Below are 52,486 nucleotides of genomic sequence, written 5' to 3'. Positions count from 1 at the left end.
TGTGCCTTGAGAATTTGGTTGTAAATAAATTGTACCTCTTCTGAACGGAAGAAATACCAATGTTTTGAAAATGTTTTTGTTCAGTTGATTTATATCTACCTCGTCCTATTCAACATTCTTCAGGAAAGAAAAACAAGCAGAAATCAGGGCCCCGTTCCACAAAACTTGTCATCAATGACAAATGACAGTTCTTGTTATAAGCTATTAAAATCCTTGCTTCTGATTGGTTATCTGCAGATTTGTCACTTGCCATTGGAAAAAGGCTTTGTGAAACACCCAATTGGACTTGTACAAGGTCAGAATATGTAGTTGTGATATATGATTTCCAAACGGGAATAGCTAATTGGTCGATTTTAGTCAAGAAACATTGTTTTATAGCTTAATTAATATCTTGACCTTGAGAAGGAGCTATCAGTACAACATAAAGAGTGTATTTACAATTTCATAACTATTTAGACTCGATTTTAACCGTGACAAAGATCAGTGAATATTGTAGGATCACATATGCTTCCAATATGTTCATTTGAACCACATTAATGACCTCATACAAAACTTTGTATTACCTTTTAAAGGTCAGTTCCCAGACGTAAATAATCATATCCGATTGTTATGCCATTTGCTTATAAAGATGTGCGAAATTCACAAAATGACGCCTAGATGACATCACATTATGCAAATGACCTTGAAAAGATTTCACGTGGCCTGTCCTCATTGGAAAATTCTGACGAATAAAAGAGATGATAATAGTATACCACCTCTAACTCTTAAAAAGTAATTATTCTAATTTATGTACACAAAAAAAGGATTCTTTGAGAGCAATGTTTTCAAATCATTATTTAATCACGGTGATATAGTCTCAGTCTTGAGAAATAGGCACTTTCTCCAAAAATTATACTCTGAATAAATCATTTAACTTTATATCCTACTAGTTCTAAGAAGAAAGAAAAACAAAATGGACTTTGATGTGGAAAGGATTGGTACAGTGGAACTGCCCAGTTTAGTAGCCATAATCATTCAAACAGTGAAAGTCAAACTTGAAACATGACTTGATTAATCAACATTTATAAACCTGATTTTAGTGTTTACATTATATATATTCCATAATCTATACAAACACAAAATACCACATATTGATTGTATAATCTTAACTCCATGGTCGTGATATTAATGAGGCTCATCAAAGAGATTAGAGATGAGCGGCATAGGCTACAAGCACATGCAATAATACAGATTATTACCCGTATCAGACATCTGAGCAGTGGTTTTATAAAATCATATTACACTTGTTGTAATCCTTAAAAGAGCTGATCAGTAAATACGAGACCATGTTACCCTCGTATGAAAAAGCCTATGGACTTTAGTGTACGGTGTTAAAAAAAGGCGGAAATAAAGTCTCATATTCACTGCCCCATATTTTGTCATGCATTGTGCATCTATTATGCGTACGAGAACCTGCGCACTTTGCACGCACTCTATTGTGACGTAATAATCACACCAAATTAGGCACACTGTTTGCAGTGTAGCAATTTTTTTTTTCAAGCACTGGATGCACAGTACAGTGCTGGTTTGACAAAGTTTCTTCAGTTCTTTGAGATTGTCATGGTTGATTTATGTATTTGCTCTAGATGTCTGATTTGGATAACAATATTGATTGGCTTAACTTTTGGGAGATACATGTACCACATATATTGCCCTCGTCTTTGACTCAGGGCAATACGAGTCTAGTTCGGGAAATATATGTTGTATCTCCTTCAAGGCCAGTCAATATTACCGTATATAAATATATCCTGCATCAAAAATTCATTGGTATTTGACTGGTTGAGAGCTCTTCAGATGACAAGAAATATTTCAACCATTTTAAGGTGATCTTTTGATCCCATGTTGACCATACATTGCGAGACAAACGAATATCACTAGCGATATTATTTTCGATACATTTTAAGATTGCTCAGAAAAAGTACTTCATGTATTTCGTAGTTTAAAATTCAGCGAGCGTACAGGATTTCAAATGCCTCCGGGGGGCAACTCCTGCAGTGTCAACGCGCTAACGTTGTGCAATTTATGCTGAGCCGCAGTCTAATTAACTGCACTGCACTACTGCAATATTTGATTAAACTTTTGATGTAGGATATAAAACAAATATACCCTGCCTTCTTTTCGAGGTACTGGTTAAAACTATGTGCCATGGTGACTCCTCTTGCCCTTAGTTTTAACCAGAACCACCCAGGTCAGTTTATATTTGTATAATAGACATGTATCTGTCTTTGTTTAGGCAGCGTTAGCTAAATAAAAATGTATCTGAGTAACTAATGGTCATGTACAATATGTGCATTTGAAGATGGAACATTTGAACTGGAATAACAGCTATAAGCTACAATCTTTTATTTTTAATAAAGGCTATCAGAAGGTTTTATAACAAATGGAAGGTAGCTGTAACAGTATACTATTTGATGGTGAATTAAACTGTCTATCTACTGGACGGAAAAACAATTTAGGATTAGTCTAACTGCTTTCTATCAAACTGTAAAATTATACATAAATGAATACTGCAAGTCGGCAACATTTTCATACAGGGTAAACCATGAACATAATTCCAGTAATATAATTAATAAATTTGCAACAATTGACGTATAATATACATTACTCTGACATAAAAGATAACAAAACCTTAGCATCAAATACATTTCAAAATGAATTTAAAAAAAAAAATTAGATTTTTAAAACTAATAGTTTTATCGCTGATTCATATTAAAATTTGACAGAATAGCGTTAAAAATGTCAAGCACATTTCAATTTCTCAAGGTAAATTTCAAGGTGATTTTCAGAGATAATTAACTGGCAAAATTTCTTTTCTGAATACATGGCAAGATATCCTTCGTAAAGAAAAAAAAGTGGCACATTTAAAAAAAGAACAATCCATTTAGCAAATTAGTCAGACAAATTTTAATAATCATATAATATGAATACCTGTATCAATAAACACACATCACATTGGTTTGAGTTGCAAGATACTAAAGTTTTTTTTATAAATGTAATGCTTCCTGGGAGAAATTTCAATTTTTGAAACATATTTATGGCTAACACCCAGTAAATAAGATTGATTGATCGATCTGTAATTGAAAAACAAGTCAGAAAAAAATCTTAGAACCAGCGGGGCTAGAATCTGCATCTACTGCTTGCCGGGCAGCGACTCTACCACCAGGCCATTACTGGTCCATAGCACAGTCACGATGAACTAGAAACAAATACGGTACCCAAGCTTTTTCAATACAGATTGATCAATCGATCTTATTTACTAGGCGTAAGCCACAAATATGTTTAAATAAGATACTAAAGGTTATACACTTCCTCTATTTTGTAATTAGAGGGAACATGAGGTTTATCGGGGGAAGGAAAGAGTTTAGTTTACCACATTATTAAATTTAAAAAAAATAAAAAAAAATATTGAATATTCTACGATTGTCAACGAGAAGTTGTGCTTTGTCTCTTTGGCTCTTTGCTTTCACAGTTCACAATGTTCAGTGTAAATGTGTATTCCCAAGAAGGAGTCAGAGAATTCCTCCAACCCAAAAATGCTAAAAATTGACTGAAAAAGAAATCTGTTCCTTATACAAGATGTCCAATAACCACAAACAATCTTATACTGACCCATATGAACACAGGCTACAGCTTAAAGGTAATACAAAGTTTTGGGAAATTTTGAAAATTGGGTGGATAGTGATTCTTTACAATTTTGATATATTTGGATGCCCCTGTGGATGTATTATAAGCACTAGAAAATTTAGCCCCTAAAACACTTCTGCTTTCGAGAAAAATTGAATATAAAAATTTACCGGTGCTCCCGGTAAATTTTGATAAATTTCAAATAGCGCCTATGGCCGTACTATGGTAGTTGCGACCATGAAAATCTCAGAATATGCAGTTGTGATATATAATTTCCAAATGGGAATAGCCAATCGGTCGATTTAAGTCAAGAAACATTGTTTTTTTAGCTAAATTAATATATTGACCTCGAGAGGGAGCTATACAACATAAAGAGTTTATTATTTACAATTTCATAACTTTAGACTTGATTTCAACCGGAACAACGATCACTGAATATTGTAGGATCGCATATGCTTCAAATATTTTCATTTAAACCAAATTCATGACCCCATACCAAAACTTTGTATTACCTTTAATTGAAACAATCATGGACTGTATTTACATGTACAATAAAAATGTACAATAAAAATGTGCAAATCAAACTGAAACACTTTTCAAACAAACCCAATTAAACTTACTGTAGTGTAACTTCATCATGTTGTACACATGTATTGTATTGTATTTATTAAACTTCATTGATGTACATCAATATTCTGTTTATATACATATAAATCAATTTACAATGTAATGTAACAAATCAATATTCTGTTTGGAAACATATATATCATATAAATCAATTTACAATGTTATGTAACAAATCATCATTCTGTTTGTAAACATATATACTGTATAAATCAATTTACAATTTTATGTAACAAATCAACATTCTGTTTGTAAACATATATACTGTATAAATCAATTTACAATGCAGTGTTTATAGCAAAACAGAAGGAAAATTATATCCACATGAAACATGAAACTCTGTCCCTTTCACACCCAATACACTTCACTTAGTGCCAATTCAAAAACAGGACCGAAGACACAGAACATTAATAATGATACATAAAACATCAGCAGATTACAGCTCATATGACTGAATCTTTAATACAGAGGTTGCACTCAAGCTCTCAAAAGATATATATACACCATAATGCACAACATGAATACAATTGCAGCTGCTTCAATATATTTTGTCTTAAAGACAGAAAGAAAAAGACAAATTTCTTGAGTCTTTTACAACAATTTTGTTATAGAAGTGAAGACATTCTACACTAAACCTTATTTTCATTAAAGTACAAGTCCACTCCAAATATAAATTACTTTCAAAAGAAGCAGAAAATCAGACAAACCAATAAAAAAAGTTTGAGCAAAATCAGATACCTAATAAGAAAGTTATGATATTTTGAAAATGTATGTACAACTATGGAACAATGAAAATCACTACACAAATTGCCAATTTGATTATCAGTTTGTGACGCCATGTCGTCAATATTTATTGATTGCTTTATATAGTTTAATCCCATTAATTTCCCTTTTTATCCCCCAAAACTTGATTCCCCCATACCTTTGCTCAATTTATATGATTTGTATGATATTGCGTGCATGACATTTCACAAAATCTTTTGTGAACTTTGAAGAATTGATACCATTTTCTTAATATTGTAAATTCATAATTATTGACTTTTATATAATAATAATAACAATATTTATAAAGCGCAACATATCCATCTCTAGAGATGCTCAAGGCGCATACAAATAATTTAAATTAATATTCAACATACTATTCATAAATAGTTTATCAAAATTCACATTTTTCATGATTTAACTCAACAAAAATTATTTCATATTAGTGCATCTACACAATGACATATTACTATCATTCTAACTTGGATGCTGGTCTGAAGAAATAAGATTCCTAGGGGGAAAATAGCAAAATTTATGTTACCAATATAAAGAAAATAATTAGTGGATAGTGAGGACATGACGTCACAGACTGACGAGTGAGTTCCCAATTTGTCTTGTGCTTTTCATTGTTCCATAGTTTTACATACTTTTTCTAAAAATCATAACTTTCTTATTGGATATCCGATTTCGCTCAATTTTTTTTTGATTGGTTTGTCTGATTTTTCTGCTTCTATTGAAAGTAAGTTTTTTTATGGAGTGCACTTGTCCTTTAAAGATATAAAGGGATAGTGGTGAAATTCCATTGACCACTGCTGACGGATGTTCCACTGGAGGTTGTTACAGGTTCAAAGGAGAGTATTGCCGATGCAATTGATATTTATATAATGCCTTTACATAAATATGCTCAAAGCGCTTTACATTAGTAAATAAAACAGAATAATCATTTATGACGTGTTGGTGGCAGTATCCTTGGACAAGATTTTCAATATGCTGAGGCAGACATGTGTCATTACTATGTAGGAACATTCCATTGACCATTGGAGGTAAGTCATAGGGTCCAAAGGACAGTATCTCCTCTTGAAACTTGCTGGAAGCATCTTTGCACAATTATCATAAATTGGCTGTGATGATCGAGGGCCACATCGCGGCAGTACATGGCAGACATTGTTCAGGCTTTATGGGGATAGCATGACATTCCTCTGATCATTGGACGGTAAACTATAGAACAATAATGTCCTGAGACACTATCAGGGAAAAAAAAACATGGGGGCTCGGGGCAAATTAGCCCCCAAAATGCCCAAAAGAGCCCCGAAAGTCATAAAAGAGCCCAAAAAAAATTTGCATAGAGTTCAATGCAAAACAAATTAAAGAGTGTTATTTTCATGCAAGCAAGCTTGAAAAGTAGCCCCCGAAATTTTGTAAGTTTTTTTCCCCCTGGACACTCTTCTCTGCAGTACACCTGAATCTCTATCTCCACCTCATAGACCATCAATGGGGAAAGGGAAGGGGGAGATATCCGATGCAACCGTTGCACATCTTGTCCTTTTCTCTACATCTGCTGCAGTTCAAGTGCACAAAAGAAGTTTTCTGTGCTGCAAACTACATGTAATATAGACAGAAATAACGTCTCATATGGGTCATTTCTTTAATAAAACTGACATTTGTTGACATTCCCCATACACAGAGGCGGTCAGAGGAGCCAGATGCAATCTCAGCGGAACAACCGTCGATATCAGAGACTGAAGCTTTCGGTCTACATGTAATATGGCTTTGATTGAGTCTGAGGCGATACAGTGTACCTGACACTGCTTATCCTCACTTGCCCAAAGTCACAAGAACTTTCGTGAGAGTCAAAAATAAGAGTCCGTGCTATAGCTAGCAGCCTTACAAAGTACTGCTGGTGGTGGACTGTTCTGGAGGAAACAAAATACACAGCCAGAATGTGTCACGAAAGCACGAGAGCATTTGCAAATGCTATCCATCATTTCCTCCTGTCGACAGTGCAGGAATCTGGTCGGGTTCAGGACTGACCCTGTTCGATCTGCTCCCTTTCTTCTTCTTCTTCTTTTTCTTGGATGTAGCGCCGTCCGGTTTGCCCCCTGTGGTCGGTGAGGGCAATGCCTCCTCTTCCTTGGACAGCTCCCCTGTGATGGGAGGAGGGGGGGGGGGGGGGAGATTGACAAGAGAGGAAAGAAAATGGGGGAAAGAAAATGGAGCAAAAGAAGAGGGAATGTGATGAGAAAAAAACGCATGGGGAGGGATTTACTACACATATTGTTGGTGATGTCATTTTCTACAATAATCCTGATATTCTCACGAGATCTTCTAAGAAAACATAAAATAATACATTTCTTCTGCTATCTAATAGTAATCATTTGAAATAGTGTTTAACTCTTATCATGCCACAGGGCTAATCCCCATTGTGCCAAGCCCCAAATCACGGAGTGCCAAGTTTATATTGAGATAATCTGATTAACGCGATACAGTGTAGTTCTATGAATAGCGACTGCAAAACACATAGCACAGTCCAATGAGCATGAACATTAACTGCTACTACGAAAGTGTGCACGCACGCACATGGCAGCGTAGCAATAGCTTGCTCGCATGTACAAAGCACTATAACAATAGTGTGCATGCACCCTCATGGCAGGCTATGAGTTTAAAGACAAAAACATCCATGAGTAATTTGATGGGAAAAATGGTTAGAGATACATTCAATGGCTGGAATTTCCTACATCAGTTCAACACTGGGATTAAATTTATGGTGAACAAAGGGGAACTTGGTCTAATTTCCTTTGTATATACAGCATTATATTCAAATTTTAGTAGAATACTGGCTATTCAGACAAGATAAAACACATCAGAAACAAGTTAAAGAATTGAAATAGAGACATAACCTTGTGCACAAACTTGTTAATAAAATACAGCAGTAGCAAAAACAAATCAAAACAATGAAAAGACTGAAAGTTAAATCATTACTGATAGAAAATGTGTATAATTAGTTCTAATAAATGAAGTGTAAAGAAAGAAAATTAAATAAGCCAAAAGATTGGGCTTTTACCAGGGGTTTTGTCAGTATTTGGATTAGGTGAAGTTGACAGGACGCCATCTTGCTCCGGCCAGGCAGGTGGTGCCTCTATGGGGGCGAGTATGACCGTTCCTTTTTTCGCAATTTTCAGAAGTTCCACCTGTTTCTCTTCATTATCACGCAAAGCAGCTTCACTATTAATACAAAAAAAGGGAGCAAACAGAAATTGATAATCTCTCTTCCTGGTGCAGAACTTGCCTGTGATAGTGATGTGGCATTATATCTGAATTATTATAATTATATTTGCTATTTCAAACATTATGCTTCTAAAGGAATTAATTTTGAAATGTTTAAAGATTTAATGAGTGATATCTTCTGGAGACACGTTCTATTAAATTTCTGTTTTATTACAGATTGTCAGTTATCCATGATACATCTCCCAAAATACTCCCCATTTATCTTAAGAAGTGTATATATATAAAAACAAAACATAACAAAACAAATTCGACTGCATCTCCAATACTCCTCCGTCCTAAATTCAGTATAGGAATGGATGGAATTATTTGTTACATATCACGATGAAAACAAAAAGCCCATCTCTTGTGGTTCTCGAGATATCGCAAAAGCAAGGCCAATACCTGTAATTTCAGAAACTGACCTTTGAACTTTGAACTCCAATTCTGAACAACTCATCTTCCTATGGTGATACTGTCCTTGTTTTCACGAAGTGACGGTAGTGAGGAAAATTGTAACGCAAAGTGAATGCATTTTTTTTCACTACCGTCACTTCGTGAAAACAGCGACGATACCTACTATCACCAAATTTAAGCCTTGTATCTCTAGTGGATCTTGAGATATCCTGATAACAAGGCTATATCTAGAATTTCATAAATTGACCTGTGACCTTTGATCTATTAACCCCAAATCAAATCAGATTGTCTTCCTGTGATGATACATACCATCACAAAGTTTAAGTAGCATATCTCTTGTGGTTTTCGAGATATCGAGATAACAAGGCCAATACCTATAATTTCAGAAATTGACCTTTGAACTTTGAACTTCAATTCTGAACAGATCATCTTCCTATAGTGATACCTACTATCACCAAGTTTAAGCCTTGTATCTCTAGTGGATCTTGAGATAACCGGATAACAAGGCCAATACCTGGAATTTCATAAGTTGACCTCTGCCAATAAAAGGCATAACAAAAATTTAAAAAAATTGACATAAGGTTAGTAAAAGACTAACAGTAGCATGTCAGGATAGAAAAGATTTGTATGAAACATATGAAAAGGAAGAAGAATATAATGAAAGTAAAATGAAAGTGACTGCAAATACAATAAAGATAACATAGATTCATAAAAACATTTCACTGATAACATTATTTATTTCCTAGATGTGAAATAATCAGAAATATTAACTTCAAAACAAAAACTACGTGCTCAATGTACGGTAAAGATTATGAATGAAGTTCGAAAGGTGAAAACATGTAACAACAGATTGAGAAAGATCGATAAACATTGAACTGATCAAAACTTTGTAATTAGAAAAATAACAAGAAGACTAGGATGAAGTGCATTTACCAGTCTGTTTGGCATTTCAAAGGTGCTGTACCATACATGTTCATGGACATATGGTCGCCTGGCTGGCAGAAGGGCGTTAGCTCAAATTTCAGGTCAATAATGAAACTTTAAGCAGAAGGGCATTAGCACCAACTCGCATTAAACTTTTATAAAACAGACTTATTTTCCGAGGAAAAATTGTGACCGTGTTCTACTACAACATTTCTATTAGTCTTTAATGTTTTAAACCAATTTTCGGGATGGAAAGCAGTTTAAGTATAAAACAAATCTTTAAATGTGAATAATTCGAAAAGTAGTTTTTCGAGTCGCTCGCGCGCTAACGCCCTTCTGCCACCCGGCCGACGAATCATCTCTTAGGAGCCAGAAAGGTGTTTGATATTAGAAGATAAATCTATCTCTTCTCAATGGCTACCTAGTTCTACAGGATGACATTAACCAGTCTGCTCTTGTCAGTAGCGTACGCAGGATTCAAGGGGGGGGGGGGGTTAACATTTTTAAATCGGGCCGAAAATTTCGCATAGCATTTGGCAATAGCAAGAATTGCCACACCCAACAATGGTGAAATAAATGGATCCTATACAGGAAGAATTTCTTGAAACATTAAGAGTTTCATGTCACGTATAATGTAGACATTAATCTATATTTGCCAAACACATAGTTACATAAAGTTGCATGTGATAGTTACCTTCCTTCACCTACTGGCGCGAAACAACATTTGCGTTTCTTCCACAGCCACCAGATCAAAATAGCAAGGAGGACAAGGAGGACGATAGCTCCACATACACAACCGGCAATCAGACCTGTTTCAATCATGGAGATAAAAAGAAGAGTTAATAACAGTCAAGGTTGGGCTACAATATTACATCAGTTTAGATTGTGTCTTTACAACAATTAACTGATTGTACGCCACTTGCTTCTGTGACAATTGCTCTGCAGTAAATTCATTCACTAACCCCGATTCCTAGATTCACCCCCTGACCCTTAACCTTAATCATATCCCTACACCTAACCTCAAACCCATATCACTACACCTAACCTAAATCATAGCCCTACACCTAACCTAAAACCTTAATCATATCCCTACACCTATAACCTAAAACCTTAATCATATCCCTACACCTAACCTCAAACCTAAATCATATCCCTACACCTATAACCTGAAACCTAAATCATATCCCTACACCTAACCTCAACCTTAATCATATCCCTACACCTAACCTAAAACCTTAATCATATCCCTACACCGAACCTAAAACCTCAATCATATCCCCACACCCAGGGCGCGACAAACCCGCTTGCCCGACGTCCCGGGGCAACCAAATTGAGCCGTCGGGCAAGTAAATCAAATTATCACTTGCCCGATTCGGGCAAGTGATACTTTTACAGTAATTTCCTAGTGTCCAAGAACTCTACCATTCACCCGTCAACTTCTTACCCGTCGTCAAAATCCAGAAGCAAAAAAGCGATCGTTCCGATTTCGAAAAAACTTCACAGACAGCTAGCCAGCTCAGCTAGCTCAGCGCGCATGCAACAGTCACTTCAAGCCATGAATGCCGCTCCGCCTCCACGCACGGCCGGCCGTGAGCTAGCTAGAGACAGCTAGCGCGATCGTACCAGCTGCGAGCTTATTCGCGCTCTCTCTCTCTAGCTCTGCAGGCCGCACCGACAGGCCTTTGCTATTCTCTGATTGCCGATTGGTTGAATCACGCCAAATATGACGTCATTATTCTAGGGAAATGAACACGTGCGAATCGGAATGGAACAAACAACAGGGATTTTCTAGTAAGTACAAAAAGTCAAATGTTTGATATTTATTCATAATGACTGTTAATGATTGTGAACATATTATTTAAAACTCGCTGCTCATATAAATCAGATGAATGTTTTTGTCTCGTTTTCAATTTATTACTGCGGTCTCAAGATCCGACCGAGCGAGTCATTTTGATAATAGTATCGAGACCCCCAGAATATAAGCCGTTGTTGTTTTGTTTTCATGGTTTTAGCGACGTTGTTTAGTCTAGTTTTCGCATACTTATCCGAGATTTATCGTAAAATATCTTCAATATTATTATTTAGTAAGAATTTACAAATTTTGGCATGATATTTATAGCAGTGAATGATGAAATAAAAATGTCCGTACTTTATTTAAAATAGTTGATTACCCATTAATATTTACATGACGTTTCTTGATGGAAGAGTTGACCCAAATTATTAACAGCTGAAAATTAGCCTACGTTTCCAAATGACAGCGGCTTGCACAGACACACATGTGATGTTGCACCATGGTACATGTGGCTACCATTAATGACATGTTTGTATCATATTTTTTACAACAGGGTCATTATGCTTTTTTACATGACTGAATATTAAAAACTTAAACCTGCTTGAACCATTCTACCTTGCCGAGATTCATGTGAATCTGATTATTTATGGAGAATCAATAAAATGCGTTTTTTAAACCTTCAACCATCCTTTGTTGACCATTTTCTTTGACATATTAGGTTATTATTCAGTACAGTTAACATAAAACATGTCTTATTATTCCTCTGAATCTGATATCATGATTAACCTTGCAAACTTGCAAAGTTACTCTGTGAAGACAGCTTGATCTGTGACGTGTTTATATATGCCTTTGCAATGCAATGTTTGCACATGGTCAGGGAGAGAGCTCCCTGCATGTATCATTGCCATATGAAATTATGTGGAAATGTGTATCACACACACCCAAGACACACCCTGCAATGAGCTGATCCAAGTTAGTGACCAATCAGGAAGGTTCTCTAGCTATGTGGGTGGAGTTTGATACCAGCATAAATTACAGGTTGGTGACCGCGCGTGCTTTCACTGTACCCAGTTCAGTGGGAGGTCAAGAAGCCACGCCCACATGTGTGCATGTGATAAGCATGCGCTCTCTATCTGTGTGTATGTACAGTGTATTTGGGCGCCGGAGGTTTGTGTGTACATGTGTGTGTGACTGAGAGAGCATGCATGGACCAGGCATGCAGGGACATGAGAGAGTGCAGTAATAAGAAAAGGTACATGAGCGATAAACACATTGCAGAGAGAAGGGAATAAAGAGGGTGAGAAAAGAGATATGGGGGCTGGTTGTTTTATTGTTTACAAATTCATTCATGGAGATTACTGCTGCCAGAAAGCTGGCGCGCAGCGGCCAGGGTGTAACATTACACTGCGGTTTCTTTGATTATCTTTATCACCGGCTATTAGCACATTCCAAAATGTATAAAAATAACGGTTAAACGGAGCAAGAAATGCCAAACGGTTTTGATGAATGCGGTCGGATAACCATCGGTTAAACGGATTGACTCAGGCCTAGTACATGTATGTGCATTAATTTGCTATCTAAAACACTAACTTATCATTACGAGATAATAAATGCTTTAACCTCGAGTCCTTTTTCGCTTTAAAGTTTTGGGCAAGTGGAAATATTGTTTGGGCAAGTAAATTGAAAACCCACTTGCCCGACAGGGCAAGTGGTGAAAAAAATTCTTGTAGCACCCTGACACCTAACCTCAATCATATCTCTACACCTAACCTTAAACCTTAATCATATCCCTACACCTAACCTTAATCATATCACTACACCTAACCTCAAACCTCAATCATATTCCTACACCTAACCTTAAACTTTAATCATATCCCTACACCTAACCTTAAACCTTAATCATATCCCTACACCTAAACTTAAACCTTAATCATATCCCTACACCTATAACCTGAAACCTAAATCATATCCCTACACCTAACCTCAACCTTAATCATATCCCTACACCTAAACTTAAACCTTAATCATATCCCTACACCTATAACCTGAAACCTAAATCATATCCCTACACCTAACCTCAAACCTAAATCATATCCCTACACCTATAACCTGAAACCTAAATCATATCCCTACACCTAACCTCAACCTTAATCATATCCCTACACCTAACCTAAAACCTTAATCATATCCCTACACCGAACCTAAAACCTCAATCATATCCCCACACCTAACCTCAATCATATCTCTACACCTAACCTTAAACCTTAATCATATCCCTACACCTAACCTTAATCATATCACTACACCTAACCTCAAACCTCAATCATATTCCTACACCTAACCTTAAACTTTAATCATATCCCTACACCTAACCTTAAACCTTAATCATATCCCTACACCTAAACTTAAACCTTAATCATATCCCTACACCTAACCTTAAACCTTAATCATATCCCCACACCTAACCTTAAACCTTAATCATATCCCTACACCTAACCTTAAACCTTAATCGTATTCCTACACCTAACCTCAAGCATATCCCTACACCTAACCTTAAACTTTAATCATATCCCTACACCTAACCTTAAACCTTAATCATATCCCTACACCTAACCTTAAACCTTAATCATATACCTACACCTAACCTTAAACCTTAATCATATCCCTTCACCTAACCTTAAACCTTAATCATATCCCTACACCTAACCTTAAACCTTAATCGTATTCCTACACCTAACCTCAATCATATCCCTACACTTAACCTTAATCATATCCCTACACCTAACCTTAAACCTTAATCATATCCCTACACCTAACCTCAAACCTCAATCATATTCCTACACCTAACCTTAAACTTTAATCATATCCCTACACCTAACCTTAAACCTTAATCATATCCCTACACCTAACCTTAAACCTTAATCATATCCCTACACCTAACCTTAAACCTTAATCGTATTCCTACACCTAACCTCAATCATATCCCTACACTTAACCTTAATCATATCCCTACACCTAACCTCAAACCTCAATCATATCCCTACACCTAACCTTAAACTTTAATCATATCCCTACACCTAACCTTAAACCTTAATCATATCCCTACACCTAACCTTAAACCTTAATCATATACCTACACCTAACCTTAAACCTTAATCATATCCCTTCACCTAACCTTAAACCTTAATCATATCCCTACACCTAACCTTAAACCTTAATCGTATTCCTACACCTAACCTCAATCATATCCCTACACCTAACCTTAATCATATCCCTACACCTAACCTTAAACCTTAATCATATCCCTACACCTAACCTTAAACCTTAATCGTATTCCTACACCTAACCTCAATCATATCCCTACACCTAACCTTAATCATGTCCCTACACCTAACCTTAAACCTTAATCATATCCCTACACCTAACCTTAAACCTTAATCGTATTCCTACACCTAACCTCAATCATATCCCTACACTTAACCTTAATCATATCCCTACACCTAACCTCAAACCTCAATCATATCCCTACACCTAACCTTAAACTTTAATCATATCCCTACACCTAACCTTAAACCTTAATCATATCCCTACACCTAACCTTAAACCTTAATCATATACCTACACCTAACCTTAAACCTTAATCATATCCCTTCACCTAACCTTAAACCTTAATCATATCCCTACACCTAACCTTAATCGTATTCCTACACCTAACCTCAATCATATCCCTACACCTAACCTTAATCATATCCCTACACCTAACCTTAAACCTTAATCATATCCCTACACCTAACCTTAAACCTTAATCATATCCCTACACCTAACCTTAAACCTTAATCGTATTCCTACACCTAACCTCAATCATATCCCTACACCTAACCTTAATCATGTCCCTACACCTAACCTTAAACCTTAATCATATCCCTACACCTAACCTTAAACCTTAATCGTATTCCTACACTTAACCTCAAACCTTAATCATATCCCTACACCTAACCTTAATCATATCCCTACACCTTACCTAAAACCTTAATCATATCCCTACACCTAACCTAAAATTTTAATCATATCCCTGCACCTAACCTCAAACCATAATCATATCCCTACACCTAACCTAAAACCTTAATCGTATTCCTACACCTAATCTCAAACATATTCCTACACCTTACCTAAAACTTAATTGCACCCCAACCCTATAATCCTATATTTTTGACAAAATAAAGCCCTGAGCAATTGTAGCAGGAGGAAATGTTGATTCACCAAATCAACCAGTTCATAAAAGTATTCAAATTTATGAATGATTTTTCTTGAGTACAATTAAATCAGCCATGAAGATCTGCCTGACAAGAATGGTACCATGAGATGCTGAAGGAGTGGATCTATTATTCATAGGTCAAATCATTTCATAGTTGCAGCTCCAACTTTAAACCTAGGCAAATATAAAAGTGTGTAGTTTGTATTGACTCACAGTAAATAGACAACAAAGACACATAATACAAAAGATTGAGATTGACAAAGTACACAAAATTAGCAAACAGATATAGTAACTAATCAAGACTAATGATAAATAACTAATTAACAAATGACTGAGAAAGGAAACCAAATTTTTGAAATATAAAGTAATACTTTGCAAAAAAGCAATTCAAACTCCAAAATATATTGTACCACTATCTGTCCAGAATCTCAGAATAAAACACAAATATTACAGAAATAAAATTATACAAACCTTTCAGATCTGAAAATATGGAAAAAATGAACATGTATGGTGCAAGTGCAAGATACTAAGCCTGTATTGACCCAATGAATACCAACTTCTATTATTCCCTATAAGCTTAACACAGGGATCATGCAGTTCCCATAAGCAATGAGATAGTTGTGTTAGATGCAGTGATTAGTATAAAAAAACATTTAGTAAAGGCATTGGAAACATTATTTTACTATCTCAACCTTTTACTTAAGAAGTAGAGAAGGAAGTTATTACTAGAAAGTGACACACATCAAATGCAGAATATTTGCAAACTCATATTTTGAAATCAGCTATTAACATTTTTTAAGACACTATGTTGAATGTGAAAACTGCTTCTGTGGCACAACTACCGAAGCTAACAAAAAAAGAATATGACTGCAAAGTATGAAAGTATTTGAACATAATCTAAGATAAGAGAAAGTATCATTAAAGAGACTTGAGTAAAAGAAGAAAATTTAGGAATACTTCACATTTGCAAAATGTATTTCAGAATATAACATAAATATATAACATATTGCATGATATGAATTATGAATGAACTGCTCATATTTACATGAAATAAACAAGCATCAATCAATACTTTGTGGAAAATTTCATAATTCTTCACAGTCAAAAATACAAAGTTGTCTTGAACTGATCATTTAACCTAATCAAGTATACTGTAATTCATTTGCTTTTTTTCTTCAAATGGCATATATCGTTCCTGTTTTCACGAAGTGACGATAGTGAGGAAAATCCGCACGCAAATCGTATGGGATTATCATTCACTACCGTCACTTTGTGAAAATAGGGACGATATGTACAAGAGGTCTACGGACCTTACGCTCACCGGAGTCGATGAAAGTAGGGGCCTCGGGACCTAGCCCCCAACCTAGCCCCCTTCCCCTTAACACCAGGAACATAGGAATATTGGAACAGTAGGGCAATGTTGGGGTGCTGCTCCCAAGTTCCCTGTACGGGCATGTATCCCATTCAAACAAATTTGGGCCTTCTTCATAAAATGATTCCTATAAAGGCTACAATCCTACTGACCCTGGAAAGGTCAGAAGCCCTTCAAAACAATTTCATACCCCCTGTCTGATGAATGCATCCTATCAAGTTAAGTCAAAATCTATATATGAATTTTAAAGACAAAGTTTTTTAAATGTCTAATTATTGCCATAGGGGCACTTTGGGGATGCTGCCCCAAGCCCCCTATGGGGCATATAACCCTTTTAAACAACTTAAGATATCCTTTTCCTGCACGTGATTCTTACAAATTTTGGTTAGAATCTATATATCCATGGACTTTCAAGTATAAAAAGAAAATTTCCAATTACTGCCACTGACAAACTTTGTGGGTGCTGCCCCTGACCCCCCTAGGAGGTACATACCCCATTTGAACAACCTTAGATCTCTCTTGCCTCAGGACGATCCCTACCAAGTCTGGTTAAAATCCAGAGAAGTAAAAATTGTAAAAAGTTTATGGACGCAGGCAAAAAGCGCTCAACATAGCTCACTTGCACCTTCCACCCAAGTGAGTTAATAAAATGAGATATGTTGACTTGTGAAACCTGTAAGGAATTATCCTATTAGAAATAATTTCCCTGCATTTTCAGGGAAATGATTTTTTCGGGGGGAGTTGGATATTTGTGTTTCCATCCTATTAATGATGACTTAAACTGTTAAAAAATATATCAATCTGTCTGTTCCTATTTCCATGTTCTTTTCAACACTCTAAAATACAGATCACGAGGCATCATAAAGTAATTGCATAAAATATCATGTAAAACATATCTTGACTTGTGAATTATCCTTCTAGAAATAACTTCCCTGCATTTTCAGGGAAATGATTTTTTTGAGGGAGGTGGGTATTTGTGTTTCCATCCTATCAATGATGACTTAAACTGTTAAAAAATATATAAATCTGTCTGTTCCTATTTCCATGTTCTTTTCAACACTCTAAAATACAGATCACGTGGCATCATAAAGTAATTGCATAAAATATCATGTAAAACATATCTTGCTTTGTATATTGTGAGTGTAGAGGTGATGAAATTATTCTTGTTAAATTAATAATTGATTGAATGCAATTTGAGATGCATAGAGTAGGCACATCGACAATGTACCAATGAGAGTTTAAATCCAAAGCAGAGAAATAACACAAGAAAAGGAGTGATGTAAAAAGCAAACTAAAGAGATCCCATCACAGATATATATAAATGAAATTCCTGTTAAGAAGAAGGAAAGCGAGTAGCTCAGGCAGTTTTATGTCAGTTTTATTTCATTTCAAATTTTTAAAATCTGACGACTGTAAAACCATGCAGAAACTTGCAGGGCTTTTGTGAGTGGCTCAGGTTAGTGAAACATTCATGACATGAAATGAGGAATATCACAACTCACACTGACCAAACTGTAAATGTTTACAGCTGGTTTATCCTTCCGGGTTAATAATTCAAAAAAGTTTCATGTCCCACAGATTCTGGTTTAATTAGAGCACTACATGTACTCTTCACAAAATGTGCAAAAATTACGTGTTGTGGAGATTTGTTTTTTTTCACAGTTGCTCTTCTAGCTATTGTGTGGATGAAGCATGCATGCGATTGCTTTAAAGGTAAAGATCAGTGTTGGAAACGCCCTAATTTCAAAAAATGAAATGGAAGCTCTTATTACCAATCATGTGAAAGAGTATGTTTTGACTAATACATAACAACAGTTTTGCCGGGAAACCACCTACTAATTGATATATTTGGTAAATTAGTTTATCTATTGGTGTGTGAGAGATAAACGCATGTGTGCGTAGTCTCATAAACGTCTTTCTGTGTACAGTGCTTGTAACTTTACGAAGACTGGGCCAAATTTCTTATCATTTTGATGATTCCAGAACCTTGCAGTACACACCAATACTTATATGCTAGATGATCACCCTTTTCTGATCGATTCCACAACGTTTCTTTCACAATGCAATCGCATGACCATAACTGGTCCTATCTTTAACCCTTAATTATGTGAGAGTAATTTGTATTTCACGTACATGAAACCAGCACCATAAATAAACGATGAATGACAGTGAATGAAACAACATTTTTTTGAAGAATTTTCACAACATGAAGGCTAACGTTACAATGTAATGATCACAGATTCAAGGCTACAAGATTGACGCTCACCAGCAGAATTAGGCCCAGATGAATTGGGACAGTCCGGCTCACATGTAGTAGTCGGGTTCTCAATCAGGCCTTCAGGTTCCAAAGGCATCACACAAAATGAGAACCAGTTAAAAGTTATCATTGCATGCCGACCCATGATTGTATAGAAATCATGTTTGGATTACGCAATACCTTCTTGTCATGTTAGCACATTTCAATACTAGTAGGTGATGGACAATGCTATTGAAATTGCCTTAATTAACTATCGGTATTCAAACTGCAGTGTATTTGCATCAAGGGCCCAGCATGATTAGATGACTAAATACACAAAATAAAACAAGTTTATTATTTTATAATAACAAAATAAAATAATATTTATCGTTTCATTGCATATTTGTTGTGATATAATTATTCTTGTATTTTGTTTTGCATGAGAAATAAAATCATTTGAATAATTTTTTTTCTTCTAAATATTAAAAAAAAGGTCAAAGGAACAAGTATGAGAATTTTGGAAGTGAGCCTGACTCGCATCTTTGGGTGCATTTTCACTTCACAATTCTCTTACAAGCAATTCAGATTTTGAGGTGCTTTTATCTTCACCATCATCATTATTATCATCATCATCATCATCATTGTCACCATTATTTGTAAAGCAATTATTATTGCTATTATTATTATTGTTATTATAAATATAATATTATTAATGGTGTTGTTGTTGTAGGTTTCTATAAGGATAAGTAGAAATGAAATATGAAATGGAGAAGTATAAGTATGATCATTCGAGAATCTTTAGAAAAAGGAGATAAACAATTGCAGAAAACATAATAATCATCATCATTTTAAAAAAAACTTGGAGAGGACAATGTAAAATCAATCGAAAAAAATTGATAGTAAAAATCTGTGTTCACTGTGTAGCAAATAAAATACATCAAAAGAATCACAGTACTCTCACCCTGTGTTGTTAAAAGAGGAGTTGTTTCATCGAGACTAAGGGATATGATTTTAGTCGCGTCTGTTTAAAAAGCAGAACAAACAGTACATAGTTTGACAGAACAGAACAAAACAAAACAAAATCAAGAGCATTCCGGACATGTGCATTTCATATTCTGTTCAACCGCTGCAGGACCTTATGATAGGCATAATTTGTCAGAGTCTACTTCTTGCAAGATTTTACTTTCCTAGTGCTAAAGAAATGCCAATAAAAAGGTTCTTTACTGGACAATCTTGTAAATTCAATTTCAGGGAAAAACATTTAATATGTATTGCTCCTGATTTTGACAAAAAATTGCTCTCATAATCCATTTTCTTTTGTGAAGGGTAGGAAGCTGATTGAATAAAATTTTAGCCCCATTATTTGTCCAACACTTGCATATTTAGGCCCACCATTTTATTATGTGAAGTAGCTTTTACTTCAATGAGTATGTTCATTCATCCTTTCTATAACTCTTTAAATTAGAAGAATATGAAGGTGCTAAGAAGAAAATAAAACATGTGCAATCATGGAGTTAGTTACTCCTTGGTATAAAGACTAAATCAAATTAATAACAGATATCGCATAACAAAATGCATTGCGAATCAATATCCATGATAACATGTGTTTAGGGCAAGAAGGCGTTAACTCTAAATCATTGGATACAGATACCCTTCTGGTTCCAAACAGATAACATTTTGTTCTAAATATGACACCTACCAGGGGTGATAGTGAGCACTAAAAAAAAAAAAGGTTTTTTGTTTTCCCCTCAACCACGCCCCCCTTGAGTAAAAAAAAGAGAAGAGGATTCGCGGGGAAAAAATGGCATCTAACAACATTCCCCCCTTTCGAGCAAGAAAATTGGGAAAAAATGGGGCAAAATAGGGAAGATTAGAGAAAATAACGGGGAAATCTGTAAAATCAGGATAAAAGAAAGAAGAAGAGAAAAAATCTGGTTAATTTTTTTTTTTTTTTTTTCAAATCGGGAAGAAAAAAAAAATTGAGAAAAAATCAGGAAAATAAAAAAATATCGGGAAACCGATTTAAATCGGGTTTTTATCAGGCCTGACCTACATGTAAATGAATTGGTATACATCATCAGCTACCTGCAAGAAGGCCCTAATGATCTGTGTATTGGCAATGGAAGTAAGAGCCTTCTTGCAGAAAGTCAACAATGTATTCATCTATCCTTTATGGTATTCTTTCAATCAAGACCTACCAAACATTGAATATTGTACCTTTTTTTTTTACTGTTCTAAATCTAATCAAAGTACAACAATTAGTTCTCTGATGCAATGGTTTCAGTAATATATAAAGTAAAGCATAATATCCGCTCATAGCCAGAAAGGTGTTTACTCATCATTTAATTCAGTTCAATCCAGTTTATTTCAAATCTCTTTTAAAAACATAAAATTACAATGAAAAGTAAAGCAATTTAAAAATAAATATACAATATGATATATTCAACATAACAAAATGCACACAGGTACATATAGCTGACTTGACAAATACAAAAAGAAGGATGAAGTGTATTATACATTAAATGAGATTAAAATAATCAAAAGTGAGTAAATGATATCGTATTATTAACATTGAAAAGTAGAATACATGACATGTGAGACACAAGGAATCAAACAAACACATATGAATATTATATCTAAAAGAAATTGTAGGTAAAATATCAAGGCAATACTGTTTTAACATAGTAATTTATTATTTAAAAGCAGACAAATGCTCTAGCAACAAATGATCCATGATATATTTTGCCAAAGGGATTTCAGATTAGGATTAGGATCATTGATGAATGAATGAATTGACCTAGAGACCTTATTGGATAAAGCATCTGCAATCAGGCTTCCCTGCGACTTTTGAAGAAAAAAAATTCCCTGATTTTTCTCTGATTTATTCCTGATGGATCATTTAAAATGCCACAATTTCAGCCTATTTCCTGTTTGAGACCTTTTCAATGAGGGAGTAGGAGGAATACAGTATGAGACAAGATAACAGGGACTGTCTACTTTTTTAGTGTATGATTGACATTACCAAATTTGAGTGCTTCTTTCCAAATCCCCTGACCTTTAAAAAAACAACTCTAGCCTGACTGGACAAGAGGGAACTCATTTTCCAGGATTTCCCCGATCTTCAGCAGAGGCGGGCCATGGGAACCCTACCAGTACATAAGGCCATTAAAAAAAATACATGTTTAGCGTCCCCGCCTGCTTCCTTTTATGGGGGGGGGGGGGCTGCCCTCTGTTTTTTTTTTTTTTAATTAAAAAAAATATGAATTAAAAAAAAAAACATAACAAACATGAAAAACACTGCTAAAATAAACTGATTTAAAAAAAAAGAAGAAAATTTCAGCGGCCATCTTGAAAAATAGCCCGACTGTCAGGGAAAATGTACTGAGTGGCCATTTTGAGCGGCCATTTTGAAGAAGAAAAAAAAAAAAAAAGGGCCCTGCTCCTTCCTATTTTTCAAAAAAGCAGGACGCTAAACATGTTTTTAAAAAATATTTGGCCTGATGATGTAATGGAACATGGGATGACAGTAGATGGTAAGTGTATTAATATATGATTAAGACCAGTACATGATGATGTAATGTAGCATGGATGACAGTGGATGGTAAGTGGATTAATGCGTCAGTAATACCAGTCATCCATGATGCAGAAGAAAAATCACTAACAGACATTTAATCATTGATTAGACACAATTACCCCTGGGAACCAAATATTTTTGACAAGCATTGCTTCTTTTTGGTTCCCCCATATTTCATGTTATGTTAATTACAAACAAATTGTTGATTATGTAATATTTTATTTACTTTAGTCTTCAATTTATTCATTTAATTGTATTTTGTTTTTTGAATATATTTGTTTGTTTGTATAATTACTTGTTCAAATTTATTGGTGAAATGTAGAAATAAATTTAAATCAATCAAATCAAATAAATGCCCAATAAAATTCCCTGATTTTTCTCTGATTTATTCCTGATGATGATGATGATGAACAGCATTTGTATGGCGCCATATATCTGTTTCAGAAAACATTCAAAGGGGCGAGCTCCTCCAATAAAATTAGCATTTAAATGTCTGAAGGAAGATGTGAGTTTTGAGTGAAGCTTTGAAGTGGTCCAGGTTGTCAATTTCGCGAATAGATGATGGATCATTTAAAATGCCACAATTTCAGCCTATTTCCTGTTTGAGACCTTTTCAATGAGGGAGTAGGAGGAATACAGTATGAGACAAGATAAAAGGGACTGTCTACTTTTTTAGTGTACGATTGACATTACCAAATTTGAGTGCTTCTTTCCAAATCCCCTGACTTGTTCAAATTTATTTGTGACATAATTATGTTTGTAATTGACACGTTAATGGTTGCGAATCTTCCAAGTGGGCACCGGCCACCTCTGGAAGATCACAAGAATGACTTTGAATCTAATATGACAAGCTGAAACAACTGTGTTTGCATCAAGATTAATTGAAAGAGTTTAGTTTGGTCTATACTAATTATGTATCAGAAATACCCAAAGGAACGGAGGATCGATTTTGGATTCTTCCCTGAACACAGATATAACTAGCTGACAGAGATGTACAGTGTATATGGATGTGTGGTGAAAGATCTTGGGGTACGTGGTTTGTGATATAGCATGAGTGGTAGGTGAAAATTGATTAGTGAAATTCAGGAACTGATTTGATAGTTGCAAGTTTGGTACATCGCCCGTCTGTGAACATAGACAAATACACATAAGGCGCGTCTTCATCAACTCGAGATTGCCAAAAAGCCCGCTATTTCTGGTTTGGGAAGTAACCCCGAAGTATACCGCTAATTGCTACTTCGGTCTGATGAAGACGCAAATTAGCTGGATAGTTTGCGATCGGGATAGTTCAAATAGCTGGATATTTGGCAATCTTGAGATAGTGAAGACAGGCCTAATATGATCAATGAGGCAACTTTGGATCTGTGGTGAAAGATCTTGGGGTGGTTATGATATAGCATGAGTGGTAGGTGAAATTTATGAGTAAACTGGAACTGATTTGATAATTGCAAGTTTGGTACAATCGCCTGCCTGTGAACATAGACAAAATGCAGGAGTGGCATGCTACAGCCTGCGTGCAGTACCCCTCCTCACTTTTCAATTTCTTTCAGTAGACATGTTCAATAGCGCAGTGTTGCAACAAATGCTTGTTTGCATCCCCCCCCCCCCCCCCCCCCCCCCCGAAAAAGAAATGGTTGCTAGCTCCTGACCAAAGCCAACATGTATGGCACAAACCAGAGCTGGGGGTGTTTCATAAAGCTGTTTGCAAAGTTACCGTACGCATGACTTTATACGAATGACTTGAATATGAAGTGCCAGATAGGATGCGCTAAGTTTTTCCTCATGTTTTAACAAAGTGTGACAATATTTCCAATAACCTCAATTAAATTATGGCAAAAAAATATACTTTGCATTAAAAATGTTTGTTATGATAAGAATGTTAATCTACATCTGCACAGTTCAACTGTAGTTGATGCAGTTAAACACGATTGAGCATCCCATTTGGCTTTTCATATATAAATCATTTGTAAAGTCATGCACAACTTTACGAACAGCTTTATGAAACACCCCCCAGATGGAATAGAATAGGATAGGGGCCATGAACGGAATCCATTGTCCAAGCCAACAGGGATGGAAACATCAATTGATATTGAGATGATCTGGTGATTAGAGTCGTAAGTGCAGAAAAAAACTGACAAGGAATCAGACAGTTTGTCGTTTATCCATATCCATTTTATCTATTTAAAAGTGCAATCAACAAAATGGTGTGTAAATTTCCATAGTTTTAAAATCAATTCTAGGAGCAAGTACTCAGAATGATGTAAATGAAATTTATACAAAATGGTAGCTCTGCTTAATACAAAAAAAACAATGAAAGTCTAAGTGAGATAAAAGAATAATTTTTGGTCAATTGTGTATGAATTTGCAAAAAATGATAACATTGAAGGGCTGAATCTCATTTGTGATAAAAGTGTGCTCAAGTAGGCTTTCTCCATCAAAGAAATAAATGGAAGTGATCAGAACAAAACTGTTGGAAATGAAGTATTTTATCACTATCACTTTTGATGATATAAATAGATGGATCGTAAAATGAAGAGAGGAAATGTATTGATCCATGCAAACAGAAATATATGATCAAATGTAGATATTCCTGTTTTTACCAGTCATACCATCACTTATAGTATTTGCGGTAGGTTCAAGTGTTGTTGGATTGGACAGAGTTGTCCCATCCGATATAAGGCTCGTTTTGGCAGTAACCATTGGGGCAGTGCCATCATCGTTAGTTGTGGTGCCAAAAGAAGATGCAATATCGGTGATTATTTCTGTGGTACCAGAATATTTCAAATGAATTTCATTTCAAATCTGTTACAAGTATTCCAGTCATTCACTATACATTCTACATATTGTACATTAAAGGTATAGACCAGTTCTGGTCATGCGATTGCATTGTGAAAGAAACTGTGTGGAATCGATCAGAAAAGGTTGATCATCTAGCATATAAGTATTGGTGTGTAGGCCTACTGCAAGGTTCTGGAATCATCAAAATAATAAGAAATTTGGCCCAGTCTTGGTAAAGTTACAAGCACTGTACACAGAAAGATGTATATGGGACTATACCCGATATCTATCTAGTCCAGATAGATATAATAATTTACCAAATATATAAATTAGCTAGTAGGCGGTTTTCCTGGCAAAATTTGTATCATCACGTATTAGTCAAAACAATATATTCTTTCACATGATTGGTAATAAGAGCTTCTATTTCATTTTTTTTTTTTTTTTTTTTTTTGGGGGGGGGGGGGGGGGGCGTTTCCAAAACTGGTCTTTACCTTTAAATCACTTCCCAGGCTGGTACAAGAAAGAAACTGATAAGTACTCGTGCCCATTACTCTACCCCAACAACAAGACTGATTCATAGCCATTGGGGTATTGGGGTAAGTCGAACTTAACTCTAAGTTGGACTTAAATATTATGGAGAGCCATTTGTAGCGTAAAAATAAAATATTTCCAAAAGCAAAAATTAAATAATTTTAGACTTTTCATAAATTCCACATCAAGAACATGAAATCCCCTTGATAATAGAAAATATGAATCATTTGAATCAACATTTTATGCCTTTTGAAATAACTTTTACAAAATATTTTCAATGATGCTAACGGCTTTCCATAATTTTTAAGTCCAACTTAGAGATAGGTTCAACTTAAGATCTTTGTGAAACACCCCCCTGATGTTCAAACTTTATTAAAGTCTTTCCAAAAAGTGCACCATGTTAACTGATTTGCCATTTCCCCCGGGTTACAACAAATTACTATACTAAAGCTAAAGAAATATAGGAACTCTTGAATCTACAGAATATTCTGTGCAAGTTTTATTCTGAACAGTTTTATAATCTTCACAATAATCTTGTACAGATTATTCTGTAATTTCACCACTTCATAATCCCATCTTTGAAAATCATTTTTCTAAATAAGCATAATACCAAGTTTATATGATGAATTTCAAGCAGGTATATATATTAGAGCTAAAAAGGGATTGGGTAAATTTGTCTCAGATTCTGAAACAAATTCCTGGATTTAGCTCATGCTGCAATGATAATTATAAACCTTTAGGTCAGTTAGGAACCCCATGACTTTTACAAGCCAATCGCCTGTCTGATTATCAATATATTTATGATTGGAAATCAAAATCAAATTTTGCGTTTTCCTAACGGTTTTCATAATAGTACAGTCTATTGGTGAGATCGAGTTTGGTAAAACCGTGGTCAGTCAAAGATTTTTACTTTTTGAGGCATTTCTTGATTATTTTGAAGCGCAATGTTTTCAGGGCTTTAATATTACACCAAATACAGACACTGATAACATGTAGGGCCGTGCATCTGAGATTTAACTTTGTTAAACGATGCCTTTAAAGGTAAAACAAGTGGGGGGGGGGGGTGACACTATGATAAGACAAACATAAATGGACATGGCATGATGCATGAGAGAACAGTTTATTTATGATTGCAATGAATAACAAAATAGGGCTGAGACTCATCAATTCTAGGAATTTGTTCAAGGAAGCAGATGTATCAAAGTGTCAAGTACAAACTTTTGATTGGTTGCATTGATATACTTGTACTTGCTCATTTCTTTGTTAAAAGGTAAATCACAAATTATATATACTTTTTTCCATTATATAATTCTCCCTATATTATCAAAAAAAAGAATAAGATGTTGATAGACAAGTATTCAATGAATCTCAATCAAATGATGAGTCAACCTTGTGGACAAGCCATGTGCTTTTCATGATATCTCACTATTTTGAATAGTATATGATATTGTTTTTATCTGGACTTGGAATTGAATGAATGAAATGAAATGGAAAGAAAGTGACTGGTTCACTGGCTAAAATACAAATTACATTGGTTAAAACAGGATGTAGAAGACTATTGAGCTCAATTAGAGTTTGTCCTACACAGCATTTAACCGACAACCGATATTCACGTATGAATGCAAAGCCTAGGAGTGATGAAACATTTCATGGAGAGGAGTTGCAAAGCAAATGAAATAGTAGGTCTTCAAGATGAATTGCAGTGATGTTAAACATACACCAGGACAAAGCAAAATTAATGACCAAGACCACTGACGACATTGTTGGAGTAGGGAAGGGAAACACGGAAGCACTTAATGTCTTACCACTCTCCGTATTGCCACTACCACTACTCACATAACTAGTGGTAGGGTCAAAGGGTAAAGTTGCTGTGGCAGTACCTTGTGTTGTTGTCGTTGTTTTTGTTGTTGTTATGCCATTACCTGGTGTTGTTGTGCCCGTACCTAGACTTGCTGTGTTTAGATCAGTAACAGTGGCAGTAGTGGTAGTAGTTTCGAAGGGTGTGGTTCCATCTCCATCTGGTGTAAGGGTCGTTGAAGTTGTAGAAATCTCAGTTGTACTTTCTGTGTTTACCAATTGTAATTGTTTTACAACTTTAATAATCCTCTATTAAACCTCCAATATAATATCTGTAAAGCACTTTAATAGAGACATTTTTTTGTATTATGCGCTATACATATCCAGATTATTATTAATGATCATTAAGAATGTCAACATTAAAAAAAAAGACTGTACACAAAAATAACCGAGGCTCCCTTTGGGTTAAAAACAACAACACAGAAACATTGTACAGGTGTGTATTTTTTAAATAGTGCGGCACTTTCACTGCTTGTACAATGTTGCTGTGCAAGTAATTGGTCTTCCTTTCTAAAGATTCAAATCATGGATTAAGTACTGATTTTATATAAATTTGGAAATAAACTACCACACTGCCCAAAAGAATTATATACATGTATGTCTACTTCCTCCTTGGGAATACACAATGTTGCTTTTACACAAAAATACACCATTCCAAAAAGGGACCATTTGATAATTTTCATCTCCCTTTAAACACGATAATACAGAAAATATTGCCGGATCACTTGTTCTTGAGCTTTTGTTCCAGGGTCCAGGGATAGTGTTACTGTCACTTTTAAAGAATTCCCCTCTACTCACAGCACATTTACATGTACAGTGTAGGTACAATAACGAAACAATATGAAGAAAAAACAACAACACTTGTTCCAGAATATGTATTCAGGTCCAATACCTCGGTCACACGACCAAAACGACTTTAAACCATCTCCAAACTGAGTCTAAACCGAACGATTCTTAGCCGTTCATCATAATGTAAACTCTTGTTCAGCGTTGGCATCATGACTCCCTGAGTCTTGGGTCGGATCAAGCAAGGTGGATTGCACAAACACATGTATCCAAAATGGCTAGTAATGCCTAGGTCACATTTGCTCTGCGGCAAGGATACAGTGGCCGTACACCCCCAATATCTAGAGATACTTGTGGCCTCAGGGTCACCCTAGGGCGTATGCCTATCTTTACAGGCCGTACGGATCGCTGTGGGATTATAATGTGGAGTTATAACTTTTTGTCATTTCTAGGTTCACCATAGGAATTTGACACACCGTTAGCCAGTTCCACGGCGACCAAACATTGAGATACGGTGGCCATGCGTTTGCAATGCGGCTGCCCTAGGGTCTTATGAGTTACAATTGACTTTTGCAAAACCAAAAAATTTGCGGCGGCAGCAGGAATTCCATGGGTGCCCTAGGGTAGCCTTGAGGCAACCGTGCGACATCACTTCAAAGGCTGTACGGCAGTAGCACGTTTTCAGTCACTACAAATTCAAAATACGTTGTGCGGCTACCCTAACATAATGTGACTGCTACTGTATGTGACCGTGGGAATGCTGCGGCTGCCCTATAATTGCTATTGACCGTAGATAGTTTAGACCGCACGGCCGCAGCGGCAAATGTGACCTAGGCATAAAGTGACGAGGCCTTGACCAAGACTCTATATTCCCTGTGCTAAGGTTTGTCTTGTAGAGCTCATGCAGGCTTCCTCTGGTTCCAATAATTACAGGAAGGTCTAACTAACGTAATGATGCACTGCAGGACTAATAATACACCCAATTATAAACGACATTTTGTTCACAGCTATCTTTTCAAATTTGTTTTATCTGTAATATTTCCTTGTGATGATTTAAATGCATATATATATATATATATGTGACATAAATGAACTATAATTTTTGTATGGACCTATTTTCACTTTTTAAGGGCCAGTGTTTTTCTTCACCTTTCAAATGACAAATCCCTCCCTGCTCCTGTGTTATTTGTTGTTAACAATCAATGACATAGTAATTGCTATTCCCTGGTCCCATAACTGCTACAACAACTACCTGTGTTAGAAGATGATCCTTCTGGAGATATTGTGTTAGTATACAAATTAGTAGGACTAGTGCCTGGTCCAGGTTCTGGGGTGGGGTTTGTATCAGCTGGAGACGAAAGCTCAACAGTGATTGGGCTGGGCACAGTGGTATGCAGGTCCGTCGTACCAGTATTAGGACCGGGTCCTGTTGTTGATGGTTCGGCTAAAAAATAAGATCCAAAAATAAGATTTTCTTCGGAGGACAAGCTGACAAGATACCAGTCAACCAGAGAAGCCTAAGAAAATTATCAACTTTAAAAATAGGTGCCAATGAAAATTGAAATGTCTGCTGACAGCAACATGAAAGGCATAGAAGCCAAAAAAAATTATCGAATTTAAAAATAGGTGCCAATGAAAAATGAAATGTGTGTTGACAGCAACATGAAAGGTGGAACATAACGCTTCACAAAGAGATTTTCTACCAAACATCACGGAGTGCACCTGGGACTAAAGACTTATAAAGTTCCATGGATGCTAGCAATGATTTTACACATACATGTACATTGTGTGAGCAACATTTTGTCTTCAAGCTGTATAATGATTGGATTAACATGCCAACAAAGATGGCGATTGGCTTTAATTGACGAAGCTGTCATTGATGCCCACACATAGCGGAGCTCCATGCATTCTTTACAATATGGAGCCTGAAGAACTGAAAAGCCTGAAACAGCATTTCATCAGAGCCAGCTAGGAATCAGACAAGGACATAAACACTGGCAATCCAGTATCAAACCTGATGCATGTTCAATTAAAAAAAAAAAGACATCAAACCTGAAAACTTGAACACAGAAACACTTAAAGGGGCACGTTCCCGCCAGTGTAGTTATCGGAACATGCCAACTGCGTAAGAGCCGTATTCTGTTGGTGTCAATAGGCAGCTATAGCACGTACGTATTTTGAGCGCCCTCTGGAATACGGGGAACATGCCCCTTTAAGGCAAGCCAATGAGACGTGAGATAAAACAGGAGACTCGATCTTTATGGAGCAGCCATGTACAATGTACAAGGTACATTCAGTAAAGCAAGCTTAGCTTTTAAAAGCAAAATATGAACAACAATGTTAGTCAGGTGGCTTTAGTGAAATTACCATTACTTGCCGGATAAAAGCACCATTTTTGGTACAGAGCTTCCTTAGGACCTACTGAACGATATTAGGCGAGGAGCCCACAGAAAAATTTCAATTTATGGGTGTGGGGGCGGGGGCGTCTTTTTGGAGTCCCCAAATAATGTTATAACATTGATTTGTTGTTGTACAAGGCCATTTTTGGTACAGGGCTTCCTTAGGACCTACTGAACGATATTAGGGTAGGAGCCCTCGGCTTTTGTACAAGAAAAACTCAAATGTTATATTACCTTATAAATTATTTGGGGGCTACGAGGCGACGCCCCTGCCCCACACCCTTATATGCTATTCTTGCCGAGGGCTCCTACCCTAATATTGTTCAGTAGACCCTAAGGAAGCCCTGTACCAAAAATGGCATTTGTATAACAACAAATAAATGTTATAATACTGTATTACTTTCTAAATTATTTGGGGCTCCGAGGCGACGCCCCTGCCCCACACCCTTATAATTCTTGCCGAGGGCTCCTACTCTAATATCGTTCAGTAGGTCCTAAGGAAGCCCTGTACCAAAAATGGCATTTGTACAACAACAAATAAATGTTATAATACCGTATTACTTTCTAAATTATTTGGGGGCTACGAGGCGACGCCCCTGCCCCACACCCTTATAATTCTTGCCGAGGGCTCCTACTCTAATATCGTTCAGTAGGTCCTAAGGAAGCTCTGTACCAAAAATGGCATTTGTACAACAACAAATAAATGTTATAAAATTATCTGGGGGCTCCAAAAAAAAAAGATTTTTATATTAAACTGGATCACAATTATTAGGATGAAGGACTGTGAAAACAACACAGCATTCTCCTTTCCTAGTCCCATTTGAGGAATATGCATTGTAGGTACTGGGGTAGAACTTACATTTTATTCACAAAGGATTTCTTTTTATTCAAACTACTTTGTTAAGAGATTTTAAACCCATTGGAAGAAAGAATTGAAAACAGCACTTCTTTTTTGTGTGAAAAGTAAGTTGCTCCCAGCATCCGTTTATCTGTGCTTATGGGAACGGTGTAATTGAGAATGATTTTACTTCTTTAGAGAGACAAGGAGAAAAGAGAAACAGAAATGAAGAGATAAAGAATTTAGAGAAGTGAGATTTATTGAAACAGTGCAGGACAGAGAAGGAAGGGAAGGATAGAGAGAGGGAGGGAGAAAGGGACGAAGGGAGGGAGGGAGAAAGGGACGAAGGGAGGGAGGGAGGGAGGGAGGGAGGGAGGGAGGGAGGGAGGGAGGGAGAGGGAGGGAGGGAGGGAGGGAGGGAGGGAGAGGGAGGGAGGGAGGGAGAGGGAGGGAGGGAGGGAGGGGGGAGGGAGGGAGGGAGGGAGAGGGAGGGAGGAACAGAGGGAGGGAGAGGGAGGGAGAGGGAGAGAGAGAGAGAGAGAGAGGGAGAGGGAGAGAGGGAGAGAGAGAGAGGGAGGGAGAAAGGGACGAAGGGAGGGAGGGAGGGAGAGGAAGGGAGGGAGGGAGGGAGGGAGGGAGGGAGAGGGAGGGAGGGAGGGAGGGAGGGAGAGGGAGGGAGGGAGGGAGGGAGGGAGGGAGGGAGGAGGGAGAGAGAGAGGGAGGGGGAGAGAGAGAGAGAGAGAGGGAGAGAGGGAGAGAGAGAGAGGGAGAGAGAGAGAGAGAGAGAGGGAGAGAGAGAGAGAGAGAGAGAGAGGGAGAGAGAGAGAGGGAGGGAGGGAGAGAGAGAGAGAGAGAGAGAATGGTGATTCTTTTCCCATCTGGGGGGCACACCCTCTATTTTTACACACAAAAAAAAGCTCTGTCATGTCTTTGTTAGATCTGAACTGAAGTCTGACAATGTATGAATGCAACATGATTTATTTGAAGTGTAAACAATGCTTTTCCAGAGCAACAACCTACATGTATATCATGCATTGCCTCCCGCCAGCTAAACATCCATGGAGGCATGCAATAATTTTCATTTCATAAATTCATTTCATTTACAGATTGCACATAGTTATCGCAGATATAAACATTCATGATTGAACAGTATATTGGGAGAGCAGCATTATTTTTACTGCTGCAAACACTGACTGACTATTCATTTGATCGAAAGGCAGGGAATTCCATATGATATGCCAGGGCCACTATGTAAAGTTGACTTATGTGCTGTAGCAAACAAATCATTTCCACGACAACAGCCCGTACGTAGCATAATATGTCACTGTGCATTCTTAATTCACCATGCCAATGAGCTTCTGTTCATAAGGTTAGTGAGGAACACATCAGCTTGTCTGCTGACAGCCAAAAGTGGGTTAATCATTAAGTGACATTTATACTAGACTCAGTGTTAAGGCTTCTTTCGTGTGTGCAAAATCAGAATTAACCAAGGAAGTAATTGTCAGAGGTCAGAGTTGTCCTTTTGTCCCAGGGTCAGGTTCATGTGAATACTGACCATACAGTTTAACATAGAGTTTATGGCCCTTTTGAGTTTGAAAAGAGAACTGCTTTATATACATGTACATGTGTGTGTGTGTTTTATGTACATGTATGAAAATGGATAGCCTTCACTATGAATATGACGGACAAAATATACAGCTCCTCAGGTAGATAAAGGAACATCCCTTCACTGCTATTATGTAAAAAGGTAAATATGCATGTGACACCTGTTCTACACAGTTTAACATAATAGCAGTGAAGGGATGTTCCTTTATCTACATGTACCTGAGGAACTGTATATTTTGTCCGCTTTCTTTGTCAGTCATATTCATAGTGCTTGGTTTATAATAATAGCATTGAATTGATGAGGAACAGACTTGGACAGTACACAATAATCAATTCCATTACAAAATGGAACAAAATGTTTTTTGATGAGATATGAAGGAAAGCAATTACCAATTAGATTGCATTCATCACCTTTTGGATAGGGTGAATACATTATAAATATCTAATGATACAACAGTATACAGGATAATGAATTTGGTGTTTATACACTCCTACTATGACAACATGATGGTAATAGGGACTTTTCGATTTGCACGTTCACTAGTGGACTGCGACGTATGCGGTCACTTTTGAAGCAGTGCGCATGCGCATCGACGAGCTTATCGTTCGTAGCAGAATTCTCGAACGCGTTTGCCCTTGTTTTGCCGTCGTTCGCAAACTGTGACGATACATGTTCGTAAGCAATCTTTTGTAGGTACGAAACATCACATTGAAGTCACAAAATGGACCCAATTGACCTGATTCTAGAACCGGAGAGTGGTTGGAAGCATGAATTCTCTTAAATTAACACATTTTCGTGTCTGTAATTTCCCTTAAATCAAAATTGTCGCAGAATAATTCATAAAATGAACACATTTTATTTGTGTATCGCCAATTTGTTGCAGCATAATTTTCGAGATCAGTCCCATGCACCGAATTCGGTGTTTCGAATCTTTAGCTTTTAGAACGAAATTCACGCTCACTAAGCAGAATAATTCATAAAATGAACACAGTTTATTTATGCAACACTAATCTGTTGCAGCATAACTTTTGAGAACAGTGCCATGCACCGAATTTGGTGATATATATTTAGCTATTCGATCGAGTTTCGCGCTCACTAAGCGAGAGTCGCAGTTGTGTAAAATCGAAAAGGTAACGAACAACAGTCATCGTGCCTCGTTAACCCTGCTTAAAAATGACCGCATACGTCGCAGTCCACTTATGAACGTGCAAATCGAAAGTCCCTAATGAAGGCCTGGTCAGACATTGACGACAACAATAAATCGTTCCCAAATTGCTCCTCTGTTGACATCTATGACCTTTCACCTGTGACCTACATGTACTAACTCTAAAATCTAATCAGATTGTTTTCCTATGGTGATACATACTACCACCAAGTTTGGAGTTCATACCTCAAGTGGTTCTTGAGATATTGCATTTACGAGAAAGAGAGACGGATAGACGTACAGATGGATGGACTGACAACCCCAAAACATGCCTCCGTCACCACCTTTGGTGAAGAATTTTATAAAAAAACAAAAATTGATGTCCTTCACCAATACTGTGGTACACTTTAATTGAAGAAGAAAATCAGTAACACAAAAGAAAAAAAACATCCTTTTTCTTGATCACTAATAAAAAATGATATGTACAAACCTGTACCGTTGGTAGTAGTCACCGTTGGAGTGGTGGTATTTCCTGATGAAGCATGCAGTCAATGTTGATATGAATGGACAAATAATTGCTTGATGAGTTTAATATGTTAATATGGGACTGCAGTGTTCATATACAAGTATGTACATCAGGGAAAAATTATTTAAAACAATTTCGGGGGCTACGTTTCAACCTCGCTTGCATGAAAATAACACTCTTTAATTTGTTTTGCATTGAACTCTGTGCAAATTTTTTTTGGCTCTTTTATGACTTTCTGGGGCTCTTTTTGGTATTTTGGGGGCTAATTCGCCCCGAGCCCCGTGTATTTTTTTCACTGATGTACATACTTCAACATTCTTCAAAAGAAGAGATTGGTCTAGTGATGGCACTGCATTGCAAGTGTGGAGTTTATCATGCACAATGCAATTACGGCACAGATTCAAATTCATTACAAACAGCATTGTAAATTACACAGGACATACGGCAGGGGACTATTGGAAGGGATCAAATTGAGAATAAAACTGAACTGAACATAATTGAAATCCTAAATCAAATTTCTGCCATATTCAACTTTTCTACTTTGTTTATTCAAATTAAAACAGGTTTGGCTCTGTATCTATTTCATAAACATATACCGTATAATTTTGAAAATATATCGCCTGATTCAAATTAATATACCGAGTAATAAAAACAGTAAATTCATATGGTGAAAAAAAGTGAATAAAATCAAGAATTGGTGGCCAATCCTTCTCTGGACAAAGCTTAATTAATAGAAACTGATTGTACGACTGGATCTACATGCACATGTATCTATCAATTATACAATTAATTGCTATATATCGATACAATTACTAGTTTTCACAAAATAACTACTTTTTATAATTAAAAAGCATTACAAATCTACATGTATATCTACAAAGAGCACATTAGCCATCCAAATGCACATGCAATGTTAAATCATGCAAAAAAAAAGAAAGACAAAAGTTATTATTAAAACAAATAAATTAACAAAAAAATAAAAAAAATATATGTGTTTTAAAATAAATTATAGTATCACTCACCAGTTGGAGTTGGAGTTGTAGTATTCGTACAGACTAGAGAAATAAAAAGAAAAGTAGGGAATACTTTCATGTTTGGGACCACACCAATGTTGATTCAGAAGTTTAAAAAAAAATTAAAAAAATAAATAAATAAAAATTAAATTAAAAAAAAAAAAAAATCGAAATTTTGAAAATTCTGGATATCCCGGATTTTGGGGTCCTAGAAATCCAGAAAAACAGGATATTCTGGATTATTCGGGAGGGTTGGCAGGTATATTACTAGGATTTGATCTCTGTGACCTTGTCAGATCCTCTTTCTGTGGTAATACATACACTATCACCAGGTTTGAAGAGGCCTACATTGTATCTGAGAACTTTCTTATTAATTTTATTTTATTTTGGAAACCACTCATTCGTCTGCACGCACACACTTCTGCATAGAGTTACAGAGTGAGAAATAGTAGACAAAATTATGCGCTACTGGGTAGGCCTAGAGCGAATGGCGGGATTTTATTTAACGATAAGGCATCACATCTTTTATAAGCACATGTATTTGAAGTTACAAGCATTTTAATTAATGCCAATGAGCAATATAACACTGAGTTCCTATAGGACATCTATTTATTCAGATGGTCATATATCTCAGCCTATACTTAACATATACTATACTCGACATTCTGACATTATTTTTTATGCTCTTTTGGAAAATGAAGAAAAAAATTGAGAAATTCTAAAAATAGATTTTTATGATGTCACAGCTTCAGTATTCTATTGGCTCTGCAAGAACATACATGACACAAGTTTAGTTTAACATTAATCCATCAATCAGTTCTTGAGATAACGCGATCACAAGCTATATTTGCATACATAATGAGCCCTGTGACCTCTGACCTCATGACCCCAAAATCTAATCAGTTCATTAGCTCTGCAAGATACATAGGGGAGAGTGGGGATGTTTGGAACGCGGGGTTAGTTGAAACACTGAGATTTTCCTAAAAATCAACAATTAATTTCTAGAAACACTGCCATTAGGTGGTGTGCAAAAGCAACCCCCACATACCACATTACCTACAGCACATGGATCTCAGTCTTCTTGGAGTTAGAAAGGAAAGTTTGATTTTTCAACTTTTGACTAAATTTTTTGACATTAAGAAATTTTGTATTATCTCTATGATGTTTGTAGATTCATGTGGCTATATTTTTGGTATGTTAGGCTCTTATACTAAGCTACAAAATAAGGCTAAATAGGTGTGCAGTTGTATGCCATGTTTTGCACAATAAGCTTAAACATCTGCTATGCATGTGCTCTCGGGGTTAGTTGAAACATTGGGCAGGGGGTTCATTGGAACATGTTCCAACCAACCCCATCATATTAATTAAATGTAAAGTGAATGCATATTACTGTATTTTTTTTTTCACATGAAAGCGTGCTGTAGTAAGCTTAGGTCTACCCACATAATGATAATTGTGTTAAATGTAGGCCTATACGCTAGTAAATAGGCCCAATATTCACAAATTCAGATCATGTTGAAATCAAATGTAGTTTTTTTTATGCACAAATTTCCAATTCCCACTTTTAGGGCATCTCCTGAACTTTTTTAAAGATTACAAAAATCATCTTGAAGTTGCACTTGAATGAAGGTCAGTGATATGTGCATAGTTTAGGGATGGGCCTATTTTTCTAGGAATGGTCTGGCCTATTTTGAAATAAACTTTATAGTTATGAATTTATTGAACCGTAACATAAAATGGGTTATAAATGTGTGATGAACAGTAGGCCTTTAGAAGTTTTTTTACTATTCCAAATTACTTGATTTCAAACTACCATGTCCCTTTTGCAGCCAACCTCAAATGCTGTAGAACTTTGCAGGAATTATATGTCATGTATGTCCTATCTGTGAAATTTAAACGTTAGCAGTGTCCTCGTATTCAAATTATGCAAGGAAACCCGTTTACTTGCTAGACCTCACTGTCAGACATTATTGAGTGACTGACTGGCTTTTTTCTTCTTTGGTAATAACATACATGAAAAGAGTTTTAAAGGGTACATGAGCATTTGTCTACATCAATAACACACTTCTTGTGATGGCCAAGATTAAACTGATTGAATCTTTGCGCAGCGTAAAACGTATGACCATTCGGTACAATTGTCTGAAAATCAAGACTATTACTTTTGGGCTCTATAGCCCTAAAGTCGGTTTGACAACTAATAGTCGTTATTTTCCCACTTGAAGACATTTTCAAGCCCCACCTTTTTTAGGGAAGTTCTAAATTAGTATTATCTTTCAAATGCAGTTGGAATTTAACTTTTTCATTTTTTTGGCCTGCAAATGGGACATAGTACCTTTAAGGGTAGATCATATCTGTCGCATCTCTTTCGCAACCTGCTTGAGACTCCTACTGTAATCATGGCAGGAGTTTTAGGCTGAATTCAAAGGAGACTAACTTAAATGTTGTACATCCTTAACCCTAACCCTGTTTTTGTTTCTCATTTCAATGGTATACACAAAAAAAGAGTGGTTCACCCGGGATTCGAACCTTGATCACCCATAGCGAGCCAGACCTGTGACGCTGCCATGGCAGCGATTTGGTACCTATATACATGTAGGCCACCGGTTGATGACGTAGTCGGACTTAGTGCAATTTTCTGATTTTCGACAGTGAGATATAGTGAGCTATAGGTCTATTAGGGTTAAGGTTCTGAACCTGAAATATTGTTTTGGAAACAAATAGTCAGGCATACAATTTGTAACAATAGTAAACAACTTTATAACCCGTGAAGTCTACATTGTCTTTTCAGCTAATCTCACCGTAGCCCCCTTGAGACACCTACAGACTTCAGTGACTGCAAAAGGTCTCAAGCAGACTCAGAAGAAGACTAACTAAAAGACTGTGTAGCCTTAATTAAGTGTTGTTGATTGTTGTTGATCATTAGGGCATACCATATTGATTTTTAAATTGATTTTTAAAATCATTTAACAACAGTTGTAAGTAGTTACAGTGTAGTTTTTAAGTAACCACACACCATGTTCCAAGTAACCCCATGTCATGTTCCAACTAACCCCATGTATGGGGTTAGTTGAAACAGCCGAGATAACTTTTTCAAAGTTGATTATATTAATAACATAAAAACAAGTCTTAAAATGTTATATGCTGTATTTGTAACACACAGATGTATGCTTGAACTGATATAGTTATTAAATCCTGAATCAATTTTAATTGCGTTATAGAGTCATTTTTCTGAAAAATGTTCCAACCAACCCCACTCTCCCCTACATCATGACTCAAGTTTGGCGGTAATCCATCAATCGGTTCCTGAGATAACGTGATCACAAGAACGGGACGTACACATGTACGTACGGACGGACAACTAGAAAACATAATGCCTCCGGCCACTTTGTAGCTGAGGCATAAAAAAGAAGAAATCAGACTTACAATTAGGTTGCAGAGGAAGCAGAGGAGGAGGGGAAGTGCATGTATAGTTGCAAACGTTGGCACTGGTGAAACAAACATTGGCCATCTTGACTGAGCTGTGATGAGATAACGAGTCGGAATTTTCACTTCACTTTCAGAATCTTTGCCCATCTAGTCACGACGTCCCCGCACATGTACGCAATATCTCTTCCAAGATGGACGCTGATGGCACTGCTTGCTCAAATCATTTCTGTGATGAAGTTTCATGTCTTTACAAAACAGATATCCCAATTAAGTCATACATGTAGTTCTCCCCTGAAAGAATATGTTGGCAACTGGCAGTATTCAAATGTTGTAGCTAATTTGCAGAGGCAGACAGGCCGGGTCAAGCATGAAATTGAACTCAATTATTGGTTGATCGGCCTAAAATCCATTATGGCTGGCTAAAGTGATATATCTGAACAGCAAACACAACACATTCATGGTGATCTCGTGACAGTGACTTGAGATACTCCTATCCCTGATTTCCTTGAGTTAAACCTGATGTTCTGAAGCCTAGAAGAAAGCTCGTCATTTTCTCCCTGAATCAAGCTGAATTAGTCTCACCCTGTCTCTCATGTATGGCTGCAGTTTCTGCATTAAGAAAAGAAAAAGAAAAGGAAAGGGTATTTCATATTTTAATATTGCATGAAAAAACACCAAAAACTACCAAAGCTACTTGTAGTAGTCAAAGAAAAGAGAACATTCAAATATGCATACAAATTTAACGTTTCTAAGCACATATACAAAACAACCTTTGACTGCACTGTAGAAATCAACCAGATAACCAACATTTGCTGTTGAATACACGGTTTCCAATGCTCCGCACATGACAAGTTCACAATAGGCTCTATTGTGGATATAAAAGAGCACATACATGTATATATGTACGTCCTATCTGCTTTCTGAACCTTACATATTATCACGAGGACAAAAAAAGAAGAAAGCTACACTGTACACCTATACAACTGTAGTTGTATAGCCACAAATTTGGGGCTCTTTCTAAAACATACTACCGTTGCTCAGATGGCAAAAGAAGCCATATACTGTACAGTACAACAGAAAATCACTAAACTTAATATCTTACGCACATCTTACGCATGATGCTGTTGCTACGTTACCACTTACCAGGTCCATAGTGCGTGCATGAACAAACACAGCTATCAGAGACGACTGCTATATGAGGAAATTGGTTGAAAATAAATAATTTTTTTTTTTTTTTTTTTTAAAGGGGAAGTCCACCCTGATATCAAGTTGGTTATAGTAGAAGGGCAATTCCATGGTAACGGAAGGACACTCAGATAAGATTTTTGAACTTCAGGTTCATACTACAAGAACTGTTTTATTAGTATAAGATGTGAAACAATAATAATAAAAACAGCTCACATTTATAATGTGCCTAATACTTTGTTTCTAGGCGCAGCACATATTATTACCCGGTCATCGGATTCAGGCTTACCCGCAACACAATGTATGCACATTTTCCACTGTGCACTAAAATTTTTTAAAAAAACGATAATTTTCCTTAGGAAATTTTTCAAATGCAAACCTCCAAAGGGTTCCAGTGAACAATTAAAAGTTTATTTTTTTTGTTGATACTGTATGTATATTCCATAAAAATTGAAAGCTTTCAAACAATTTTCCTAACCAACAAAACACAAGTGTAAACCAAAGATGTACATTTTCATTGTATAACATACTAACACTTTGAGGTACCGGTAGACAGAAGAAAATAGTACATCTAGATAATACGGTTAGTAAATAATGTGATATGACAGAGAACAAATATTTGATGAGAAAAATCAATAAATTTCCTAGCAATATCAATATCAATTGAATCCGAAGGTCAGTACATTTCAAACAGTAACTGGCAAACCAGGGTGGTGGGAGGGGATTTCCCTTAGCTCATTGTTTAGCTATCACCATGGGGATTGTAATACATTGCCAGTGTGGGTCTCCTGTCTATTCACTGAGTGTGCATGCATAAACCAGGATACAATTGTAAAATGATTTATGAACTGCAATGGTGGCCGTGCATTAATAAAGTACTGTGTACCGTAACCTGGCAACCAATTCTTGGCAGCTCCAGTTGAAATTTGCAGCCATTTTGAATCCATACAACCCATACCATTTGCACATACAAGCATTTTTTAAAACAACTTTTCAATGCAAAGATTGAATAAAATGAAGGTGAATTTAACATTTTGCATTGAATTATAACTTCTTCTCCACTCTTCTCCTTACTGAAAATTCAATAAAATGGAAAAGAAATAATTATACAGATTATCAGATTTTCGTTTTAAAGTCAGAGATTAAAATCACTTCCATTAACTTGTACATGCATGTACTGTATGTTCAACAAAACAGTTTATGTAGTACATTTACATGTATCACCAAAATGCACCCCATGCAGATGGTACAAAATAATACATGGTCAAGTGATCCATTTTGCATTACGAAAAACTCTCGTTAAAAGAAAGGAAATGAGAAGTAGGATATATATTTTACTTTTTTAAACATATTTTCATGTCCAAAAGTCACTTATAATATGAATGAAGACCATAATGAAAGTTTGAACGAAGCAAAATGACCCAGAATTGGTGATATAACAACAATTTTAATTGTGAAAATTAGCACTCTTTCTCCCTTCCTCTCTCCCTCTATCATGCTTACATGTATCTCTCTCTCCCTTTTTAATCCCCCCCCCCCCCCCCCCCGTCAAGGTAGGGGGATTACATTGTATAGCGCTAGTACATTAGGCTTAGCTCTAGCAGTAGTAAAAGTCAAATGGGGGTTTCAATTTTAAACGACGAGTTTTCGTCATGGACGCTTCTCATTGGCTACATTCTTGCACCCAAAATATAAAATGCCTTTAAGCATGAAATAGATGCAGCCATTTGCTTGATGTGATGTACCAGGAGAACGTGTACATTGTAAATGTACATGTATCATGCACCAACCTCTAGTTGGAAAGACTTTTTAATTCAACAACAAAACTTTTATTTTTCAAGGAGCTAGTAAAAATTATAGCTGAGAAAGTTAAAGTTATGTTTGGTGTAAAATATTAAACAGGGGAAAAATTGTAACTCACCCATTTAAAAATATACTAAAATATAGCAGAGTAAGCAACACACCCACGCACATGGCCGTATATTTTAGGTAGAAAAATGAGTTAAAAAAGACAATTTATTGGCAGAGATGCCAAGTTCAAAGAAAAGCTATATGCGTGACATTTTCATGACTCGGCGCGATAGCGTATGTTTCGAAATTGCACGCATGCCGTGACGTAATAGCAGGTTTGCATGCATGTTACGTGCATGCGATATACATACACGAACCCTGCGAGGAGCTAGCTGAGGCCTGGGAGGCAGTCGGGCTAGTCGGCCATTATGTAGTCTAGCAATTACTACCTTTTTTTTTTACCAGTCTGGCCCTGATGCGTGACAGCGTTTTCAGACCCTCGATGTGCGACACTTGGTAGCTCTGTATTTGTGACATTTGAGTGTCCTTTGAGATATTTTCTGGTTAAACTGCCTCGAAATAAGAAATATGGACATTTTTCCTATAGTGTACAACAGAGCCCTACAATATTTCGAACTTAATATTCTCCGACTGTCCACCATGGTTATTAGATGCCTATCAAGGGAGGGTTGAGGGAAAAGTGCCCTGGAAATAGAGTTTGTTTTAGAAGTTAAAATGGCGAATTTATATAGTAAATAGTTGTAAATCCAAGGTTTGATGTCACAGATTTGAGTAAAATAGTAAATTGAATATAGACTCAAACATTTTAGATATTTACAATGGCTTTCTCAAATTTTTTGTTTAAAAAATAATTTGACATATTCACACTCTGGTTCAATATTTTTTTTTCCAATTTTGTGCGCAGGCAGAATAGGAAATGCCCTTTGCGATCGTGACTACCGGTAGATACTTTTCCTAATGCATTGTGATCACCCAACTTGAGTGGTCCATATGCATTTTGACCACTTACACCAGTGCACAGTTCTAGGCGCTACGAACATGACAGACAAAGAAAGCGGACAATATATACAGTTCCTCAGGTAGACAAAGGAACATCCCTTCACTGCTATTATGTAAAAGGTGAATATGCATGTGACACCTGTTCTACACATTTTTACATAATAGCAATGAAGAGATGTTCCTTTGTCTACCCGAGGAACTGTATATTTTGTCCGCTTTCTTTGTCAGTCATATTCATAGTGAGGGCACCGTTTCACTACCATAGTCTACCTTAGCTCTGTTGTACATGTAGTTCTAACCACATTAGCGGTTTCTCATGTTTCACCTGGCCGACCTAGGCGCACTGCCACAACTCTGTCGGGGCAGACAGAAAGAACCATCTAGTATGGGGAATTCTTAAAACTGACATTTGTCAATCTTCCCAATTTATAATACACAGACGGTAACCCTTGCCGCACGCACAAGGTGGGGGAGAGGTTAACTGGCTGATTTTAGCCAGACAAAAATTTTGCCTTGGTTTTTCTTTAGACTTTAACCACATGTAGAACAGTTCGATTTAGACAGAATTGTTGTATAGAAAAAATTATTGTAAAGAAAAAGCTAATTTTCATTCATATATTTATAAAGATATAACCTCAAAAATCATTGAAATTAATACCAATGGGGATCGATGAGGGGGGGGGGGGGGGGGGGGGGGGGGGTCAGGCGCTACACAAAAACTAAGCAACCCATTTTTTTTGTTTGGATTAAACAAAATGTAAGCATCAAATATCACTAGACCATTATAAAAATTTAGCCTTTAATTTAGTTTATAATTATTGTATATATATATACTTCTTCTTCTCCTTCCTCTGCTCTATCGGAGATCAGCAGCTACCAGGGTACTGCAATTAGTCATATCAAGTATGTACATGTACATGGTCATAGCAGGCAGGGATATCATGTCAGGTAGAATATTGGAGATTGCATTGGCACAAGAAGAGTAGATATTGTATAGAAATGACAGTGATGCATTAAGAAGGTTTTTTTTTGGTGAGGGCAGATAGTTAGAGCATTGGGAAGTGGGACTGCTCGTGTGAAGGTCTCAGGGTCATCTGGACTGAATAGAGCCAGTGTCGACTGCTGTACATGTATGCCCCCGTGGAGGACATTGTCGGCCAGCTTCTGGCGAAGATTCCCGAGTGGTAGACACTTGGCTATGAAGTGTGTGATGTCCTCCTCTTCTGCTTTGCACACTTGGCAGCATCGGATCGTTGTTGCGAGTGTACAATGATGGCTTGACAAAGAAAACTTGAGGAGATATGACCTCGGGTAAAGGTCATGTGGAGAGCTAGTGTTATTCTCGAAGAAGGAGAGAGATGGTTTTGCTTTGATGGCCTCATGAACTTTCTTCTGCAGTCAATTGCAGACCTAGTGACTGATTTCCAGGTAATGTAGAGAATGGGCTTGGAGAGGAGGAAGTGAAGGTTGGGGAGCACATAACTTCTCAGAGTTCTTTCCCAGACCGTCGCCAAGAGGGTGAATTTGGTGATAGCATGCAAGAGGCATCTCCTGTATGGTCTGGTAGGGAGAGGTCTGTAAAATATAACTCCCAGCCCTCAATGACTTCACGGTCCCCTTAATAAATGTTCTACCATCGTATATTAGTGACTCTGTACCATACCCGAGCTATCTTTGGAGCGCTGGTTCTTGACAAGTTTGTGGAAAAGTTGAGTTCAGGAGTTTTCTGTTGTTGTGAGCTCGAGATTGGCAGAGCTGACCTTGAAAGTCCTTTTTTGCATAGGAGGTAGTCTGTGAAGAGCGTACCACTGCGAGGCTTATTGGCTGTATTCGATCTCTTCCAGACTTCAAGGACGGCATTGTATGAGTCTTCTACCTTCGAGGTCCATTCTGGTTTGCCATGTTTACCTATGGAAGGATAGAAGTGGGAGGCTGAGTGAGGTCTCAATCATGGCTAGTCATCATGGCAGTGGTCAGCTTATGAAGCAAGTCGTCGACAGATGTGTTGATCAGCACTCTCTTGTGGATTGAAGTGAACAACTGCCTTGCTGTAATTTCAAGGGGATCACTCATCAGTATATTGAGCCACTATCTGTTCTTTGGATGCTTCTGTCCATTTGATTTTTAGTCTTTGCAGTTTCTGGGCTGGCTGAGTGGTTGTTGCATGCCTTGGTCAATGTCTGTATGTGAGTACATGGTAGCACTATAGACCATTCAATTCTTACCAGCAGGTGATCCGAAGTGTTCAGAGGTGTGTCAGGGCCAATGGTGAGATCAGCAAACTGGTAGAGTGATGATCTAAGCGTTAGGAAGCCATCTATAAATGACGTTTTTGCACCATCGTCCAATCTATAGGTGAAATTTCCTTGGCTTCCAAGTTCTTCTGTGATGCTGATTAGGCCTGCATCTTTCAGAAAGGTTCAAAGGTATCCTAGGGATCTTTGTATAATTAGGGTTGACTGTGTCAGCATTGAAGTCGCCTGAAATGACGATGGCGTCATCGGTGTGGGTGGATAGGATGTTGGATATGATGGCAAGGCTCTCCTGGTATTCTACAAGGCCAGGTAGTCACTCTCTGCTTTTGTTCCAGAATGTTCCTTATCTTTTGGTTTTGTTCCTCAGCTAGCTGAGTCTCTCTTTTAGCTTGGCCGAGTTCCAGTGCTAGTTTTTCATTCACTATTAGAGAAGTTGCTACAGAAGCAGACTTGGAGTTTTTTTTCGCATTTCAGTTTACTTATTTGTTTCAAGCGATCTTTACATTTCTTGTACAAATGTAGCTGGCATTGGAGATCTGCATAGTTGAGGGTTGGCCGTCATTTCCCTCAATATTTACTTGTAAATGGGCGGTGTCATGTTGTGTTGACTTGGATGCCATCGTTGGAGTGAGTATTTCTTTGTCAGCTGTTCGAGTAGAAGCTGATGCAGTATTGGTTCGTATGGAGCAGACCTCATCATCGGCACAGACCTCATCATCTGAGATAGAGCTTCCCATTTGTCCTCTGTATGTACAACTTCAGCTGTTGTCATTTACCTTTACCTTTACCTTTACCCGAGATTCTGGAAGAATGCTGTGTTCTCAGCAGTCCAGTTCAATTTCATTGTCTTCCTTCTCGTAGTTGGGTGTCTTCATCTTGGTAAGTTCGTCTGGCTCAGTTCTGTATCGAATATTCTACTCATATGGGGAGCAGAATTGCTTGTCCTTCCATACTCGATCCAGTCTGGCTTTAAAGGCATTCACCGTGGTAGCAGTGACTACCACGAAGTGTGTTCCAGTCATTGCAGATTCTGTGTGCGCGTTTATCATGAATATTGATAACTAGCGCATGACGTAAAGACTTGGTCCTATTGAGTCAATCAAATGCAGCGACAGGATGGCTACCTTAATACGGAAAAAAAAGACGCTCCCCGGCTGGGCACATTGAAAACCACGGTTACAACGAACTAGGCGTTGCGGCGTGCGTCTGTAATCCAGCTCACAATCACAACGGAAGTTACAAACTGATTCAGCCGAGGACGCAGGTTCGAAACTGAGTCACGTCTTTCGGCTGGTGACGTTAAAAGTCGGTCCCCATATCTGTTGATACACGTCTGCAGGGGCGTACGCAGGATTTTTTCAAGGGGGGGGGGGGGGTTTAAAAACAAACAAAAGGGGGGGGGTTTTCTTAAAAATACACACATAAAAAATGCCAAAGGGGGGGGGGGGGGGTTTATTCCCCAAAACACCCCCCCCTGCGTACGCGCCTGCACGTCTGTAAAAACCCAATTACACACACACAATTCCAGCCGGAACTACTCGCGGGCTAACCCAATGCCATCACTATGGAAACTCGGTTTCCCGTGCACGTCTGTAAAAACCCAATTACACACACACAATTCCAGCCGGAACTACTCGCGGGCTAACCCAATGCCATCACTATGGAAACTCGGTTTCCCGTGCACGTCTGTAAAAACCCAATTACACACACACAATTCCAGCCGGAACTACTCGCGGGCTAACCCAATGCCATCACTATGGAAACTCGGTTTCCCGTGCAATGCGCAGCGGGGTCTCCCCCGCGCTACTCCAGCCGCCTCGGCCGCCTAGGCGCGGGACCCCCGTTCCGTTGGAGAAAACATACAATAGAACAGAGACAAAATCTCCCCAAAACGGTGCATCCTAAGGTCCTAGTTGTCCGTGACGCCAATAATGTAGACATGAGCGCCTACTTCTCACACATCACTGTTTATCACTCACCTAAAATCCTTGTGGGTAATGTCATCCAGAGATTATAGAAGAGATTCAGGCAGTAGGCCTCTAGGCTAGTAGGCCTAGTATGAAGATAAGAAATGATCTCGGCTTGGTCTCCGAAGTGGAATGCCGCCCTCTAGAGGTGAGCCCTTTTTTTTTTCTTCTTTTTTTCTCTCTCTTAAATGTCTTTTTATGTTCATGCCTTCTTCATGCATGCATGTTTCATGCTTTATTTGATGTAAATAGTAAAATTTCATTTGTATTATTTAGATGTGAATGTAAAATCATATTCTATATAATAATATTAACATGCAGATTATTTTATGTATTGATTTTGTTATTGTTTGTGAAAAGCAATGGAGAAAATAAAATATCATTGAAAACAAAAAAATATGACGTCTGCTAGGTCCAGCCGTCGTTCGTCGTCTGCTAGCCTTAATTTGGGCCCTACTACAACATCTTTCTGTGTACAGTGCTTGTTACTTTACCAAGACTGGCCAAATTTATTATGATTTTGATGATTCTAGAACTTTTCAGTACACACCAATACTTACATGCTACATGATCAACCTTTTCTGATCCATTATACACCTTTTCTTTCACAATGCAATCGGATGACCAGGGCCCCGTCTTACAAAGAGCTGATATCAATCGCAACTATGTACAAAAGAGATAGGAGACTGCAAACTTGCGATTGATGTGCATTAATCGTAACTCTTTGTAAGACGGGGCCCAGAACTCACCTTTATCTGGTCCACTCTGCGCGCGCTATCAATCACACATTTGCGCACCTTGTAATTATATTTAATGCCCAACTCCACTCCAAAAAATAACTTACTCTTAATAGAAGCAGAATAATCAGATTAACCAATCAAAAAAAGTCTGAGCAAAATCGGATAACTAATTAGAAAGTTATGAATTTTTAATGACATTAAACAATTTAAAAAATAACTAGACGAATTGGCAACTCACTCATGAGTCTGTGACGTCATGTCCTCACGTACTATCCACTAATTATTTTCTTTATATTGATGATATAAATTTCCTATTTTCTCCTTAAGAATCTAATTTCTTCACACCAGCATCCAAGTTAGATTGATAGTAATATGTGTTTGTGTGGATGCACTAATATAGAGTCATTTTTTCCACTTAAATCATGAAAAATGTGAATTTTGATAAACTATTTATATAAAAATCATTAATTATGAATATACAATATTCAGAAAAAAGTATAAATTCTTCAAAGTTCATAAAAGATTTTGTGAAATGTCTTGCTCGCAATATGATACAAATCATATAACCTGGGCAAAGGCATGGGAAATCAAGTTTTGGGGGAATTGTACAATTCTATAGGCTAACATGTATTGCTGCTGACTCTGACGATAGGGGCGTTGTGAAATGAGACTAAGACTAAACGGAGCTATATGCATGCTTTTTCAAAATTCATAACTTTCTTATTAGTTATCCGATTTTGCACAAACTCTTTTTGATTGGTATATCTGATTTTTCTGCTTTTATTGAAGGTAAGTTATTTTTCGAGTGGACTTGTCCTCTAAACGTCTTTGGCTAAAACACTTCCCATAGACATTGGACACATCCCTATGCAGTCTATGTGCATTGCGCGACCATGCAAAATTAGTCAACGTTTTTAAAAAAAAAATTGAGATTCAAACCTTTATTTGTTCTGATCCTGAGGGTAAAAACTCAAGAAATGAGGTGTCATTATGAAAGAGCAGATTAATTTCCATTTTCCAAAGGGATGTCATTTCAGATTTCTAAAAATATCTTGGTCAAAACAGCGATTTAAACGTTGTTTCCATGGTCACTCGGAGATTTCCCACTTAGTGAGCACTAATTTCATTTTTTTGGCCCTCGAAAATTTGAAAAATAGCACCCCCCCCTCCCCTTGAGCGCCCGTCTAAAAAAAATATGTTAATTCACTCACCCGTTTTTACACGTTTTTCCCCCAGGGTAGGGGCCCCCACCTGGATCCGCCACTGGGCCACACATAGCTGCATTACTATCCTGGCCGTGTATTAAAACCTGTTCTTTTGATTTTCAAAATTCAAACACCACTGTACAAATTTCACTCAAATCAATAGATGACACCTAAACGAAATAGCAGTAGGCTAGAGCCAGTACAATTTTTTTCAACTTAGGCCTAGATCTACAGATGTTTAATACTAATAGAAAGGATCATTTGAAAATTCAACTCGACGTGAGTCTACTGTCAAACTTGACGATCAGCCACATCGTATTAAGAAAAAACAGGTAGGGTGGTAGTAGAGGTATAAGAAAAAAAACAGGTAGGGTGGTAGTAGAGGTACAAGAAAAAACAGGTAGGGTGGTAGTAGAGGTACAAGAAAAAAACAGGTAGGGTGGTAGTAGAGGTACAAGAAAAAAACATGTAGGGTGGTAGTAGAGGTATAAGAAAAAACAGGTAGGGTGGTAGTAGAGGTATAAGAAAAAACAGGTAGGGTGGTAGTAGAGGTAGGAAGGAAGAACGAGTAATGTGGTAGTGAAGTGGTTAGGAAGAGCAGGTAGGGCGATAGTAGGGGTAGTAAGAAAGAGCAGGTAGGGCGGTAGTAGGGGTAGTAAGGAAGAGCAGGTAGGGCGGTAGTAGGGGTAGTAAAGAAGAGCAGGTAGAGCGGTAGTAGGGGTAGTAAGGAAGGATGGCCGGGCTGTTAGTAGAGGTAATTGAAGTAAAAAGGAAGAGCAGGTAGGGCGGTAGTAGGGGTAGTAAGGAAGAGCAGGTAGGGCGGTAGTAGGGGTAGTAAGGAAGAGCAGGTAGGGCGGTAGTAGGGGTAGTAAGGAAGAGCAGGTAGGGCGGTAGTAGGGGTAGTAAGGAAGAGCAGGTAGGGCGGTAGTAGGGGTAGTAAGGAAGAGCAGGTGGGGTGGTAGTAGGGGTAGTAAGGAAGAGCAGGTAGGGCGATAGTAGGGGAGTAAGGAAGAGCAGGTAGGGCGATAGTAGGGGAGTAAGGAAGAACAGGTAGGGCGGTAGTAGGGGTAGTAAGGAAGAGCAGGTGGGGTGGTAGTAGAGGTAGTAAGGAAGAACAGGTAGGGTGGTAGTAAAGGTAGTAAGGAAGAGCAGGTAGCGCGGTAGTAGGGTAGTAAGAAAGGACGGGTGGGGGTAGTAGTAGAGGTAGTAGTAGTAAAGAAGAGCAGGTAGAGCGGTTGTAGGGGTAGTAAGGAAGGATGACCGGGCTGTTAGTAGAGGTAATTGAAGTAGAAAGGAAGAGCAGTTGGTGTGGTAGTAGAGGTAGTAAGGAAGAACAGGTAGGGTGGTAGTAGAGGTAGTAAGAAAGAACAGGTGGGGTGGTAGTAGAGGTAGTACTAGTAGAAGTAAATGTAGATGGACATAGAGAGAGATAGATAGAGTAGGGATAGTAGAGATAGATGGATAGAGAAAGAAAGATAGAGTAGAGGTAGAGTAGTGAAAGACGGATGGAGATAGAAAGATAGTCAAGAGTAGAGATGTAGTAGAGGTAGAGGGATGAAATAGATAGAGAGATAGAGTAGAGATTGTGATGAGAGAGATATAAGAAGCCATTTAATATCTTCATATATTTCTCAATGGTGAAAATGTATTGATTATAATGAGAATTCCTAACGAGGTGGTAGGTTTAGTGCACGCGGAGCACGACTTAAGAACTGTCGGCCGTCAAATTCCCCTTGAGAACCCAGTACTATGAGCTTCCAAGATATCAGGACAGGTTGGAGGTGAAGGGGGGGGGGGGGGTATAATAGAAATATAGCTGAAATATCCATAAATATAACGATTTCTAAGATTTGTGTACCACCACACAAATTCGATAATTTGAAAAAGCCGTTGAAAAAACTAAATAGCGCCTTTTACGTTGTATTTCAGCCAATGCCGATGTTTGCTTTTGTTGTTGGTTTTTTTCGCGTTGGTTAAATTGGCACAAATAGCCGGCCCATGTATTGTTATTTTTAATTCATTAACTAATTAACGGTCACCGTATTTTGGGGGAAGTGGAGCTAAATTGGTACGATCGTATTGGCTAAACTTGCACACATTTTTGGGTCTAAAATTACCTTCATAGCAATTTTAGGTCCTAAAGGCCCTTAGAAATGTCATAGATAAAAATAAGAGCCATAGCATGCACTTCGAAGGCATTTGTGGTCTGAAAACAGAACTCAACTATCCCTTTAACAAAATGTATTATGCGCTTTATGAGAACTGTACTATTATTATGATTATCATTATTATTACCAGTAGCTATTGTGACATCACATAGCCAATGTGCAAGAAACTATCCCAATAGTGATAACTGCCCCATACAAGTTGATTCAAGAGCAACCCTTTTGATGTGAAATGGCTACTATAATGTCATTCAAGCCCCATCATCAATTTCTTCATTGTCACCATCGTAGTCATCATAATTGTCATCATCGTCAGCAGTCATCACCATCAGTGGCGTACGTAGGATTTGTTCAAGGGCGGGGGGGGGGGGGGG

At 37.3% G+C, this 52,486-nt stretch overlaps 1 long non-coding RNA gene across 2 annotated transcripts; it reads right to left on the bottom strand.

The window, feature by feature from the left end:
* Nucleotides 1-6,480: 6,480 nt before the first annotated feature.
* On the bottom strand, nucleotides 6,481-36,400 carry LOC115928673. Of its 2 annotated transcripts, none has more exons than XR_004066160.1 (5): nucleotides 36,368-36,400; nucleotides 35,310-35,351; nucleotides 10,346-10,460; nucleotides 8,111-8,271; nucleotides 6,481-7,193 (listed from the first exon to the last, which is right to left on the bottom strand). It is a non-coding gene; the product is annotated as an uncharacterized LOC115928673 (long non-coding RNA). The 2 variants fall into 2 exon arrangements; XR_004066159.1 differs by lacking the exons at nucleotides 35,310-35,351; nucleotides 36,368-36,400 and adding exons at nucleotides 19,337-19,405; nucleotides 20,268-20,341.
* Between the last annotated feature and the right edge of the window lie 16,086 nt (nucleotides 36,401-52,486).

This window comes from Strongylocentrotus purpuratus, unplaced genomic scaffold (genome assembly GCF_000002235.5).
Source record: "Strongylocentrotus purpuratus isolate Spur 01 unplaced genomic scaffold, Spur_5.0 spur5_scaffold_3, whole genome shotgun sequence".
Taxonomy (NCBI): Eukaryota; Metazoa; Echinodermata; class Echinoidea; order Camarodonta; family Strongylocentrotidae; genus Strongylocentrotus; species Strongylocentrotus purpuratus.
The sequence above is the reverse complement of the archived record's forward strand: the minus strand, read 5'-3'. Positions and strand labels throughout refer to the sequence as shown.